We start from the raw sequence: 60,948 nt of genomic DNA, 5'->3' as shown, positions 1-60,948 counted from the left end.
CTGGTTCACTGCAAAAACGACCTGATAAACTTGTTTAACCCAAGTATCTTTCACTATTTTGATACTTTACCGTTGGGTTACGTGTCCATTATTTAATGGATCTTGTCGCAGGAATCAGTATCAGTAACAAATGGAAATTAAAATAAAAAAAATCCAACGGCCACAATAGCTTTCATATACTCTACAATCTCAATGGTGGGTCCCAGTAAAACCGTTAACTTATTATTTCAACGTGTGTGATGGTAAGGAACTGGGCCCCACCATCGCATGTGTCCGGCCGTTCTTGTGTGGTCCAAGTCCAATCATGGAGCCATCACGTATCATAAGCAAGCCACTTGGCAGTTGATTGGGTTTCTTCTATAAACTTCCGATGTGGGTCCAAATTCACCGAAGAAATGACACGTGTCAGGTTGCAAGCACTACACATCCCTAAACTCTCCAACCTGACCGTACGATGTGGATTTAGACAAGATAAACAGGTGACAAGAAGCAGGGGCTCGTTATATTAAGTGCTTTCTTCGTCATATATATAGGGAAAATATTCATGGCATTCAGGTTTCAGGCGTTGAGCGTTCATCCATATTAAGTGCTTTCTTCGTCGTCCTAATATGTTCATATCATTAATTTCAGCCATATTAAGTGCTTAGGTTTCTTCGTCAACCTCATAGAGGAGAGGTTTTTTGACTGTGAAAGAGGTAGGGACGCATCTGGTGGTTTTTATTGTATATGTAGAAGAGGCAAAACGCTTGGAAGCGAAAGAAGAACATCTCGCCATGGCCCTGCTCGCCCCCTTTCTGTTCATGCCATGCAGCCATTATGTCAATCATTGAGAAGAAGGGAAGAGATTCAGTTCCTGTGTTTTTGTTCTGAAAATCTCTGTTGGTTCTTTGAAACTCTCAGGGCATTGGGTATCAGAGACGAGATTCTATTGATTCCTTAATCTTCGGGTAAATTTGAATACTCAATCCAATCTTCTGCTTCTTGGAAAAAGGGTTTTTTTTTGGGGGCGGAGAAGATTAGATGGATCTAGTATTTTTTTTTTTAATTTGTAGAAACAGAACGAATGTTGGCTGTTCGTCTCGGGATTTAAAGTTTGAAACTTGGAGTTCTCTTGATCTAGAAATGGGTTTCTTATTGTGGTAGGAATCATTCAGTCGGAAATTTGGGGTTCTTGTTGATTTGATAGAGCATTTTTACTTGGTTAAAAGAGTTATTGAGATTCTAATTCGACTTGAGATATTCATTTTTTTTTAACCCCTAAAAATTTCCCCTCCAATATTAGTTTTTAGTTCAAGATTTTTGGGGATTTTTTGATTAATTAACCGATTCATTGTTGACTTTGTTAACATCAGTTTTGCTGAATGGGTTTCTTTTGTAGATACAGGCTTGGTTGGATGATTGTGGCTCTTAAGCTGAGAAATGAGTCGTCCTTCCGTCAATAGCAGGCCTTCCCAAGGTATACTTGTAATGGTTTGTCAGAAATTTTAATGATAAACAAACTTAAGAATGGCATTTTAAAAAAAAATATATTCTATATGGATTGCTTCTCTAGTAGGAAGGGTAAATGGGTTTGGAACTTTAAAATGATGTTTCTCTTGTGTCATTGATCATCTATAATTTAGTAATTGCTTTGTAAGAAAATAAGAATATTTTGGTTAATTCACCTAAAAATAAACATACCGCTGGGAAAGTGGATTTTTTTTTTCTTCTGTTGAAGACCTTGAGCTCAGTAAACTAAAAGGAAAGGAAAGGAAAGTGACTACAATATCATTCTCCACTGAATTGGGTTTCTTGGGTCCATCAGACAAGAACAGATGAAGAGTGCAAAATAATGATAAGGTTTCTAATCGAGCTGGGTTATAGTTCATAGAATAATCTTCATATTTTTTGTCTATATAAGATTTTATCTCTCTAGGTTAGAGGACAAATAATGTTGCCTTTTAGTAATTGGTTTGTCCCATTTTCACTCAGGTAATATAGGAAGGCTAAAAGAACTATTGCGTAGAGGTGATAATCGTATGTGTGCAGATTGTGGTGCACCAGATCCAAAATGGGCGTAAGTTCTGTACATTGCAATTTTTAATGTCCTGAAATGGTTATTAAGTTTGGAATAGCTATTTGTACATATAGTCCTATTGTGCACTTACGTTCTGTGGATATAATCTTCTATTTGTATCAATGCATATATTTGTTTTCAGTAATATTTTATATGCTTGCCATGATTCTGTAACTCGATCATTGCGTTCCTGGAGTATCTCGTTGTATGAATAGTTTCTTTGATATATCAATGCTTAGATATATTTGGCTTACTACTTTGATAATCATGTATCTTTGAATTTTTAATAGATAAAACCTTTTCATTTACTAAAGATCACGTTTGTGGAGCACATATGGAACATAGAGAGACAATTATATAAGTTCCCTTCATCTACTCAGAGGGTATGCATTACTTGGTCAATGATTTGGTACCCTCTTAATAGAATGTTACATATACCAAAAGAAATATAACCATTAACTCTATTGCATCTGATAGGACCAGGGAGATCTAATATTATGAATGAACCAGAACAAAAAGGGGGAACCAATCATGTAGATTAGATGGTAAACCTGTGATGTTCCGTATTCTGACTTATAAAAGAATAGTTTTGCTTCCATGTTATGATTTTATTCTGCCCCTAATCCTCAACTACATTTTTGTTTGGATTTTATTTCTTAAAATCAGAGGTTGGTTCATCATGCACACAAACAGATTTTAAATTTTATTTAAAACCAATGTCAGTTCTCCTTTTTTTCTCAAAATTCTTTCACATCCAGTTTTTATATTTTCTTAGTCACTCCTTATTATATGTCTTGGAAAATCTCTCTCTTTCCTTATCTCATATTAACCCTAAAATCTCCCCTCCCACCCCTTAAAATATGTCCTCTCCTTATCACCCCATCTCTATATACATTCTCCTTACTCCCTTAATTTAGATACCTATCCAACTTTGTATACGAATCCCTAAAATCTCTCCCATTCACCCCTTAAGTCTAAATGTGTCTATGTGTCTCACCCCATGCCTCCACTACACACTCATTCCCACCCTTCAATTAGACTATCCATTGTGTCTATGCAAGGATTTAAGGATCATTATCATTCCACGAACTATTTCTGAGCGGCATCTATCTTTTCCATGACAATGTCATTCTTTGGATTGGGAAATCCAGATAGCTAAAAACAGACATTGTCAAAAAAATTCCTAACTAATCTGAAAAGTTTTAGTAAATCGTAAATGTTTTGCTAACGATTTTCACAGAAATATTTAATATAAAATGGACATATAATGTAAACAACTACAATGACGAGTTTCTATTTGGCAAATACTTTGAACCTATTCTCCATGTGATTGCTCAAACCCTCAGCCTTCTCATGCACACCAACAATAGTCTGACAAGTTGCTGAGCTATTCGAAAAATTGGCCTGACCTAGGTCTGCAGCCAAGGAAATGGACAAATTAATGCAAGAAATTTAGTCTTAGTATGAGTTCATATTAATTTATTGTTTGTGTGCAAAAGGAATGGCAAAAACCATATCTAAATAGATTATTCTCACCTTGAGATTGTTTGTTCAAGAGTTCAAACTCAGGAATGCTTTCAACAGCCTCAACATCACTTAACTCAATTCCCCCCCCCCTTTTTAAGTCTCTGAAACCCATCAGTAGAAGAATCATATGTAAAAGAGCCACCAATTAATTTTCATATCCATTAAATCCATCTGACGCAAAAACCTCTCTTAAGTCCTTCCTAAAGCATTTTAGTTGCTAGAATTTGTAAAAGAACAAAAGCACTGCTAAAGCTCACTGTCAGTTATAAGATCCTTAAAAGTGAAGTTCTTATGTTTTCTCATGATATCATATTTATGACAAAAGTATATAAGATTTTCTGATTAAGAGGTATTCTATAGATATTGTAGTCATTTTATATTCTTTAATGACCCCAAATGCTCTAATTTGGGGAACATTGATAGGATTTTGTCTTAAGATGAGTCTGTTTGATATACAAAGTACACTGGTTTTTTAATGAGGATATTTCTGTAAGGGATCTTTTAGATATTTTCCATTTTCTTTCTTTGGTGTTTATTCTGAAGATTTCAAAAGAACAAGGGTTTCAGACCCGAAGTAAAATTTCAGATTGGAGAAAGCCTATTTTATATTAAAGCAATGAAAAAAAAAAAACAGGACCTTGGGGTTCAATTTTCCTGTATGTATTGGCCAATAGACATGCAAAAGTTGGCTATGCTTTGGTTAATCTGGGTTGGTACTGGATGATTGTGAAATCACGCCTAAATGGACAATGATGTACTTTCTGGATAGTTACCACTTACCAAAAGTTCTATCTTCAATGAAGTATCCTTAAGAAACAGGGGTTGTGGTGCTATGGTGAAGCAAAATGCTTCTGAATGCAATAGTTACTTACTCATATAAAGCTGTATATATATTGTTAGAATATTGGACCGTGGGGGTATTTTGGGTTTTCCCCCTATCCAACCGACTCTAATTAATGGAGTTGGTGGTGTGGGGTTATTTATGTAATTTGTCTCATCCTTCTTTTATTATAAATAAAGAGGCTTGGATGTTCATTAATACATCCAAGTATTGAGCTCTAATTCTCTCCTGTTAACATGGTATCAGAGCAGGTTTTAGTTTGAGTGCTTCTTGAAATCCCTCTCTTTTTCTCCCATTTTTTTTTTCTTCTTCCATTTCTCTCTTTCTATTCTCTTTTTTTTTTTTTTTTTTTTTTTGCATTTTTCTCCATTGTTATAGGGCAACACTAATGAGGTGATCCATGGATCTAGTTTCTGCACCTCAATACCTCATTCATTAATGACCTATTTTTCACAAGATTGATAGATTCTGTGCCTCTTCTACTTGCGATTTTTGAAGACTTCAATTTTGAGGACTGATTCCTTCTCTATCATTGTGGATCAATTCTCCCTTCTTAGAAGATCAAGACCATCAGGGATTCATTGGACAAGCTTCTATCTTCATCAATAAATTGCAGCCTCCATCCCTCCATCGATTTCAACATTTTTGAGGTTTTGTTTTTCAAAACCTTGACAATATTGATCTAGGGTTTCTGGCTGGCTGTTGATGTAGATTTATCACCAAACTGGGTTTTTTTTATTAGGAAAAAGTCTAGGGTTGGGTTGTGTACATGTTGGGCCTTTGATCCCATGGGTTTTCATTCTAATAGGCCACTTTTATGGGCCTAAACTATGGGTAGTTAGGTTGCAAACGGGATTAGTTGTTTTAGTTCTATACTTAGTTTTATTTTGGTGTTTTTGTTCATAAATTGAACCGGTTCAAGCAATGGTTCAATTTAAGTGATTTTAGTAGTTTTCTTTTGGGTTTTTAAGTTGGGCTAGATTAGGATTTTGTTTTGAGTCTATTTCCGTTTCCTAGTCAATTTAAGTTACCTAATAGGTTAAGGATTGGGTTAAGCCTTTCCTTTTTAGAGTAGGAGTCTATTTTTCAACCTTTTATATAAGGTTGTAAGGGGGGCAAACATTGAACACGAATTTTGATATTAATTAAAGGTTTTGCTGCTCTTCTTTTCCATTGAAGATTTTGTCTTGTGTTTAACCAAGGCTGGTGGGATTTGTGTTTGATCCAATCGACACCTTGCGGTGTGAAGCCCAGGTGGTTCTCTTCAAGTTCTACTTTTTAGTTTCAGTCAAAGATTCAATTTTTATTCAATTTCTCCATCAACAAGCTGCTGCCAATAACTGTTTGCAACTACAAGAAAGTTTGGAATCATCCCCATCCCCAATCTTCTTCTCCTAATCCTTTACATCCCCAAGGCCTTCTTAATCAACCAGGGAAAGCTCATAGTGACATGACTATTGAGGAAAGGATTGGAACTGTAGAAATATAGAAGGGAATGTTCTTTTCAAAGATGAGAAACTTGAGGAGTACTTATGATTTATTGCCCCAAAACCCTAATTTTCCCACCCATCTCTTTAAACCATCCCATCTTCCAAAATTTTTAACAAACCATTCAGCTAACACCACCTTCACATAATTGGATCGAGTATTCTCCTTCCCAATTGGAATACTCGAACGAAGCTGTTTTCCCGTTACCCCATTCAAACCACAAGATCCCACCTGATTCTGGAGATCATCCCATTACTCAAATTCTTCATAGACCAATCCAACCATTAGAAACACACCATACCTAAATCGAATTTCATTCCCTACACTAGGAATAATCGATCCAAACCCTAACCCCAAATTCCCATCCTAAACCCTAGATTCCCTCATCTTTTTCTTTTCAAAACCCAAAACCCTAAACCTAACCTGCTGCCAATTCATTCTAGCACACTTCCAACCATTAAAACTTAACGTAACCTTCACTGATAGACTCCCCTACACAAACTTGACCTAACCCTACCATCAAACTCTAGGTCCCATCAAACGCTAACCCTAATTTCCCAATTTCACGTTTTTTGACCTAGCCAAATAACCTAGTTTATAGCAGATCCTGGTTATTCGCTTCTAGTTGGTCTCCTACCAATGTAGGACTACATTAATTTTGAGGACTGATTCCTTCTCTATCACTGTGGATCAATTCTCCCTTCTTAGAAGACCAAGACCAGCAGGGATTCATTGGACAAGCTTCTATCTTCATCAACAAATTGCAGCCTCATCCCTCCATCGATTTCAACATTTTTTAGGTTTTTTTTTTTCAAAACCTTGACAATATTGATCTAGGGTTTCTGGCTAGCTGTTGCTGCTGTATTTTGGAGGAGTGTCTTCCCACCATCAAAGGAGAACGATCCTATTATTGGCTATGTCTACATCAGTTTGGTCTATCTTTCATCATTGGTAGCTCTCTGCGATTTGGGTTTTCCAAATTTCTGACTATTGTCGATCTCTTTATTGGCTGGTTTTTTGAAGATACTCTGGTCTACACAAGAGGGCAACTTGACTCTGGTTTGGTGTATTTCTGCCGGCTGGTTTGTGAGATTGCTTCCAACTCCATCTGCATCGATTTCTTCAATCACCATGGCTGGTTCTGACATCTCTACTGCAAATTCTGGTTCTGATGGACAAGGTCATAGTGAGTATATTCCTTTTGCTGTTAATACTATAAAATTGGATGGATCCAAATATTTGATGTGGTCTAGTTCTACATACCTTGCTATTGTTGGTAGGGGACTTACGGGACACATTACTGGCACTTCCGAGAAGCCGATTGAAATTGGTTCTACCCAAGATCGATGGATCTCAGATGATTCCTTGGTCATGTCCTATTTACTTCATTCTATGCAAGCTGATCTTGCCAGTGGATATTTACTCTTGGACACTGCTTCTCAAATATGGTCTGCTGCAACAGAAACTAATGGACAGCTAGGGAATGATGCCCAAGTGTATGAACTTTGAAAAAAGGTTCATGACACTACTCAGAAGGACCTCTCCATCTCTAAGTGCTATGCTGCCCTCCGCAGTTTATGGCAACAGTTGGATCATTACTCTAATTAGCAGCCCACCACTGCAACTGACATTGCTGCCTATCGGAAGCATGCGGATAAAATCAGAGTTTATGATTTTTTGGTCAGATTGAATGTTGAATATAACCAGATTCGAGTTCAAGTTCTGAGCAAAGTTCCTTTTCCTACACTGGAACAGTTCTATGCATTGGTCCATTTTGAAGAAAATTGTAGGGCTGCTATGTTGCATACTCCTACTACTGACCGATCTGCTTTACAGACTGCTGCCACTGCTGCTTCCATATCTGATGGGTCTCTTCCTACTAGTGATTCTTCTAAAGGGACTGTGAAGTGTGAACATTGTCACAAGCCCTATCACACCAAAGCCACTTGTTGGAAGCTTCATGGTAAACCGGCTAATTTTGAGGCTAAGTGTGCTGCTCGTGGGAAGTCCAAAAACAAAGGTCTCTCCCAGGAGGAACTTCAAGCATTCCGTCGTATGTTACAGGCTTTTGTTGCATCTATTACATCGACTCTTGCCAATCCTTCTACCACTTCAAGTTCCAATTTTGCCTGTTCAGGTATTTCGTTTGCTGGTCATTGTGCATCGGTAGTCTCCACTACTTGGATCATAGACTCCGGTGCCACTGATCATATGATTGGATCCTCCAGCCTTTTTCATTGATATTCTTTCACTTCTGGGAAAGACAAAATTCAGGTGGTTGATGGTTCCCTCTCCTCGTCTCTGGGAAAGGCTCTGTCAGTTGCTCTCCTTCTATCACTTTATCCTTTGTTTTACATATACCTAATTTAATTACTAATCTTCTTTCCATTAGTAGTCTTACTCGCGACTTGAATTGTAAAGTGATTTTTTTTTTCCTTCCTACTACTTTTTTCAAGATCTGGCAACAGGGGCGACGATTGGATGCGGTAAAGTGCATGGTGGATTGTATCTGCTTGATGATGGTTGTCCTCCTCCACCCAAGCCACCATCTCACATTCATCAGAATTCATTGGTCTCCTCTGAACTTCAACAGTGGATAATCGATTAGGTCACTCCCCTTTAGGAACTTTATCTAATCTATTTCCAGCATTAGTCAAGCAATGTGATAAGAATGATTTTTTTGTGAGGCTTGTGTTCTGGCTTAATAGACACGTTCAACTTATTCTATTTCTAATAAAAGAAGTGTTTCCCGTTTTAATATGGTTCATACTGATGTGTGGGGTCCTAGCATAGTTATCAAGGCGGGAAGGTGACCATGACGTTTTAGAGGGTGAAAAATCAAGGCGACACCGCCATGGAGGCAAGGCGCTCGCCATGGCATCCAAGGCGACCAAGGAGCCTGGACGCCATGGCAAGCCTTGATAACTATGGGTCCTAGTCGTAAGCCTTTCCTTTTTGATCATCGTTGGTTTGTTTCCTTTATTGACTGTCACTCTAAGAGTATATGGGTGTATTTAATGCACAACAAAAGTGATGTTTTCTCATGTTTTCAGCATTTATTGAGGAGTGACAATGACAAAGAATATATGGAAGGTTAGTTCAAAAAATACCTTGTTGCCTATGGGATACTCCACCAAACCAGTTGTGTTGATACACCTGCCCAGAATGGAGTGGCTGAAAGAAAAAACCACCACCTATTGGAGGTGGCTCGGTCTCTTATGTTTGCTCGTAATCCCCCCCCAATATTGGGGGGATACTGTTCTTACTGCAGCTTACCTCATTAATAGGATATCTACTCGGTTTCTTGACTCTCATACCCCAACTGACCTTTTACATTGCTCCTCCTCCTTTGTAGTTCCCCCTAAAGTTTTTGGTTGTGTGTGTTATGCTCAAGATACTAGGTCCCTTGGTAAACTTGAGCCTTGTGGCCTTTGCTGCATTTTGTTGGGTTTTTTACCCGCCCAAAAGGGTTACAAATGATACTATCCCCCCCACCCGTTGTACACTGGTGAGTATGGATGTTATTTTCCATGAAGCCCTTTCTTATTATCCTACTAAACCTCTTCAGGGGGAGAGTTCTAGTGAAGATCTGTCGACTCTTGAGATTCCTCTTGAGGCTCCTGTGTATAACCAGCCTAAACCAACTCCTTTTGTTCCTCACATGCCTTCTACCGGAGAGGATCCTACACAGGGGGAGACCTTGGATACTGGTAATGATGAAGTTCCTGTTCAGGGGGAGCTCACTCCAGTCTAAAAAACCATTGGTGAGTTTCAGAGGAGAATTAATGACTCCAATCTCAAAACCTATCAGAGAGGATGTTCTAAAAATGAGCAGCTTCCATCTATTGCAGTACCAATACCCATCCAATTGCCGACTCTGGATCCAGATCATCCTTCCACTCCAGGTAAGACCCCTTCTCCTAAGTTATCTATTACTCTTCGCAAAGTTACTAGGACTTGTACTCAACATTCTATATCTCATGTTGTCTCTTATAATTCCATTTCTCCATCCTTTTGTGCATTTATTTCTTCTCTTTCTTTTGTTTGTATTCCCTAAAATTGGCAGGAAGCTCTTATAGATGGAAAGTGAAAGGCAACAATGATGGAACAAATGAGAGCCTTACAAAAAAATGATACATGGGATCTTGTGGTTCTTCTTCCAGGGAAAAGACTAATTGGATGTAAATGGGTGTTTGTGGTCAAACAGAAGGTAGATAGCACTGTGGATCGATATAAGGCACGACTTGTAGTAAAGGGGTTTACTCAGACGTATGGGATTGACTATCAGGAGACCTTTGCACTTGTTGCAAAACTAAACACTATCAGAGTGCTATTATCTTGTGTAGTAAATCTGGGGTGGGATTTACAACAGTTGGATGTGAAGAATGCTTTCCTCCATGGAGAACTTGAAGAGAAGGTATATATGGATATTCCACATGGTTTCTCACATAACAAAATCAGCGGCAAGGTTCACAAATTGAAGCATGCTCTATATGGGCTGAAGCAGTCATTGTGCTTGGTTTGGAAGATTTCACAAGGCTATGGTTTCTGTGGGATATAAGCAGAATAATGCTGACCATACTCTGTTTATAAAAAGGATTGGTGATAAAGTCACCGTTCTCATAGTCTATATTGATGATATTGTGGTAACCAGGAATGATGGTGATGAGATCAACTAGTTAAAGACTTTCCTTGGCTGTGAATTTGAAATAAAAGATCTGGAAAGTTGAAGTACTTTCTAGGGATAGAGGTTTCACGATCTTCAAAGCACTTATTTCTCTTTCAAAGGAAGTGTATCCTAGATTTATTACCTGAGACCGGGTTGTTAGGGTGTCATCCTTCTGATACACCTATGGAGGCTACTACGGGGCTCAAGGAAAATGAGGGTGAACCGGTTGTCAAAGGTTGCTATCAGCGGCTGGTGGGAAAACTTATTTACCTTTCTCATACATAGCTGGACATAGCTATTGCCGTGAGTTTGATAAGTCAGTTCATGCATAATCCTTATCCATCTCATATGGATGTTGTTCTTCGTATTCTTCACTATTTGAAGTCAACCCCGGTAAAAGGAATTCTTTTGTCTCCTCATGGTCATCTACAAGTTGAAGCATATACCGATGTTGATTGGGCTGGTTCTTCTGATAGAAGTTCCATATTTGGTTATTGCTCCTTTGTAGGTGGAAATCTTGTCACTTGGTGCAGCAAAAAGCAGAATGTAGTGGCAAGGTCTAGTGCTAAAGTAGAGTTTCGTGCTATAACACAAGGCATCTGTGAGTTGTTATGGCTTAGAGGTTTATTGCAAGATCTTGGTGCTCTTGTCCGTCTCCCAATGATGTTGTATTGTGACAACAAGGCTGTTATTAACATTGCTCATAATCTTGTTCAGCATGATCGTACCAAACATGTGGAGATTGATAGACATTTTATCAAGGAGAAGCTAGAAGAATGACTGATCTGTGTTCCCTTTGTGAAGTCTTCCGATCAAGTAGTTGATGTATTCACTAAGGGTTTAAGTGGGAAAGTCTTTCATCCTATTTTAGTCAAGTTGAGCATGTTTGATATTTATGCTCCAACTTGAGGGGGAGTGTTAGAATATTGGTTTGTGGGGGTATTTTGGGTTTTTTTTTCCCTATCCAACCGAATCAATTAATAGAGCTAGAGTTGGTGGTATGGAGTTATTTATGTAATTTGTCTCATCCTTCTTTTATTATAAATAAAGAGGCTTGGATGTTTTTTTTTTTTTGGGTGAATAAAGAATATATATTACCAAAGCCCGAGATGGGCGAAAGGGAAAAGCGGGGGGAGGGGAAATACAAGGGGGGGAAGCTCCGGGCTCCTCTAACGGGAGCGCAGCAGAGTGCTATCAAGGCCCCAGGAAACAACAATATGCCTGTTCCTTGGGGTGTCCAAAAAGGCCTTAAGGGGCAAAAGACTGAGCTTAGAGGAAACCTCCCAAGAGATGGCTTTCCAAGTCAGGGCAAAAGAACGAGAGTTGGAAGTCCATCTCCTAAGGTTCCTCTCCATCCAAATGTGGTAGAGGGTAGCGCCGAATACAAGCTTGCCTATGGTGTCGCAGGTAGTATCGCCAGTGAAAGTCATGACCATCCAAAGCCACTCTCGGTCGAATGGAAGGATTCTCCTACTGCGAGGCCAAATGAACGACAGGGCTTTTTTCCAAATGGTGGAGGTGAAGGGGCAGTCGAAAAAAAGGTGATCAATGTCCTCGGAGCCATTCCAACAGAAAATGCAAGATGTTCATTAATACATCTAATCATTGAGCTCTAATTCTCTCCTGTTAACACACACACACACACACACACACGCACACACACACATATATATATATATATATATATATATATATTTTAAGAACTGAGTTTTCCTTCACTATGAGGCAGGCTGAGGGCATATCGGGGACTTCATACTACAGTGGGGGGGGGGGGGAGTAATTATGACCATTGATTCTTGAAGAATCTCTTTACCATAGCAGTAGGTGGTTATTAGAGGGCTCAGATTTCGTAGTGGGAGCTGTGTTGTGGATAAAATGATTTGAAGTTTTGGAGTTTTTGTTTTGTTGGCAATTGCTTGATCTGGCCTTGGTGCTCTTTCTTTGTGGAAGATTGTTCTTGGTTATCAATTTGATTTATTGAGCCCTTGTGTTCTGTTCTTTTACCTTTTTGATGAGATTCTCATTTTGGTAAAATAATGTTTCAATGGAAGTACATGAAGGTTCTTATTGTTGATTACCTTGGTCTTACGTCCTTTTTCTATGCACCATCTATTCTTTTCCTTTTCCTAGTTTTGACACTTAATCTGAAAACTCCTCATCACTTTGGGTCTTTTTGGTATCATTTTCCATTTTTTATGTGTTTGGTATCATTTTTGAAACTTGTTTTGACACTTACTCTGAAAACTCCTAGTTTTGACACTTACTCTGAAAACATTTTTCCTTCATTTTTTCACTCAAGTTTAATGAGCACATGCTCATAAGCAGAAGTGAGGGTAAAATAGACATTGGGTTTTGATTTTAGAAAAGCCTCTTCTTCTTTGGGGTTATTTTCCTGATGCTTGCAACTCTCCATATCTTTCCCAATCCAGCTTCTTAAGCCCTGAAACTTCACCCAACATCCTCCATCATTCTCTGCTAGAACATACCCATAGACCCTAGTTGCAAACCTTCTTCCGTATCTCTCTCCCTCTCTCTATTCCCTGTTCTGCTGCAGGCCAAATCCAGCCCATGCCGCACCTGCTTGAAGACTCAGTTTACCCTGAGATTTCGGCCATAAACCCAACCCACCAGAGCCTCCACTCAACCGGAAGTCACTCTTTTCTGTCAAACAAAGAAATTGGGGTGGGGAGCTGCAGAGAGTCTGCATTTGGATTCTGATAACTCAAATAGCAGAAAGAGAAAGAGAAGAAGGGAGGGAGGGATATACGGTGAGAGGGGGAGAGGAAGGGAGGAAGAAGGAGGGCGGTGGGGATGATGGTACCTGCCAGCGGCGAGGGATCATCTCTCTCCAAACGACCGTCGTAGCTAATATACTCGTTTCCAAATATCAATGGTAATATAAATAATAGCAGCAGCAGTAGAGATACAGGGAAAGAGAGAGAGAAAGAGTTACCTGGTTTGTCTTGCTACCACTTGTTATTTGATCCAGATGAGCAGAGACCACTGGGGGATTCAACGCCCATTGCGGTTCTTGTGTCTCCCCCGATCCTTCTCCCTGATTCAATGGAGGGGAAGCGCATACGGTAAATCAAAAACTAAACCCACTACACTTAAACCGGATGTCACCCTGGCAGCAATTAACCGGTTCTCGTCTCTCCCAGGATCCTTCTCCCTTTTTGAATAGACGTCACCAAGAACGTGGATTCAGCAATTGGAATCACAACCGTGGTGGGTTCAATTCCAATGCCGATGCTAGAATGGTGAATTCACAGCAGCACATCCACCATGGATTCGTTAATGGATCTCATATGGATTTCTGGGGCCAATTTCTCTAAACAAAGCCTAATTTCAATGCTGAATTTCCATGACTTGGGTCCATTTGTTCAAAAATGTTATAAAAGTTATTTACACATAGATAGTTGCCAAAGTTATTTTTCATTCTACAATCTATTTTGTTTAGTAGTTACCAAACAGTTTTTATTTTTCGAGCAAAGTGGTTTTCAGTAATGATTTTTTTAAGTGGGCCAAAATCAAAATGAAAATGATACCAAAAAGACCCTTGATTTTAACTCAAAGATCTGCAGTATGGGTCTGTAGAATTTGCCAGAGTTATGTAGTTTTAAGTCTGTTGTCTGTATATAGTTAATGATCACTTGTTTCTTTTCTTTTCTTTATGTTCTTCTAATGATATTCCATGCTAGTTTCTTGTTGTTATCTTCTTCTGATGTCATGCCATTTTACCAAAATACATTTTTTTTACTTTTTTCTAGCAAGAATATTTTAAGTAGTCCCACTGATGCCTCTTTTCAGGTCAGCAAATATTGGAGTATTTATATGCTTAAAATGTTGTGGCGTACACAGAAGTCTCGGAACACATATTTCAAAGGTGTCATTCCAGGCTTTTCTTTCATCTGAATGATGTATTGATGATGCTCAGCTTTCCTTTTAAATTTTGTAATTTTTTATTTTATAATTTTCAATTTTCTCAGTTGGAAAATCTATCATATGAACATCGTAGACACAAACATGGCATAATTTTGGTGTCCGGTAATTTTTGTTAAGTAATCAACCAAGAAAAAGAAAGTTTTTGGGTTGAAGGAGTTGATTAAGGTCGTGTATCTCTGGAAAGTTGCTCTCCCTGGCTGACCCTGTGGAGCCTTTTGCTGAAAAGGAATGAGAGGGCTTTTGGTAACTATGGCTAATGAGCTTATATGGTGATAATTTTGTTCTTTATTTGTAGATAATGTTAAAAATTACGGTGCACAGATATCACATGGAATTATTTGTGTGTAGAGGTTGAAGAGTGCAGCTCTCTTGGAGGTTTCTTGATTTTCCACTTTTTTAATTAAGTCCTATTATTTAATAAATATGCATTTCTCCCGAGGTAGAAACAACATTGATTGGCCCCATTCGGAGATTCTCCTGGTAGAACTTAGCTTGATTTCCAATGGTCACAGACATTCAGTCTGTTTTATTCTCTTGGACAGCGAGGGAAAAGGGAAACTGTCGCAGAAATATACAGATGCAATGAAGGTTTTCAATAATCAATCTCGTTGAGTTTTTATTTCATTTTGTTTCTGAAGTTACTAGGTAAATGGAAGTAATTGAATTATGGGCTCTACCTCCATTGTTTGTGTACCACAGTGCATCTCATGACCTGCAAATTTAGATCATACTTTCTATTAGAACTTGCATATGTTGGCTTTTCTTATGTTTCTCTTCGAGTTATCATGTTTTACTTCGAAATGTAATTAATTTTTTTTAAGATCATACTTAAAACTGAGATGGTTAATGCAAGATGTCTTGGGTTACTAAAATATAAGCATTAGCTCGTAGTTCTATCATGTGTGGTTATATGTTGCAAGTTATATCTTGATCCTATATTCCATTCTGAACATCCTTATTTACCACTGTTGTTACAGGTTTTGTCTGTGGCATTGGATGAGTGGACTGATGATGAAATTGACTCTATGGTTGAGGTTGGTGGTAATTCTTCTGCTAACAAAATCTATGAAGCTTTTATTTCCGAAGGACACTTGAAGCCTGGACCAGAATCTAGTCATGAGGACCGCGTGAAGTTCATCAGGTCTGTGGAATTTGACCTATCTGTGTCTGTGTCTTCATGTGTGTCTCTCTTGTGCATGTGATGCTTTCACCTAGGACCTAGGACCTAGCAAAGATTTATGGGTGCAGCTGTATTGAGGATTGACAGTGCTGAAAATGTTACCCTTTACTCATTGTTGAGTTTCAGCAAGTAGCAGTCCATCAAGCAGGAAGGGCCCCTTTCCTTGTAATTGAAAGGGAAAATAATTAAGATTTAAACAAGTCCTATAACGGACAGGGCCAGTATTTGGTGGGCTATGGAGCTGACATGGACTTGGAACATGCAAACTGGCCAATTCTGAGGGTACTTTATCCGATATGCGGACAGGGTTGGCCAAATCATCATATTATGGGGCTCAAAGAAAAGTGGTTACCTAGCAAGTGGGAAGATCTAGACTGCTTGACTATATGTGTCTATTTTTATTTAATAAAAACCATCCGTATGTTGGGAAAGACATCAAAGTTAGTCTAGCTCTGCCCGAATATTGACTGTTTAAATTTGTATGGCATCACTTTAGGGTGCTGACTGATAGCCCTAGTAAGCAGACCATCTGAACTGCCTATGCATTGACTGTTTTTTCGGCTGCACTTGATACTAGAGGTGGCACTCTGGCAGGCCAACTTAGAAGCTAGGATCAATCCATGGGCAAGTAACATACACTTATTGTTAAGATTATAAAAATGATTGCTTATGTATTTCACCTGCTTTTATGAAGGTCTAAATATGAACTGCAAGAATTTCTGAAACCTAGTCTTCGGATCGTCTCGCTTCCTGGAAGGTCCTCTCTCCAATCTAGTTTTTCTAGAAAGATAATGGATAGCTTTCGAAGCTCCAACTCATCAACTAAAATGGTAACTCATTGGTACTTCTTATGATTCTGCCTATATCACTTGCTCCAATTGTTGAGGCATGAGCATCCAAGCATGTGGGTTGTCACCCTTATAAGTGACACTTTATATGATGCATAGCAGGTATTATTAATTATCATATGATGTGAACTGCTTCTGTTGAGGAAAATGAAATTTATATAGATCTAGAAAAGTCCAAAAAAGTATGGAAAATAAAAAGATCCTCATTTATATGATGTTGTGATTTAGTATCAGTGGTTCTGTAACATCAAAATGGAATCTTGGGAAATTTTTTATTCAAATATTATTTTACTGGTTAGAAAGAGAGATGCGGGAGAGAGATTGGATATGGAATTCAAGGAACAGGTTTTCAAAGAGAAATTCAAGAAGCATATCTTATAGGGCTCATAAGTAGGTGAAACTTTGCATAAAAAAAGGTGTAATTTGAAAAATGAATTAATAGAGGAAGACAAGAGATGCTGGACAGCCTATGGTTGGCACTAGGGTCTAGGGTGGTGAATGGTGGTGGTTGCTATTATTTTTATGAGATTTGATGGGATTGATGGATTGGTACTGGATGATGTTGGTTTGCATGAAGAACAAGAGGAATTCTGGGTTGGTTGAAGAAAAGTGGAATTGAAAAGCATCAATAATCTCTCTCTCTCTCTCTCTCTCTATATATATATATATATATAGAGAGAGAGAGAGAGAGAGAGAGAGAGAGAGACTCATCCACCCCAGTGCTCTATTGACCAGTCAATGATTTTCAAAAGGACCTCCAGACTTCAGTTGCATAGTCAGATCATGTTCCAACCCCTGGTCCAAGGGTCTCCTAAAAACACTTTCATGAGCTGACCTGCACCGTTCAACTTCCAGCTGGGTTTTATCACATTCTTCAATCAGGTTTGCTTTGGCTCACAAGGTGTCAATGGACCTTAAACTATTGATATGTATATGGAAGGGTGATGTTTTCTTCCTAATATGCAGTTACTATGAAGCAATTCTTCATAGTATTCCATTTGTTTAGTAATATTTGGTTAAATATCAACATAGGATGTTTCTTTGACAGGAATAAGTAAATGTAAGATGGGTTGCACTTGCTATTAGTGTTACTGTCAAAATCCCTAATTTGTTTGATTTTGTCACTAACAGCAGGAGGGCATGGTGGAATTTATTGGAATGCTAAAGGTTAAAGTGATAAAAGGCACAAATTTGGCTATAAGAGATCTATTGTCGAGTGATCCTTACGTTGTCCTAACTCTTGGGCAGCAGGTCAGTCACTTGTTCTGTTTCACTTTTTTGAACCTTCTGGTGAACCCTGAAGGTGTCCTATTGGGGTGTCTATCAGGATAAATGCATACATGATTAGGGTGTTGTCTCCAGTCAATTTGTTTGTATTGGACAGATTACACCCAAAATACCAAAATGGTTAAGCATCTGTTTGATTTAATTTGTTTGAGTCTCATACCATGTTTCTGGAATGTCCAATAGGTTGCCACTTATAGCTGCTGTCATTTGATTGTATCAAACGGTTGTTCAACCCTTTCAAAGTAGAGTGCTTCGTTATTTGTTGACTATTCTTATGATTTCTTCAAAAGGAAATTACTTTTATGATCTAGCCAATGTGTAGCTTATATTTCTTCCACTATAATTGTTAGTTCCTTCTTGGCTGCTGATAATTTTCCTTTTGACATTAAATATCTTTTCTGCAGACAGTTCAGACACAAGTAATAAAGAGCAATTTGAATCCAGTGTGGAATGAGGATCTCATGCTCTCAGTTCCTCAAAACTTTGGGGCCGTAAAGCTGGTGAGCCTGTCTCTATTTTCTGTCTATACTTACTATTTCAATAGGTCTGATTGGCATAAATGGCTTCTCTCCATTCTCTTACTTTCCAATTTGTTTCTCTGTGGAGTCCTGCTTTTAGCTATTCTAAAATTTCAAGTAGTTGGGACCTTACTCATATGATAATCCACCAATGTTCTCAAATGCAAAGTTATGATATGAAGCATTCCAATTTTCTAGGAGACAATCTGGTAAACCTTAGGGCTGGAAAATAAGCCTTGGATGTATGACTGTATAACAATTAAATAAATACATAAAACAAATTACTTATTCATATAAACAATAAAGCTCAATATAATAGAGAAATATATAAGGGTAGATCTTATACTGCTAAAGTTTTTCTTGCTTGTTTTCATACACTATGAAATTACATTTTTATCATCTTTTTTTTTTATTAAACAATATACTGTATTTTTTTTTTTGGAGTGATTCTATACCTGTTGATACTTTTATGTACAATTTCCTTAAATGACATAGTTATCCTTATTCCATAACTATAATCTTTCAAGAGTATTAATTTTTCAAGAGGAAAAATATAATTTTACTGTCCTATGGTGTAATTTACCTATCACGTTACCTAATTTGTAAATGTGATTTGTCTCTAAATGCTAAATGTCTAGGAGCAAGGATCCAACTAAGGATGCAGTTGGGAAGTGTGCCAATTGAAATGGCTCTTTGACCACATGCCAGTGCATGATGAGCCCAAATTTAGTGGACTCATTGTCTACGTCACAATCTTACCATGACTATATTTTCAGACTAAATTAATTTATCCACATTTCACTTTAATTGTTAAAAATCACTTATTGTTTGGTTTGAGCTGCAGCTCAGGGCCTCATTCACGGTTGAAAAAAAAAGGGAGGAAAGCCTTGTGCCTAGTAGGCCATATGGTTGAGTTAGGCTCTCAAATTTGACATCCAGCCTATCCAGGTCATCGCCATCTATCAAACAATCAAAATGAATTGCCCCATATGGCAAATATTGAGTTGATTTACATGTGAATGCCTTTCAATTATACTTGGTCAGCTACATCTTTACAAAGTTAATGTCACTCCCCATGTCTTCATGTTATAAAATTTTTAAAAATTCTAGAAAATCTACTAATTTCAACACTTAAATCCCCTCAGTAGTCCTGATGAACTCTAACATCTCTCCCAGTCTTTCAAGTTTCAACCTTGTATTAGTTATATATGTCTACTGTCCTTTTCTACAACTTCTAATTGTTTATACCTTCAAAATGCAAAGTGGAAAAATATTTACTTTCACTACCCTTTGTTGATGTTTCTTTACATGGCCCAAAACCATGCCACGTACCACCCTTATGACAGTACAAATTTTGTAGACATGTTGGAATCATATATATCGATTTGGAAACATTCAGCCAACTTGATAGCAAGATTGAAATTTCGTGGACAATTCAACTTTGGCAGCTTCAGGGAAACTTCAGTTCAGCCATTGAAAATACAAGGATAAAAGTCCTAGCTGTTGGACCAAATAGTAGAGTTCGGATCTGAAACTTGTCATGTTGCTAATTCAAGAGGGAACCTTTCCATGTAGCAGTTAGTATGACCAATGATTCTCTCCATGTGGCTCAAAAAGGCCAGGCCATGTAGAGATGCCCCCTACATGATTTTGGCTAGAAACATTCACCCAATACTAATCATACTTATCATGTAATCATCAAAATTCTCTCTCTTCCATGCATCCAACATTCTCCTAACCATTTCGACTTCCTAAGATGTCCCACCCCTTTTTTTTTTTTTTTTCATTTATTTACATATTTACATAATTGAATCTATCTCTGTTCTCTACCAACCTCATATCCTTCTTTCTGTTTTTAAGTTTAATTAAAAATATTATAAATTTTGTTATCCTCTTATTTGATTACTAAATATGGGTCATTTGAATGATAGTTTCTATTGAATAATGCATTCTTTGAGGGTTTTCTTGGGTAATCAAAACCATATGTCAGAAGCTAAAATCTCTTTTTAAAATATCTCTCACCATCCCCACTTTTCTTTTCTTTTTTTTTCTCATCCTCATTGTCTTTTTTGGAACTTAATTCCTCATCACTTCATGATATTCTCTTTCTCCCACTTCGCAAAAAATAGCATATATTAGGAAAGTATTTTTTTTAAAAATACCCACTCCTTGCCAAGACATAAAAATTTAAAACTTTCACTCCCTCAAGCTTATTTAAGATCTCTCTTTCTCTCTCTCTCTCTCTCTCTTCTTTGATGGGAAGTCTTCAAACTTATAATATTCATCCAAGGACACTTTTCTGACAACTAATAGTCCATGTGCAGCACACATGCTAAAACCTATTTATCCAACAATGCAGCCTCTTATTGTCCACAACAGACTTGATCACTTGATGGACGAGTCAGCTTTAGAATTTCACAAACAAATAGAGTATACCTTACCCTTCCAACCTTCTTTAAATTCCTAGTGGATATGGTGGGCATTTTCTGCCATGTTCTTTGCAATATCTAATGCTTATCAGAAGTTGTCCAATGCTCAACTCCCAGGAATGGGCAATGATCCAATGCTTCTCTCTCCCAAAGAAATAAATGATCCAATGCTTCTCTCTCCTAAAGAAATAAATGATCCAATGCTTCAACTGCAGTTTCTACTGGAGCATTTTGGAGCTTTCTAAAATTAAGTGCTTCAATGTTTCACTTGCTGTCCATCTCATAGTTCAGTCACAAGTTTAGCAAAAGTCATCTCAAGTGCAGTCAAAAATTGGAAAACATGGCAGTGATGACTGATAATAATGCGTATGTGGTTTTTATTTTCCAATGATGGAATTCTTGATTTCTACTTTATGATGCTTGAAGCTTGCTCAATCCTTGCCTCATTCATGTAACCTTATTCTTTTTCCTTTTTTTTTTTTTTTTTAAGAAATCCAGCATAATTTATATCATGATTGAGTGGATTGGTGGCGTAGAAATTTTTTTGTCCCTTGTTTTTTACTTTGACTACCCTAAGGAATGTGTACATGGATGGTCAGGATTATCTGATGGGATCAACTCTGAACTTGTAGTGAGATGAATAAAAAATAGAATCTGAATACAAAGACTACATTAGTTCATTTGTCATATGCCCATTATTGCTGAAGAAAAGAAAATTGAGAAAGATCTCACATCTCATGTTTCTGAAATTATTAATACTTGTGCATTTTGGTCTAATTTTTTGGCTCTCATGGTGCAGCAAGTATATGATTACGACACATTTTCAGCTGATGACATAATGGGGGTAGCCGAGATTGATATTCAGCCACTGATCACATCTGCGATGGCATTTGGAGATCCAAACATGTTTGGAAACATGCAGATTGGAAAGTGGTTGAAGTCACATGACAATGCTCTCCTTGAGGACAGCATCATCAATATAGTGGACGGGAAAGTGAAACAAGGGGTGTTGCTAAAGCTTCAGAATGTTGAATGTGGAGATTTAGAACTAGAACTAGAATGGATACCTCTAGAGCAATAGTTTTCTCAACAATTTTTTTCCACATCTACTGTTGAATAAAACTTTGATGCAGTTGTTGTATTGTATGAAATATTTATACAGCATTGCATTTTTATTTTTTTTTTTTAATATTCATTTTTGTCTATATATTTATGTTAATTACTCTTTCCTGTTATTTACATCTCTTTTTTCTCCTTTTTGGGATTTCTGGTGAGACTTGCATTTGAATTATTCGGTACTCATTTTTTCAAATACAATATGTGAATTAAGTGTCATCCACTGTTTCAAAAATTGGAATCTGATCTGTTGAATCAGAATTGTCGATTCCGACCGTTTCAGAGCTGGTTCAGAATCAGCAGGAATCAATTTGATCTTCGATTTTGAGTTTAAAATTCTTGGTCTTATTCCTATTAAATATGAAGTCATCTACACAAAATTTATTTCTTTTAAAACTTATTTCCACCATCTGTTGTTGAATGCTTTCCTCAGCCACCAGAGAAACAAGAATGGAGGATATAGTTTACTGTAAAATATGAAATAGGTTTTGCCATGCTTGGAAACCTTTCCACTAAACTCGTTAGTTTTCAACCACGAATCTGTTGGACAGACTGGGATCTAGGTTTAAACTCTTGGAGGAGATTAACGACCTTCGTCGATTCCAATTAAAATCGATCAGAAACTGGAATTAGTTAAAAGCTTAAAACTAGTGTGGAGTGGTGTGGAGAAGAAACAAAGATATTTCATTTATATATATTTTGGAAAATAAATTCTTCACCTTCACCAGGGTGGGAAGAAGCCCTTGCTCACTAGTGATGTCACCATAACCTATCAATGAACTCCCACACCCACTATTGATGAATTTGAAAATATCATTTCCCTTAATGAATTCCCACACCCAATATTGACGAATTTGAAAATATCATTTCCCTTGTTTATCTGTATTGATATGGTATTGATAACCATGATAATCTTGGGCAAGGGATTCTTCCTTGACCTTGGGCGACGAAAAACTAAAAGTCTTCTAGATCTTGTTATAGGAGTTAAGAGGTAAGTTTCATTGGATTCAAGTGTATACACAGCAGGCATTAGCTTTCACAAATAATGTGCCCTCTTTTCCCATAGTTTCTAGGATTTTCATCTTCTCAAATATGCTACACTGGATAATGCATCACACATGAGAGAATAAAAATTCTAGCTTTTAACAACAGTGCACAAACAATGTACCATTGTACCCTATCTGAGCTGTCCAATAGAGAGGAAATTTTTTTTGCTCCTATACAAGGCTGACAACTAAGAAGATAGAATAATTCACTTACCTTTTGGGTTCATAAATACCCTCCTAGGTTATAGTATTTTCTAAAGTATCCTTAAAGATCCCATTTCCTTGGCTGCCAGCCTTATAGCAAGAACATATTCATAACCGGTCTCGAGGACCCAAGAACAATGGAAAATTATCTCTGCAATTCCCAGCCTGGTCCAATTCCCTAGTGCCTATGAGGAGATGAACCCCATCCGGGCAGGGGGTGGAATGGTCATTGCGCCTCCCATGTTAGGATCACCAGGGGAACTAGACCGGGAAGAGAATTGCAGGAGATAAAGGTCAGACAGATTCACGCCCAGCGTTTACCCATTTATTAACAATTATAATCCTCTAAGTTCACAGGCCTTCTAAGGCCGCACTGCAGTTCACCGCAAGATTAGGCCAAGAATTTTTTTTTCAATCCTCTACATATGTTAAGAAACATCAAATTGAAGATTATGATCACAATTTTTTAATTTTTTCAACAGTAAAAGGACGAGATTTGAGCTCAGAGGAAGAAGAAGTCGTTTTTGTTGGTGACGAGGCTCACGGCGAAGCTTCTAAACAAAGCTCCGTCCACTACCCATCCCATACTTAAACTCATCATTGCATCAAATCCTCTCCACTTGATCACATTATGGATCTTTTGTTTCCGTTTGAATTCTTATTTTATTTCAACAACGAATGAACCCTTTAATTTCATTTTTACCAGACAACAAAAGCTCCCTAAACAACATTGATCAAACCAGATACGATTGTTTAACTGAAACTGAAACACCGATTAAGAAATCCTCAATAAGGAAATAAGAGAGAAAAAAAAAACCATGAAAGGAAACAGAATTTGGATACAAAGGAGACCAGGGAAGAAGATAATGAGCTTCAGTGTGTGTAACAATCAGATCATTGATAGTGATATCTCACTGAAATCCGCTAAGATAAAGATTTATCATCATTAGCCATTTTCTTCTTTGATACTCCCTCATCACATATAGTGATGACAACTAAAACAAATAAAATCAAGAAAAAAAAATGAATCATATGAAAACAGATGAAGAGGGCTATTGGCAGATTAGAGATTTGCCAGTGGAACAGAAAGGAAACATAACATAACAGAAACGAAAACTCAGTTCTATTCTCCTGCTTTTCCTCTTGGTTGGTGCGGTGGCTTCTGTCAATGACCATCTAGGGCGTAAAGTGTGATGTCTATATATAGAGAGAAAATTAGGGTTTCAAATTTTTACTTTTCAGGGATGAATAGAAATTAGGGTTACGGTCAAGGTCTCAAGGTCTCATACGGAGTCTGTATCACTATGCGTATATGGATATTACATAATTAGGGGTGTCAATCCTAAGCCCGCACCAATAGGACCAAACTGTCTTGAACGGTGAAAGCTCGAAATTGGTCTGACACGTTTGCTAATTGTGTTGGGCTAAGGTTCGACACGTTAGCTAAACATATCGGTTATGTTGCAAGGGGATGGACCAATGGGCACTCAATTGAGCCAGACATGTTTAAAGACTGATGTGTTTAAGCCCGTTTATGGATCGTTTGTTTTATCCCAATTATCCTATAAATTTTCTATTTTATCTCAAATGTATCATTTCTTAATCATTTTGATTAATTTATCATTTTGCATTATGTGCTATAAAAAAAGGACTATGGATCGGGTAACAACATAGAATTGATAATTGTATATTATTATACTATGAAGTTGATAGATCGAAAATAAACGGAGCACATAATCAAAGCTATTTATATTATTCGACATGCTATTATATGTATGTCCGTTTAGATTGGGAGTCATAGAGCTTGAAATAAATTTCAAAACTTCCTTATGGATGCCCAATAGCCCAGTGAGGAATGTACACTACTATTTTACCACACCTCATAGGTGCACTTCTCTATGCCTCTTGCTCGTAGAACCTTGTTCTCCCCTCCGGGATCCACAAAAAAAAAGACCTTATTAGTTTTCCTAACCATTACATCAAAAGCCCTAGGATTATCAGAGAATATACAATTAAATCTATTCACCCATTTCTAAAAGTTTCTATGGTAAGTTGTGATATGATGTCATGGCGATATGGCGATTTGGTTGGGGACGATACCGACCCAATACTATTTTTTTTATACGATAATGTAGATCGATACTGATCACGATATCGATTCTGATACCAAATTTTCGATACCAATACACCGATAAGTGTCAGATCGATCGATCGATCCAGAGAGAGAGAGAGAGAGAGAGAGAGAGAGAGACCATCAATTTGGTGATTTGATGATATATTGATATCGATTTCTTTCCTATTTATTTATACTCCATCTTACTTTCCCCTTCCTCTCCATCTCTGGCTCTCCGTCTAGCTCCAGCTCTCCCTCTTCCTTCCCCACTCAATCTTCCTTCCTCCTGCCCATTGCATCTCACTTCCTTGTCGTCGCCTCTCCCAAATCTCACCCACCCCCCACAACTTGCCCCTTCTCAGCCAGTGGTTTAGTCCAGTTGCTTCCCTTATAGTCACTTCCTAAGCAGTTACAAAAGCTAGATTTTTTACTTTAAGAGGAGGTTCAGGATAAAAAAGTGTTGGCTCGTGTGAAAATTTAGGTCGAAGACTACCAACTTTTATTTCTCTCCTTAATCCATAAATACAAATCTCACACAACTGACAAACCCAAAGACCCACTTGGCCAATAACTGAATGGGCTAGGGGCATAGGTCCTAGACCCCAAAAACTAATTTAACCAAACTGGACCAATTGTCACATAAAACATTCCAATCCTTACCATATTCTATACTTGCCCACTTCTTAATTTTAAAAAAAAATTAAGTTTAGGGAGTTAGTTTTCCTCGCGCTAGCGGTTGTGCCCAATGGATGGTGTGGGCTGGAGATGAGCAAGGAAGTTGTTTTCATAGGGGTTGGGAGAGAGACAGACTCAGACTGGGCCTAACCCTGGCGTGCACAACCTTTGACTTTAAGTTTATATGCTATTTTATTTTTTAATTTACATTTGTGCCGCTAAATTTCAAATGATTGGAAATGGGCTAAGCATGGGCATGGCCTGTTTACCATTTTAACAATTGGGCCTAGCTAGTCCAAGGTCTAATTAGCTCAACCCAGCTTGGCCTTAACAGATTTTGGGCCGGCCCATACTAAATCTGAGATTAGTTTGGCTTAGGCTGGACTGCTATTACAAAAAATGCTTTTACGATGTTTGTTTAATGCATAAAATACATCTGGTAATATTTAAATGTATAGGAGAAAGTTTTCCCCAACTCGAAGGGACGGTTCACCACATTATCCTCGGTTTCCCATACCTGTATAAGGTTTTAGTTCATTCCTCAAAATATCCTCCCTGGCTGAAGGAAAACTCGATCCAAATGTATATATGTCAATTAGGTGTATAAGTTTGGCTCTGTCGGCCTAAGCCCTCCCTAGCCCACCCTGAGCCTGAACAGGGCCTGGGCTGGATTTTTCAACCCTGGGGGTAGGTTAGGGTTGAAATTTTCAGGCCCTGCCGGGCCAGGGTTGAGGCCACGGGCTAAGCCCAGCCTGGCCTGGCCCTGTGTTAGGTTATGCTTTACAATTTATTATTTACATTTTGCAATTTTTGTTTAGTAAATAATTATCTAATTTTTTGATGAAAGTATAATCGCACAAACCACACATCAATCCCAAAAGTGTAACTTCTATTGTTTTACCAATAAGGCTATTGAATGAAAATATTTATAATTTTAAGATTGGACTATGATTTTTAACATAAAAAAAAAATTTTAATAGTTAATTGAGTATGAAACAAGCCAACATCCAATCACATGTGTCTTTTTTTTTTGATGCATAGGACTATGTAAATGGCAAAAAAGCAGGTCAAGACATGGCCAGCCCAGACCAGCCCAACCCGATCAGGGTCAATCAGAGTCTGGCTAGGATGAGATATCCCAGCCCGACCTAGGATCACTAGGGTATTAAAAAACCTGACCTAATCCGGCCTGTTTCATTCCAATGTCAATGCTAGATGATTGAAGAATTGGAGCCGAATTGGCGAAGGAGGTCCCTGGCCCAAAAACAGAGTGAAAGGGACATAACAATAGATGTCAAAAGACAAAATTGTCCCTCAGAGTCTGGAGTCAGAAGTCCAGATCACATCCTTGGACAAGGACGTGAACTGACGTCCTAGTATGTTAGCTGATTGACGCGTAGCACACTCAATAATGGTTACCTTGTTGTTCCATTTTTATTATTATTTGTATAAATTTCACAAATAAATGGAAATCACATTCTTTATTAATTTTATTTTTTCTTCATCCTTTCTCTTTTCCTTCTTCGTTGACAAACACCGCCGAGCATCTCTCCCCTCCTGCTAACCAACCGCCTCTCTCTGATTTAAATCCACTCTATTTTCGTCCTTTCCAAAATTACCCCCTTCTCCTACCCAAACTTGGAAAACTAATCCAAATGGAACAGAAGGTAACCAGTATTGAGTGTGCTACGCGCCATCAGCTAACATACAAAGAACGTCAGTTCACGTTCTTGTACAAGGACGTGATGCGAACTGTGTCCCTTAGACTGTTAAAATTTTCATATGCTATGGTAGAATGGTTTTGGTAATTGAAGCTATGTTGTTGTTGTTGCCTTGTCGGTAGAGAAAGACAGAAAACAATTCTTCTTGAGAAAAATTCGAGAAAGACAACGACAACAATTCTTCTTAATAAAAGACTTTAACATTTAATATTGCTTTATAGTATTTGGAAGATAATGAGATCATTCATGTTCCTTCCTGCTTCCTATTTGGATTTTTTCTTTGCTGGACTTTGTTTTATGTGATTAATTAAATCTTGACTTTGAAATTGTAAGGATATTTATGTAATATTCTTTCATATGTTCTGATAATTCTTTCATATATTCTAATATAATTTTATTTGTATTAATACTCAGGCTGTGAGGGACAATCTAGTAATTAGCACATCTGACTTAAACCCTAGTTTTCCTATAAATACTAGTTGGAGGCAGCAGTCTGGGTATTCCAAACTAGATACTCAGGGAGTAATGCTTTAAGCAACCTTGTACTTAAACCTTAAACCCTAATAATCTTAAAGTATTAGGATTTTTGTTTCTTTACAATCAAGATCGACTTTGGATTTTTGGATTCACGTTCAGCTTTGTCACAATTTTGGTTTGGAGAGATCGATTTTGGCGTGGTGCATACCATTCTTCATTCACGGCTTTGTTTATTTTGTGCGATCGGCTTCGATTGTCTGCACTCATGGTTTGGCTTGATCAATCTGCAAGTTTTGTCCGTATTCTGCTTTGTTTTTCTCATTCAAGTTTCGATTGCTGTGTTTTAAAAGAAGACAATAATTTTCAATGCTAAATTATTATATCCATGAGGTGAGAATCATTTTTTTCCCCTTATTTCTATCATTTATCTATATATATTTATCATCATCCAAGTTTGACTGGTTACGTTTTGGAATCGTTTCAGCGCTCTTCTTGTTCTCCAGAAATAAAAAGGGTTGATGATGATGATGATGATGCTGCTGCTGCATGGAATAAGAGGAGGAGGTTTGTATTTTAAACTCTAGCTAGAAGAAATGAATGGATTAATAATTATATTTGTACTTTGCAACGTAGATGCTAATAATAGGGGTGGTGAGAGAAGAAGGGGAGTGCCCCTGAGCCCAGACACACCATGAGGGCACGGTGATCTCTTGTGCCTGAGTAGGGGTTGCACATGACCAGTTAGCGTTCTTTCTCTCTATTTATATATATGTATATATTATATATTTATGATAATTAAATAGCTATATATTACAAGAAATAAAATCCATTAGATGCTATGGTCGACGAGCCATGAAGTTTGAAATGTGGAGGATTCTAGGGGTGCTCTAGTAATAAAAAAAATTGGACAAACAAACGGTAGTGATCTAGTTGGATTATTATCGTATCAGCTCTCTGTGGCTTAAGAGAGGGGCCTCTATATAAGAAACTAAATAAATAAATGTAAAAAAAAAAAAGATTCTAGCACACGGAAGTAAATCAGCATGTCTTGTGTTTTTGCCATGTTCTAAAGTGATCTGAAATTTCTAATTCTGATTTTTTGATACTTATTTTTTTGGTAAACGATTTTTTGATACTTGGTATATGATATGGATTGATCATATGTCAAATATAAAATCAAGATTCAATATATTCCTCGAGGGTGGATCTCGCATCTCGGTGCAACGGTAAGGTTGCCACATTATGATTCTCCTTAGACTTCCCGGTGGTGAGAGTCTTGGACCTTTATTTTGTTATTTGGCAAATTCAGACTATGCGTGTGTGATAAGGCCTAAACCGCCAGTGATCGAGGATCCGATATTCCAATTACATGACAAGGTTGAGTTATATGACTCTCATGATCGGATTTGGTACGTGGGACAGATTTTAGAGGTTGAAATATTTGATGCGTTTTCTAATTATTGGGTCTCCCATCCCAGAAAAGGATGGATTTACATAGAAAAGAAACAAGAAATAAGGCCACATCAGGAATGGATTAATGGTGAATGGATTGACCTCCCACGTTCAGATTCATCATCGGTGGTCCATCAGGTAATTTTATATTCCCATCGTAATTTTTATAAACCCTGTATGCTTTAAAAATGATTTTGATCCCCCATGCCGTGAATTTAAATATGAGAGAGGTCTTTGCAGCAGCAGGAGGAGGAGGATGTGTTAATTAAAGAACTTGGAGTTGGAGATGAGGTTGAGGTTTATAGATTTAAGACTTGTGGGTGGCACAAATCAATCTTCTCCGAGTTTCGCCAAAACTATATCGAGGTTAAGACTTGGAATAATCATGTGCCGTTAATAATAAGAATGCATGTGGAACCGCCTGATCTACAGGTGAATGTGTTCAAATTTGGTGAATTTATTGAGGTGCATGGAGGTTCTCGTATAGCATGGATAAAAGAAGAGATATTTGGAATTCTTTCCAAACAGGAAAAGATATTTTATTCCATCCTCTATGCGGCTAATGGTTATACTGGTAAGAGTAACATCGTCATTGAGTCAGAAGTGCGGGCCCGTCAGGAATATGTAAATGGCAAATGGATCCTCCTTCCATCTTCTAATTCTGGAACATCATCTTTACCTCCACCGCCAGTAAGTACCTTTTCCGGGTCTTTTTTGAAGCTAAGCTCGTTTCTGCCTTTCTTTTGTAAGCGTTTTTTTATTTTATAAAGTAGCGTTCTGCAAAACTCATTGAATCATAATTTTTTTTTTTTTAAACAAATCGATATTCAAGTTTTACAACTCCTCAATTGTGAAGTAAAATAAATAAATCCTGAAGTGTTAAAAGAAATAAACGAAAACAGTAGCCAAAAGTTAAATAAAAAAATCACCAAAATTTTTACATCCAAAATAAATTTCTGTTATGTTTTTTATGCAAAGCAAATTTTGTGGATCCATATATGTGCCTTTTTTTTTTGTTGGTTTTCTCGGAAAATTATATCTTTTTAGAGGAACACGATCATTTGTCTCAAATTTAAAAAGCTCAATACCGGCTAAAAGACTTGAGAAAAACCACAACCACAAAATAAGATTATGGTTTGATCTCTAAAGAGATCGGACAGATTTTGAAATAATCTCTACTAGGAATAACCTTTCCATTCTTTGTTGGGTGATATTTTACGTAAATTCAACAACCATTTTGTATTTTTTTTTTTTGTTTTTTAAATGCAAAATATATACTGCCATCTTCTACCTTCTATATGTTGTTTAATTTTTTCGTAAATTGCCATCTCGAGATTCTTGACCCAAATCCAAGATTACAAACCTTGTTCACAAGCCTAGGGTTACTCACAAACATTTCAAATTTCAACTAAAGTAGGATTTTCCACATGGCAAAAATAGCTTTAAACTTTTGTAAAATGAATAAAAATATTAAACTTTAGGAAAATGTTTGAAAGCAAATGGATGGGTGAACATGGAACAAAAATTGATAATAGATGGGGAGGTACAAGATTAACTGTTAAGAGGACCAGATTTAGAACTCGATGCTTGGATGATTAATCCATCCCAAGCACATTCTTATTTATAAGAATAATTGAATAGTAAAATATGTACATGAGCAATGTGGGACTAAACCACATAATACAAAAACTAACAAAATAACAAAGAAAAGGTCCAGAATACCCCCACGGTATTCGCCATATATCTAACACTCCCCTCAAGTTGGAGCATATATATCATGCATGCCCAACTTGACTAAGATAGGATGAAACAACTTGCTACTCATTCCTCTGGTGAACACATCAGCCAGGTTGATCAAGACTTCACAAAAGGAACACAAATGAGGCCGGCCTCAAGCTTCTCCTTGATGAAATGTCGGCCAACCTCCACGTGTTTAGTACGATCATGCCGGACAGGGTTATGAGCAATGCTAATGGCTCGCTTTATTGTCACAATAAAGCATCATGGGAAGATGAATAGCAATACCGATATCCTGTAATAATCCTCTAAGCCACGAAGTTCACAAATTCCTTGGGCCATCGCACGAAACTCGGCTTCAAAGATCGACCTGCCACAACATTCTCGCTTCTTGCTACGCCATGTGACAAGGTTCCCACCAACAAAGGAACAAGAACCAGAGATAGATTTCCGTCGAGAACCACCCAATCGGCATCGAGATAGGCCTCAATATTAAGGTGACCCGTGGGAGATAGAAGGATTCCCTTTCCTGGAGCAGACTTCAAATATCTCAAAATACGACTGATCGCATCCATATGAGAGGAATAGGGATCATGCATGAACTCGCTCACCAAACTCACAAAGAATCGCAATGTCGTCGTGTGTGAGAAAGGTAGATTAACTTGCCCACTAACCGATAAATACCCTTGTCAACAGTGCTCACCCTCTTTCTCCCTAAGTTTTGTAGTAGCTTCCATAGGAGTATCCGAGGATGACACTTAGCAGCCTTTGTCGTCAATAGATCAAGGACATATTTTCGTTGAGAAAGAAAGATGCCCTTTGAAGAGCGAGCAACTTCTATCCCTAGAAAATATTTCGAGGACCAAGATCTTTGACCTCAAATTCACGGCCAAGGAGGAGCTTCAAATCCCGATAGCATCACCATCATTACCAAGGACCACAATATCATCCACATAGACTATGAGAAGAGTTACCTTGTCACCAACTCGTCCGATAAACAAAGTGTGATCAAGCATTACTCGCCTATAACCTCGCTGAAATCATAGTCTTGTGAAATCGCCAAACCATGCCCTAGGTGATCAGCTTCACCCATAAAGTGCACGCTGGTCTACTGCCTTGCCCTTGGTCCGTCATCGAGAAGCCTGGTGGAATGTCCATATATACCTCCTCCTCAAGCTCCCCATGGAGGAAGGCATTCTTGACATCTAATCGTTGAAGATCCCACCCAAGATTTATAGCACAAGATAATAGCACCCGACAAAGGTTGAGCTTCGCCATCGGTGCAAAGGTCTCCCGATAGTCAACTCCATAAGTTTGAGTGAACCCTTTGCAACCGACGTGCCTTATATCGATCCACGTAACCATCACCTTCGCTTTGACCACGAAGACCCATCTACATCCAACTGGTTTCTTTCCTGAGGAAGAGTCACAAGCTCCCATGTATTATTTTTATGTAGTGCTCTCATTTCTTCCAACATTGTCGCTTCCACTTTCCATCCGTAGATGCTTCCTGCCAAGTTTTAGGAATCAAATGTAAGAAAGAGAGGATACAAAAGCACGAAAAGATGGAGAAAGAGAGCTATAAGAAACAACACGAGATATGGGATGTAAAGTACAAGTCCTAGTACCTTTGCGGTGAGCAATAGGTAGGTCGGATGAAGAGGGATTACCAGGAGATGGAGGATCTGGATCTGGAGCCGCAATTGGATGGGTATTGGTGCTAAAGGGGATTGCAACTCGCCCTCTGTTGGTTCTCGCCTCGTGTAGGTGAGTATGTTGGAATTGTCAATTCTCTTCCAAATGCACCAATAGTTCTCTCGGATCGAGTCGCCTCCCCGAAGAGGAACATTAACAATACTATTTTCTATGGTCTCCCCGTAGGATTCCCATTAGGTGAGGGAGGAACAGCCGGAGGAGTTGGGACATCATCAAAAGGAGGTTGGGCATCGGCCAAAGGAGGTCAAGGCAGCAGCGAGGAACCTCTAGTGGAGGAATCTCAAAGGGCACATCTTCACTAGAACTCTCCCCTTGAAGAGGTGGTGAAGAATAATAAGAAAGGGTCTCATGGAAAACAACATCCATACTCACCAAGGTACGACGGGAAGGGGGATGGTAACACTTATAACCTTTCTGGGTTGGAGAATAACCCAAGAAAATACAACGGAGCCCACGAGGCTCAAGCTTGCCCGGAGATCCGTGTATCCCTAGCATAACACACACACCCAAATACTTTGGGAGGGACAATAAAGGAGGAATGACCCAAGAAAATATCGTAGGGGGTACGGGAATTAAGAACCCGAGAAGGGAGCCTATTGATAAGATAGGCGCGGAGAACCGCATCCCCCCCAATATTGAGAAGGAACATTCCTCCCAAACATCAAAGCCCGGGCCATTTCCAACAAATGACGGTTTTTCCTTTCTGCCACACCATTCTGGGCAGGGGTATCAACACAACTAGTTTGGTGAATGATGCCATGATCAGCCAAATATTTTTGAAATTGTGATTCAAGAACTCGGTTCCATTATCACTTCTCAATATTTGGAGAGTAGCCTGGAACCGAGTTTGAATCACTTTATGAAAATGTCGAAAACATGAGAAAACCTGATTTTTAGTGTGCAAAAGATATACCCAAGTGTTCCGAGAATGACAATCAATAAAAGAGACAAACCAGCGATGACCAGAAATAGAGGGCTTGCGACTAGGGCCCCAAACATTAGAATGTACCAAATTAAAGCAAGAAGAACTCCTTTTATTTGAAATAGGATAATTTGAACGTGTTTGGCCAGAACACAAGCCTCACAAAAAAAGTCATCCTTAGTATGTGGGGTGACCAAACGAGGAAATAAATGAGCTAAAATTCCTAAAGGGGGGTGACCTAACCGAGAGTGCCACTGGTAAAGTTCAGAAGAGACCAAGGAGTTCTGATGCAGCGGAGAAGGCAAAGGTGGTGGAGAGAAGCGACCGTCATCAAGCAGGTACAAGCCACCATGCACTTTACCCAATCCAATCGTCTTCCCAGAGGCCAGATCCTGAAACACACAATGAGAGGGAAAAAAAGTGACTTTGCAGTTAAGATCACGAGTAATACTACTAATGGAAAGAAGGTTAGTAGTAAAATTAGGAATATGTAAAACAGAAGACAAAGGAAGAGAGGAAGTGCAGTTGATGAGTCCTTTTCCAGATATTGAAGAAAGGGACCCATCAGCCACTTTGACCTTATCTTTCCCAGAAGTGGGAGAATATCTGTGAAACAGACTAGAGGAACCGGTCATATGATCTGTAGCTCCAGAATCTATGATCCAAGGATGGGAAGCCACAGAAGCACAATGACCTACAAATGGAATACCTGACCGGGCAAAGTGTGAACCTCGAAGGAGCCGAGGAATTGACAAGAGTCGATGTAGTAGAGGCGGCAGCGGAAGTCCCGAGCATACGAAGGAGGGCCTGTAGATCATCCCGGGATAGACCAAAGGTCGTAGCAGGAGTTGCGAATGATCTCAGTCTGATGGGCCTTGGTCTTTGTCTTTATCTTTGTCTTGGCAGCCCTTTTAGTTTCAAAATCAGCGGGTTTCCCATGAAGTTTCCAACACTTCTCCTTGGTGTGGTAAGGTTTGTGACAGTACTCACAAACAACAGACCCTGTAGTAGAATCACCAAGAGAAGCAATGCCACTAGGTGTAGGAGTGGCGGGGCAAGCTTGGAGAGTCGATCTCACGAATAGGAGGGTGCAACATGGCAGCCCTACGGTTTTCTTCGAGGAGACGAGGGCATAGGACTGTTCAAGTGTGGGAAAAGGCTTGTGACCCAACACTTGAACCCGAATCGATCATACTCCACATTTAATCCTGCCAAGAAATCATAAACCCCGATCTTGTCCATGTGTTGCTTATAAGAAGTAATATCTGCAACTGTATTGGGTGAAAATCGGAAAAATGGTCCAATTGTTGCCAAAGGCTGCGTAAGGTAGCATAGTATTTGGAGACTCAAATTCTCCCCGAGTAGTGTGAAGGACCTTCTTCCCGATTTCATATACCTGGGCATCATTGCCAAGTTGTCCATAAGTCTCCTTGCAAGCGACCCAAATTTCCGAGGTCGTATCAAGAAGAAGAAAATTGTGTTGTAGATCCGTAACCATAGAACCAATCAAGTAGGACATAAGAACTCCATTGTTGGCAAGCCACCTGTCTTGAGCAGCCCCAACCTCGTGAGGCATAGGAGTGGATCCCCTAATATGACCAGGTAAGGCCACGCCACAGAATGGCAAAGGAGGCGACCTAGACCAAAGTAGGTAATTGGTGCCATCCAACTTGATTGGATTTGGAGAGAAAGTATGATACTCCGGTTTCTTGTTTCCATCACCAACATAAGTAGCGATCGAATCCATAGAGTCACCCATGGAGACAGTGAAGAATCCCAAATCGGAGAAGAGGGTCATTGTGAAGAGAAAGCCAAGAACACCTCCAAGTTAAGGGCTGAAACAAGGATGAAAGCCCTCTAATAATAAAGGAATAAGTGTCTCCAAGAATCAGCAACAAGAAGAGAGAAAACCTTGAGATCGATATTTTCGGGGTTTTGAAAAAAAACCCGAAATTGCTGAAATCGATAAGATGATATGAGGCCTGGAAAATGACTGTGTGAGGCTGAAATTGCATCGAAGTACACTTGAACAGATGTGAAGCACTCCTCAAAAAATCAGAATTAATCGATAAGTGGAACCCCAAGATCGACAATTGTCGTGGTTTTGAAAAAACCCGAAAGTGTGAAGAGATATCGATCTTGAGGGTGGAACTTGATGTAGCTTGATGTAGGTGCTGGAATACTGATCTCGCCGCAGTCCAAGCTCCAATATAGTGAACAAAATCCTTGTAATATAGTGTGAATCTGTCCAATGAAGGTGAAGTCTTCAATATTCGCAAAAAGGAGTGCAAAACCTTATCGATCAATTCTTCATATCATGGGATGAGGTAAAGGAGGGCAGCAATGGATCAATTGATCACCTCATCGCAGTCTGCCCTATGGGACAGAGAAGAACAAAACGAAACAAAGGGAAGAAGAGAAGAAAAGAGAAGAGAAAGGGAGAAAGATCGAGAATTAGAGAGGGAAGGAGATCGTGGATTGCAATCTGAGTTCTAATCCAGCTCTGATACCATGTTAAGAGGACCAGATTTAGAACTCGATGCTTGGATGATTAATCCATCCCAAGCACATTCTTATTTATAAGAATAATTGAATAGTAAAATATGTACATGAGCAATGTGGGACTAAACCACATAATACAAAAACTAACAAAATAACAAAGAAAAGGTCCAGAATACCCCCACGGTATTCTGGCCATATATCTAACATTAACCATATCCACTTATCCAACATGGCAAAAGTAGATGTGCCATGGATGAAGGTAACCTTCTCAGGTGGACCATGTAAAGAACTTTCATGCATTGAGTATAAAGAAGCATAGAAGTGTATCTAAAGTCAATTTTGGTTAATGGCTATTTTAAATTATGAAATTCGTTTAAGAAAAATGTTAACTTAGTCAATTAAGAACACTCTGGACAAGCTTGTCATACAATTAATAAGGTTTATATTGATAATCAGACTTTGAAGTTTGGTTCGATCAAGGATGGCACTAGAAAGGTAGAAAAGAAGTCATTGTTTTTGTTCTACCATAAATTCATTTCAGAAACATATACACCCATAATTCTCAACGCTTAACTTTGATTGCATTGTGCAGATAAGTTCATCAAAAGAGGAGGAACAAAATTGGAAAGCTTTAGCTGGTCCTTTCTATGAAAATCGTAATAATTTACTCCTGAATAGTATTTTTGTCTTCAAATTTTTAATTTGGGTAATTTGATCCAAAAAATATCGTTGGGTGAATATTAATGTAGTAGTTAATTTGATGGACTAATTTATTTATTTTCAATAGATGAGGTGTATTTAAAAGGTATTAAAGATGAGGGGGTATATATGAAAACATGCCATAGTTGAACCAAATGCCATAGGGGGTGTCTCTATATTTTTTCCCTGCTCTTAATTTTATATACTTTCTTGAGCCAAATGCAACATTCTTGTCGAAAGGCAAATGACATTTTTATTAAGGGTAAAGTACACGTACCCCCTTATAATGCACCCAATATTCCTCGTACCCCCTTAAGCGGTTTAATATTTCACGTACCACCCCTGTTTTACACCCCAAATGCCAGATAGGTCCAATCCGTTAAATACCACCGTTAAAAGCCAAAATTTTGACCATTTTACCCATTGCTCCATTTTCTTAAATCTGAAAAGACTTAATTATCCTCATTTATTTGTTGCCCTAAACTAATTGAAAATGATCATTTTACCTTTTGTTTTATTTTTATAAATGAAAAGACCTAATTGCCCTCACTTATGTATTATCCTAACCTAATTGAAAAAGACTATTTTACCCCTAAATATTTATTTCTAAAAACCAATTCAAGAAACGAAAAGCTTGGGCCGGCAAGGCGTTCAGCTCCCTGCTCGGGTGACTTCCTTCCTTCTCCGGCTATGATCTAACCCTGCAGGTAACTCTTGTCAGCTTCTCCTTCTTCTACTTCGTCTATGCTCTTTCTTCTCTGAAATTTCGTAATTTCAATCCAAATTTAGGGTTCTTCTATGGTCAAAAATAGAGAAAACCTCATTTCAGAATTCAGATCCGTTGCTATAAATACGAAAACCTATATATATCTTCTTCGTTATTCCATGGTGTTTAGTGTACTGAGAGTTTCTCCGTGACTCTCTCACAGAGTAAAGAGGGAAATTCGATATGCCCTAATTCACCCTCGTTTGTATATTCTAGATTCTCTTGCTCCCAGTTCATCTTCACGTTTCAATCCTCATTGCTCTTAAAAAATCCCAATTTTTTATCCTTCAATTCCCGCATTTATGGAGAAATTGGGACTGGCCTCTTTTGCTGCTACAGTTCTAGAAGAGAACATGGGTTTAGCTAGTAAGATTCATTGCGTTGGTCTTCGATCGAGTTTCTTCACTGGTTCAGCTCTTTTAGATGCTCGAAGAACCAGTATCCAACCTCGTTCTATGCGAATTGTGGCTTCACTAATTCAGACCAGGAGAAGAACTGATGAGTTAGTTAAACTTAGCACCTTATGTAACCCTAGAAGCAGAAAGCCGAGGGTTTCTGCGGTTGTTGTCGAACCGTCTGTCTCTGACAATACTGTAGAAGATATAGAGTCTCTCTTCTCGGAGAATTCGGTCGATGGGAATAAGCAGAACCGAGCTAAGAAGAGATGGGAAGTCGCCGGAGCAGGGAGCTGGATGCCTTGCCGGAGCAGCAGGTCCTCCCAAGCTTTTCGTTTCTTGAATTCTTTTTCCACTGGGTATGCAACGGTTAGGTTGGGTTGGTTTTTAGGAACAAAAATTTAGGGGTAAAATAGTATTTTTTAGTTAGGTTAGGGTAATACATAAGTGAGGGCATTTGGTATTTTCATTTATAAAAATAAAACAAAGGGTAAAATGGTCATTTTCAATTAGTTTAAGGCAACAAATTAGTGAGCGTAATTAAGTCTTTTCAGATTTAAAAAAATGGAGCAATGGGTATAAAATGGTCAAAATTTTGGCATCTAACGGTGGTATTTAACGGATTGGACCTATCTGGCATTTGGGGTGTAAAGCAGGGGTGATACATGGAATATTGAGCTGCTTAAGGGGGTACGAGGAATATTGGGTGCATTATAGGGGGTACGTGTACTTTACCCTTTTATTTTATTCTTTTCCTGGATAGAGATAGGAAAAATAGAATTTTTATCCTCTGCTGTTCGCTGCTCGAACAGCACAGTGCTGTCCCCTCAGATGGGGTGTGAAATGACGGGTAGAGAGATTAAGTCATCATTTCGCCCCCATGTGAGGGGACAGTAGGTATTGTTCGGGCAGCGGACAACAGAGGATAACGATCCAGAAGAATACGAAGTGAACTGTGTTAGGCTAAAATTAGATGTCATATAGCTGCATTGAGAAGCTTTATTAATTAAAGAGAAACGCAAATATGTTACAAAATAAATAAATAAATCAACAATTTTATAATCTTTGCCTCATGCCATTGTTTGTCAAAATATGGAATTTGAGTTTGAATATCTAAATTCAAGAATAAAAAGAGACATTAATGAAAGAATTTATGGGAATACATTGAGCAGGGAAAGCTTGATCATTGGCAAGCTGAGCCATGGCTAGAGTTGCACCCTTAAAACTAATCCCTTGGATTACAATATGACTACTATTAGTGCGCCACATGAAAGGATGATATGGAAAATCAGATTAAACATACACCCTTTATATCACCTCCAATTCCTGCCTATTTCAATTCCCTTCAATCCCTTGCAAAGGAGTGAAAATGACCACCTTATCCACTGTCCGAACATACTGCCCAAGGTCGGGTAGTGTGGTAATTTCTACTCCTATGTGAGAGATTGGAAGGAATTGGACCGGGCATCAAATTAGAGATGATAAAAATTCCTATGTTTGAGGCTGAAACTTGATATATGTGAGTTGGGGATTTTCAGACCTACTTGCCAATAAAATTCCAGCACCATTTGATTTGTCATTTGCCAAATATTTGTTCTCATGGTTCACCCAAAAAATGAAAAAGAAGATTGGGTTTTGGCTTATAGGTGCTAACTGTAAACTTGAACATTACAAATCAAAACTCATTATGGCCAAAATGTACGGTGGGCCCTATGCAACAACCAATGTGCTGTATTTTTTATGCTTCATTCTAAAGGAACTAGTTTCAAGCCAAGTCCTTCCTTTTATATATTCCTTACGGGTCTAAAAAAATTGATGACGTGGGGAGGAGAAATCAACCCCCACCCCTCCCTCGCCCTCTTTCTTTTATATAATTTATTATATTTATTTTTTTATTTTTTGGTATGTAGCATTGACAAGAGAACATAGACCAGAACCCTGCTATTGAACCGATAAGAACATGATAACCAAAGAATTGAACCAAAAAGTCTTGGAAACTAAACCCAAAAAGGTACAACACCAAGACGGCAAAAAACATCACTATTAAGAAAATATGTGAATTAAACCTTTCAAGACCACCGTGTCCTACCTACTCCATCCATGGGTTCACTTTAACTATGAGGAAGGAAAAGAATAATGGTTATGTTATGCTTATCGAACCGATTGTTTGTTTCTTGCTTTATGCATATGGATGGGATGGGAACACCAAATTACTTCTTTGTGATTCTCTCTACTGTGTCCAATTAAAAGGCAAAATCAACACATTGTCTCCCATTCTTGTCCTATTCTACGAAGCGTTCTCTCTCTCTCTCTCTCTCATATTAAGTCAACAGTGCATATGTCATATTCAATTAAAAATTTATGATAAAGATACGTGGCCGTTCTTTTTTTTTTTGGGTTTTTGTTAAAAATAAAAAATTGGATTGTAATAGTTATAACTGATCAAAACGTGTTCATAATCTATTAACATATCCAATGTTGGTGAGATTCCAACACACCGTAACCATTTTTTACATATCTCATCCTTTGTAAAAAGTCAGGAACCATTTTTCCTAGCTAATATCATATACTTATATAGCTATTTTATATTATGATTGTGTCAAAGCCAGAAAACCTTGGATCTGGTTTAACTCGGTCCAGCGGTTCCAACCTAGGTGCAAATCTAATTGGGTCTGATCATACTTGGATAGAATAATTATCATTTCCAATTTCTTCAATGCCTCTAATAGAGGGGAGTGGACCCCAATTTAAGCAGTGTTTTCAGGCCGAGGGTATGGTGGTCGTTTCCCCTCCGTATGAGGAATTGAAAGAATTGAGAGGGACAGCGAATTAGAGGGCATAACGGTTCGCTTGGATAACCCATGCCAAATTGCTCTCGTATGTTCTTTTTGTTTTTTTGGTAAAACCTCAATTTATTGAGATGGAACTCGTGAACAAGCCGACAGAGGAGAAGAAGACGGTAGCAGAAAAAGCCCCTGTTGAGAAGAGACTGCCCAAGGAAGGTGCCAGTGGTGATAAGAAGAAGAAGACGACCAAGAAGAACGGCGAGGCCTACAAGACGCCAACTATCACCTCTCGTGAGATCCAGACTGCCGTACGACTTGTTCTTCCCGGTGAATTGTTCTCCCCTCTTTTCGCATTTTCAATTTCATTATAAAAAAAACAGGTGCGATCGCTCAATTTTTGGGGGATTTTGAAAAGGTTGTGATTCTAAGAAGATGCATTTTCGTAAACTGAAGTAAAGAGAAGCCACGGATTGCAGATTCTAAACGGCAGCTGTGGTCAATGGGATCTGAATTTTCTGGTCGAAAGAATTATTCGTGAACTATTCATAGCACAAATTTTTTTTTATTTCTGAACAAACCTTTTAAAATTTCGTCCACAGTTTTGTTGAATTATTTGTGAATTAATTGCAAATTTTCTTACGCTGGACCATTGTTCATCAAAAAAGTAGTTATTGTACAGGATTAGTTGAAATTGCTCCAACCAAAGACATCAGGAGATTTTGGTTCTAAACTGAACTTTGGTTGAACTCTCTGTCCCTGGAGCTCAAGAGAAACTTGCAGTAGCAAATTGCTCTTCTTTTAATTCGTGCCAGAGAATATGGTTATCAACCTTTATATGCATTTTGTAAACAAACAATTTTGAATAAACCCAGAAATCCATAAAAATGAAGTGGCAGTTTTTTTAAAAACTAAGATTGGTCAAGGGAAAAGAAAAAGGAATCTTCCAGAGAACTACAATCATGTTGGGACGAACACCTCCATAAGCAATAGTTACACCGCCACAGGAGTTTTCCGAGCTCCTCGTCGTTTCCTCACTGCCAACAAAACGTGCCTTGGGATATTTATGTTCTTGTTGTTCCTTTCTGCTACTATCTTCACCTCCTCTGCCGGCTTTTTCTCTGCAAGTTTTTTGCGGCCTTCAGAGCAATTGCAGAGTAGCAGCAAAGAGACTAAGGGGAGTTCAACTGAAGACCGTAGTGAGTTTGCAAACAATGGTCAGAGTTGGGTTGGGTTTTGAACTGTTTTTAATTTTGACTGTCAATTAAAGATGGACAGGTGTCACATTTTAAAGGGAAAAAATTGATAGAAATTAAGAGATTAGTAATTTAGACAATAAAAATGGATAGAGAAAAAAGAACTTTTTGATAAAGAATAATGCAATTTATTATAAGAGTTATCAAAAAAAAAAAAAAAAAAAAAAACAATTTATTATAGGGAATGTCTTAATTTTTTGGTAAAAATAGGGAATGTCTTAATGACACCTATATAGTTGTATTTAGAATTTGATATCGTATTTTAATTTCTCCTTGTCTTCTCAAAAGTTGCTTAAGTTAAAGGTATATAAAGTGTTTTCAAAAAATGTCACATGCACATATTTTAGGAATACATGTGAAATGATAATATTTACCCTAAAAAATTGTGTAATACTAAAAGAGAAAAAAGTAAGATTACAATTTACTTTATAGGTTGGAGATTTCGATAAGAAAATACTTTTATTATAGTGCAAAATGAGGATTGAGACACACCGTACATATGTTTAGACAGATACACAAACACATTGCCCTAAACCTACAATTATCCCTCCAATTGTAACAGTAACAATACCAGACATCATACAACGAGAAGTACATTAGGTGACACAAGTAACATAAATTGAAGTAAGCCGCAGTTTGAGGCTCTATAGAATCATCAACCCCACAGACACAAAGAAAAAAAGTTGCAGCTAAAGCAACCCCCACTTGAACCAGCACTTGAGCTACAGTTGAAAACTTGTTATGCAGAAATATCCCAACCATGTAAATCAAAGAGGCCAGCATAAAAGCAAACAAAATGAAGCGAAGCATCAACGGAACATGTGGGCGTTCTTGATAGTAAAGCACCAAAAGAGGTGTTGCAGCTGCCAACCATATACCGATATCCTTCCGTGCTAACTTGATATAGTTAGCTTCGGAAGAGAAAGCAAAATTAACATTGTTGGGATTCAAGTTTGTGGCTAGGTTGTTGTCTGAGGGTTGTGCTTGCATTTCTATTTCATTAGAAAGAAGAGGTGAAGAAAATGTGGATGACGTATTAGTGGAGATGGGTTCCACTTTTTTAGAATTTCTACTTTAAGTTGTATCTGAGGGTAACACTATAATTATTATATAGTAGGGCCGGGAGGAATGGAAACGAGATCTTTCAAAACACAAAGAAAGTGTAGTAGAAATTTCATATCATTGCACCTTGTTTTTCCATCTTTTGTGACTCCATAGTTTCAACTCTTTTATATATTTTTCATGAACCGCAGCAGTGTTTTTTTTGTTTTTTTTGTTTTTTTGGGTGGGGCGGGGGGGGGGGGGTAGAAAGGAGATCATTTATTAATACATGACAAACTCAAGGTGTTTAAGTTATATAACTCCGACAACTGTATCAGTTCATCACCTCTACTCTTATCACTGGCTCTTTAATGAACCGGAGACTAGTTTATCCCGTGAGACATCGTTGATGTCATTCTTTTCATGACGAAGAATTTCCAATGTATCCAGTAGCTTAGATTTCTCCTATCATCCTCCACGTGACTTAAGAAACATCAATGGGCCATAAGCATCTGTCTCTTATTTATTTTATTTTATGTGCAACAGCGACATGAGGACACACTATGGAACCGACAAAGGCATAAAAACCAAGGAAAGAGAAGAAAAATCTTAAAAACTATAAACAAAAAACAAAAATACAACACCAAGGAGGTGAGGCAAAGTGGCACCCTTGAGTAATATAATTACAAATTCAATCATTCATGATCACCATGGGAAGGGTCCTAGCTGCGACTGCATCTAGGTTGCGCTTTATTAGTTATGAGGAAGAAAAAGGATGATAGGTTATGCATTGATCAAAGTGAGAGTCAAGACGAAATATATACAGTCTCCAATTAATTAAATCGATGATCGAATCGAACCGATTGTTTCTTTCTTTATTCATATGGATGGGATTGGAAATATCAAATGACCTCGTTGTGAGTCTCTCTACTCTTTCATATGATAGAAGACCTAAAAACAATAAAGAAAGAAAGAAAGAAATCCAACCCAAAAAGTGTGGGAAGTCAACCATTTCTCCCACATCATATCATTAATTATATCTATTCTATATGATGAGTGGGTCCATCATATAGAATAGTTATAAGTTCTAGATTGGTTCATCATCTCTACCGCTATAGTCTGAGCATAAATTAATTCTTATACTCTTTGTCCTATAGCCTACGGGTATGAAATACTGGTCTTTCTTTTTTTTGACTTTTTGTCTGGTTTGACAATGTCGCCAATTCCAATCAGCTCATGTAAAAGCCACTTCTTCAATTAATTCGGTTCATTATCGGTTCATAGAAACTCTTATTTATGCGTTCACTAGAGGGTAGGGGTGTCAATACCCAATTCGAATTGATGAAACCGGCCCAAACCAGTCCGAACGAACCCAGACCACATCGGACCGAACTCTTAATGGTTTGAGTTGGATTTGTGGATTCAAAGAGGTAAACGGTTTAGTTTGGTTTGGGCTAACCCGACGGTGCACCGGTAGTCCGAACCGTTAGGCCCGAACCTAAACCGAACCGATCTAACCCGATAAATAAGTAAATCAATAAATGCCTAATGCCCCATTGCCCCCTAAATGTGTTGTGATAGTTTCTCACTTTATTTCATATCCTTTGTTAGTGATTACCCAACCAATTGTATCCATAAGCCATAGGACATAGGATACAAAGATGCATTGTATTTGAAATATTTTATATACTTAAAAAAGAAAGAGAAGAAAAATTAGCACTAACCGGACCTTACTAGTTATATAAAACTGGTACCAAATCGAATCTAAACCGATATCAACCCGTTATCATAAACCAAAATCGACATGAAACCAAACCGCACCGAAACCAAAATCGCACCGAAACCAAACATTTCTTAATGGTTTGGTTTCAATTTCTATAAAAGTTACACCGAAACCGAAAAACCCAAACCGGCTCATTGACACCCCTACTAGAGGGGGTCAGTAAAGAAGAAGTCAGTAAAGAGGGAGTCAGTAAAGAAGGAAAAGTAGGTGACAAGAAATTTCTCCATCTCTTAACACATGTCCTACGAACGCAATCTAGCTCACTTCTATATTTCTCTACCTATAAATATACCAAACCAGACCAAGGTTCACGTACCCTTCAGCCACAGCTTGAGCTTGCAAGATCTAAAGAAGAAAGCACATATGGAAGGATTTACCAATTCTGCATCATCGTTTGCACTTCCTCCACCTCTGCTTCCTTCTGAAGTTGATATTGAAATCCAAGCACAACCACCCATAGCTGATTACAACCCAATTACCACAAACCTGAATCCCAACAATGTCAGTTCTGCATCAGCGTTTGCATTTCCTCCACCTCTGCTTCCTTCTGATGCTGATATTGAAATCCAAGCAACACCATCCATGGCCCACAACCCAACTACAAACCTTAATCCTAACAATGTCAGTTGTGCATCATCGTTTTCCCTTCCTCCATCTCTTCCTTCTGATGTTTACATAGAAATCCAAGCAACACCACCCATAGCTGATCACAACCCAATTACCACAAACCTGAATCCCAACATTAATCTCAGTTCTGCTTTCTCTTCTGGAGCCGCCGATCATATCAATTTAGCAACGATGGATATCAGTCTCTGGTCAGCAAATGCAACATCTCTTGTGGTGCTTTACTATCAACAACGTCCACAGGTTCCCCCGATGCTCCGATTCGGTCTTTTTACCACAAGCTTCCATCCGTGGGTATACTGATGGTTCGAATCGGAGTTGCTTTTGCTGCACTTTCTTTCTTTCTGTCCATGGGGATGTTGCTTTTATAGATCTACTACTAGCTATGGGTATATATATATATATATATATATACTATAACTTAAAATGGTACGTTAAGAGTTCTTGAAAGAATTATCCGGATCTAATTAATTTCAGAAGGTGAGATTATACAGATTACATGAATTTGTATTTTTATGCCCATTTATGTTAAATAGAAAATCTGATCATATCCTCTCGAAAGGAAATGTGAACCATGCCATAATAGAAATCCAACTTTTATTTGGACACTGGTTTTCTGTTTAAGCTATTGCATGTTTTAAAAACCAAAGTGGACCGGATGATCATGTATTCATAATTGGATTAACCAGGACTGACTACTTGTCTGGTCAATGGTATCTGACTTGTATAGATACCCTATTAGGGTAACTGAAGTAATCACTAGTCTATTAATCTATTCATTTGCATTAAATAATTAAATACATAACACACCTAAAAAATCTAAATGTTTTACTTAATAAAGGGGCACAAGGTGACCTTATACAAATGAATACATTATGTATCACCAAATATTTTTTATTTTTATCTTAAATGATAAATATAACGTCCAATTAATGGGGTTGAGAATATAACAAATGAGGATAATTGCGACACTTTTGTAGCTATGGAATAGATTTTCGTTCCTAAAGAATACTTGTGAAATAGGTCGTATTAGGTACAGAAAATGTTATTTGGGAAAAAAAATTCCATCACCACTGAAGCCTTTTGAGTTCACATTAGACTGGGACATATATTTTCTTGGGAAAATTACATGATTTCACAGAAAAGAGATTATTAATATAACAAGAGTCTGTTATTTATCCAAACTTAACAACTCATTACTATCCTCTTGAAAGTACAATTAAGGATATAATTGGAAATAAAATTATAAGGATAATTGAGTGAAATCACATCCATTGCTCAGAATAACAAAAAAAATCAGATAAAAAATCAAGAATTTTCACTATATTTTTTAAAAGGGTTAAAACGTATTTGAGCACAATCTATCTTCCTGAAATCATCCACCCAACATCTCTCGTATCTAACCAAGAACCAACTCAACCTCTTGTTTCCATAGAGCCAAGAACCAACTCAACATGTTGTTTTCGGGGGAACTAAAGGTTCCATAAGTGATAGGTTGTTGGTTGGCGAATCATCTCCTCCTGTTGTCCTGGATTTGTAAGTTCTACTAGGTCTTTTGGTTTCGTAGTTCCCGTTTTAAGCCTTCATAGGAGTTTTCCGTGATCTCACTTTGTTTTCCAACGAGTTTTCATTCCCCATTTTAAATGTAAGTTTTAAAAATTAAGGGTTCAAATCGTATTAGTCTTTTCTTCCATCTTCGGGAGATTTTGTGCCGCAATTAGATGCAATAACTAGAAGAAAGCGAATTGAATTTATATGAAATGTAGTGGCTGGAATTGCCTTAGAGGAAATAACAATTGTCCAATACCGGCCTTACTATTAGCCACGAAATCGCTGAGCAAACATAAGAGAAATCCTACAACACCAGAGTTCGATTCGATGTTGGCCGTAGTTGCACTAGGGAGATGCAACGTCCCAACCACATAAGTCACCATGTTGGATGCAATTCCCATTGTAGTGAATCTCTCGCATGCCTCAAGAACTACACAAGCTAGTTTTGGTCTTTAATAAATAAAAGTACAAATTTGAAATTTCTGCAAATTCACTTTGGTGATAAATGCTTCTGTGTATGTAAATTAAGCTTAAGAGTATAAGCTTCACTGTTATGTTTATGTAGGAATAAGACACTAGAAATTTTCCAATATCGGTTCTGCTAGGTTGACCCATTATGACACCAAATATCTATAAACAACTCACAAAAAATCAGATGCATAAAATAGAAATAGGGAGAACACATAAGACTGCATATGGCTGCAGTCATTTGATTCCAATAGTAGTTATTCTTGTGCTAGTGAAAAATATAAAAATATTAGGAGTTCATGAAACTTATGACATTATTTTGGACATAAGCATATGATCAAATATTGCATAATCCCAAGCCAAGCCAAACAACGAAAAAACTTAAAGCTTCAACCAAATATTTCTTAGCTAGTACCATTTTAGAACCCATTAACAGAGATGGAGTTCATGTTTAATGTTGATTTAAGGATGCACTTTTGATATAATTGATTACAGAATAATAATCACATGTTGGAAGATAATAATTTAAAATTAATATAGGTGAATTTAAATATTCAAAATGTAATTGAAGTATAACTATGACGGATGTTAGAGTAGTTGTTTAGGGGGAAAAAAAAAAAGAAAAGAGGCAAAGTTTTACAATTTTATTTATCTTTTTTTTTTTTAATATATTCTTGGAAAAAGTTTTCTTCACTACCTGGTGAAGGTTCACCATCCCATCCTAAGGTTTTAGTCTATTCACCAAAATCCCCTCTTGATACTCTCTCGCACATTTGAAGCTCCATGGTTAATGGATTCCCATTCACTGTGGCTTAAGGAAACTTGGTCCTATATTGGGAGCCCCATTCCTACTCACCTGTATTAGAACCTTTGCTACACTTTCACTTTAAAAGCCAACTACTATGTGATAGATCGGATGGGCTCAAATTTGTAGACAAATAGATCCCTAGGTTCCTTACATGTCATGTTTCACCACTATCAGGGTTCGTCACATGGAAAAACATAGCTTTAAAAATCTAGGGCGAGCAGTGTAACAGGTTTCAGTATTTCTCTGAAATGTTACAAACCCTCATAACCCTAGCTCAAAGAGACAAGAACAATATATAAGAAAACCCTAACCCCAGAAAGTGCACAAATGCCCCCAACCCAAAAATGCTAAAAAACTTGAGTCGGACCAAAACATAACACATAGCTCAAAAGTACTCATTTCGAAGATCTCAACGAGCCCAACACAACAGCGTGGAGCCCCGCCATTTTTTGGCATTTTGATGTCGTTTCGAGGCCGAAACAGCCCTCTGAAGGCCTCAACCGCACTTTCTGTACTAAATCAGGCTTCACCAACAACATCCTAGACATGCATGGAAATACATGGAATGCATGCCAATCCATGTGAAGACATTTGATAGAATTAGATTATTATATTTGACATGTAACTAATCTACACCATGAACTCTTTATCAAACCGTTTGAATAGCAACATAGTTCACATGTGTGGCCATATAAGTAAAAGGCTCCTACAATGGGCGAATGGGAACATTTCCCTAAATTATGTTTTCGCAACCTTTGCAAATACAATATTCAAAATTAGATATGCATAGCATAGAAGAAGGGAAAATACCTAGGATAAGATCTGTAGACAACCATCCTCCCATTCTCGTCTTGGCAACTGGTTGTCCCTTGTAGTCTACCACATAAGTAATTTTTGGACTCATTTTTCTCTCCTAAAATGCATATAACATTATTTTTATTAGAAAACAATCAAGTAATGAAACCTAGAATTAATCATTCAAGTATTCTATCAAGCAAAACATATGACTATGAAGGTCAAACCACCCAAAGTCAAACTATCGGGTCCAAGTATTGCAAACCATCATTTTGCCTTGTTCTTTTAATGATCTACATTCATCAAAGGAGGCAGAGTGATTGTCAACCATTTCTGGAGTACGCCGGGTTTGGCATACCCTCACCCAAATGTAGAATGACTTAGAAATAGATTTTCAATCACTTCCTCTCCATCTGTGGCTTCCCGTCCAGCTCCAGCTCTTCCCTCCCCACCCCCAATCTCCCTTCCTCCTACCCACTGCATCTTGCTTCCTCGTAGCCGCCTCTCCCTTACCTCACTCACCCCCTACAACTTGCCCCTTCTCAACCAGTGGTGTAGTCCAGTTGCTTCCCTTATAATCACTTCCTCGGCAGTTACAAAAGCTAGATTTTTTACTTTAAGAAGAGGTTTAGGATAAAAAAGTGTTGGCTTGTGTGAAAAATTAGGTTGAACACTACCAATTTTTATTTCTCTCCTTAATCCATAAGTACAAATCCCACACAACTCACAAACCCAAAGACCAACTAGGTCAATAACTAAATGGGCTAGGGGCATGGTCCTAGATACTTATTTAACCAAACCGGACCAATTGTCACATAAAACATTCCAATCCTTACCACACTCTCTAGTTGCCCACTTCTTCTTTACCAAAAAAAAAAAAAGTTGCCCACTTCTTAATTTATTTTTAAATTAAGTTTAGGGAGTTGGTTTTCCTTGCCCTAGGGGCTGTGCCCAATGGATGCTGTGGGATGGGGATGGGCATGGGAGTTGTTTTCATAAGGGTTGGGAGAGAGACAGACTCAGACTGGGCCTAACCCTGGCGTGCACAACCTTTGCCTTTAAGTTTATATGCTATTTTATTTTTTAATTTACATTTGTGCCACTAAATTTCAAATGATTGGAAATGGGGTAAGCATGGGCATGGCCTGTTTATCATTTTAATAATCGGGCCTAGCTAGTCCAAGGTCTAATTAGCTCAACCCAACTTGGCCTTAACAGATTTTGGGCCGGCCCATACTAAACCTGAGATTAGTTTGGCTTAGGCTGGACTGCTATTAAAAAAATGCTTTTATGATGTTGGTTTTATGCATAAAATACATTTGGTAACATTTAAGTGCATGGGAGAAAGTTTTCCCCAAGTTGACGGGACGGTTCACCACATTATCCTAGGGTTCCCATGCCCATATACGGTTTTAGTACGATCCTCAAAATACCCTCCTTGGTTGAAGAAAAACTCTGTCCAAATCAATGCATATATGTCAATTAGGTGTGTAAGTTTGACCCTGTCGGTCCAAGCCCGCCCTAGCCCATTCAGGACCTGAACAGGGTCTAGGCTGGATTTTTCAACCCTAAGGGTAGGTTAGGGTTGAAATTTTCAGGTCCTGGATCAAGGTCAGATTACGCCAGGGTTGAGGCCACGGGCTAAGCCCAGCCTAGTCTGGTCCTGTGTTAGGTTATGCTTTACAATTAATTGGTTACATTTTGCAATTTTTGTTTAGTAACTAATTATCTATTTTTTTTTATGAAAGTATAATCACACAAATCACACACTAATCCCAAAAGTGTTATCTATTGTTTTACCAATAAAAGGCTATTGAATGAAAATATTTACAATTTTAAGATTGGACTAAGTTTTTTAACATAAAAAAAAAGGTTTAATAGGTAATTGAGTATGAAACAAGCCAACACCCAATCACATGTGTCTCTTTTTTTAATGCATAGGACTATGTAAATGGCAAAAAAGCAAGTCAAGACATGACCAACCCAGACCAGCCCGGTCCGATCAGAGTCAATCAAGGTCGGGCAAGGATGAGATATCTCAGCTCGACCTAGGTCACTAAGGTTTTAAAAAACCTGACCAACCTAGCATTGTTTCATCCCATTGTCAATGCTAGACGATTGGAAGATTGGAGCCGAATTGGCGAAGGAGGTCCCTGGCCCAAAAATAGAGTGAAAGGGACATAACAATAGATGTCAAATGATAAACTTGCCCCTATATATAAATCGATATGCTCAGCTCAATCTTTCTTCACTGAGTTGGAACCCTGTGTGTCCCTCAGAGTCTTGAGTTAGAGTCCAGATCACGGATCTAGATCCTCTATTGTCGAGCTGCCGGGTAGGACCGTGCTGCCCAGACACGGTGCTGCATGTAATGACCATCTTACCCCCACTTGGGCAAGGTGTTTGGGTATGGGTAAGGCGGACATTGCATGCAACACCGTGTCTGGATAGCACGGTCTTGTTGGGCAGCTCGGCACTAAAGGATCCAAATTGCCAGATCACATGCTTGTACAAGGACGTCAGTGTATGTTAGCTGATGACGCGTATCACACTCAATAATGGTTACCTTGTGTTCCATTTTTATTATTATTTTTATAAATTTCACAAATAAATGGAATCCACATTCTTTATTTATTGGGAAAATATCATTCCCCTTCTCTCTAAGTTTGCCTAATATCAATCGAGTACCCAAGTTTTGAAAAATATCTATCCCCTCCCTTACTTTATAAAGATTATATCAACCGTACTTTAATCATTAAAAAACGACTATTAACTGATGATGTGGACAAGTCTAATTTATCTAAAACCTCAAATTACCCTTAAGTTATTTTAATTCTAATTTTACCCTTTCCATTCCAATAACCCATATTTCATCTTTTTCCCCAAAATCCCTTTTTCTCCTCCTCATCTCTGTGTTTCTTCCTCCTCTGCTTCTTCCGCCAGCCACCACTGCTGGCTTCGCATTCTTTCCAGGTGCTTTTTCCTTCATCAAACTGGGCTGGATTTTGATGAATGGCCAAGTCGAAGCTGCCGGAGCTGACCATAGACTGGAGCCTGGGTACCCACTGATCATTGGAGGAATCAATATCCCCCAGGAGAGAGGCTGTGAAGCTCATGCCGATGGTAATTTGAGGGTTACAGTCGAAGAATTTGGTTAATTAGGGCTTTTATTTGTGGGAATTTTGGTGTTGAATTATTTTATCTCTGAACTTGCATCTCCCTCATTGCGATGCTGCAAATTTCCAGAAGGAAGGTAGAGATTCCTTTTAGATTGGGTTTGAATCAATAATAAAGTAATGGCTTTGAAAAGTATTTATGCTGTGTCAGCTTGTTGGTGATTCAATTGATCAGATTTGCCTTTTATTATTGTGTATGAAGATGTTCCAACTGAAATTTCAGTATAGCGCATGAAGAACAAGAGAACGGGTAAGCAGGAAGCCGAAAATCTCATGGATACAATAATTAATTCACAGAAGATCTCATACGGGATATTTGAAATTTCTATCTGTGAAAATGACATGGCTAGGCCCATACGAAGTAACGAACAAGAACAGCAGACCTAAAAGAGGTATTTGGGACTGGAGAAGATGGGGAGACTACAAGGGCGGCGATGGTGGATACAGCCGTGGTGGTGGCGGAGGTGGTGTTGACCGTGGCGGTGGTGACCGTGGCTACTGGAAGAAGAAAGAAGACGACAGAAGAAGAAAGAAGAAAGAATTGAGGTTAGAGATGAGGGTAATATCGTTTTTTCATATGATGTTTTAACAGAGTTACTCACTTAAGATACGGTTGATAGTAACTTTAGGAGAGAAAAGATATTTTTCAAAACTTGAGTACTGGATTGATATTAAACAAAGAGGACAGGAGATGATATTTTTTCTTATTTATTTTATTGTTTTTTTCATCCTTTCTTCTTTTTCTTCTTCGTTGCCGAGCATCTCTCCCCTCCTGGTAACCAACTGCCTCTGCTCTGATTTAAATCCACTCCATTTTCGTCATTTCCAAAATAACCCCCTTCTCCCACCCAAATTTGGAAAGCTAACCCAAATGGAACAGAAGGTAACCATTATTGAGTGTGCTACGCGTCATCAGCTAACATAAAAGGACGTTCTTGTACAAGGACGTGATCCGGCCTCTGTCCCTTAGACTGTTAAAATTTTCATATGCCATGGTAGAACGGTTTTGGTAATTGAAGCGTTGTTGCTGTTGTTGCCTTGTCGGTAGAGAAAGAAGGAAAACAATCCTTCTTAATTTCTTTTGGTAGAGAAAGACAATGACAATAATTCTTCTTAATAAAAGACTTTTTAACATTTAATATTGCTTTATAGTATTTGGAAGATAATGAGATCATTCATGTTCCTTCCTACTTCGTATTTGGATTTTTTCTTTGCTGGACTTTGTTCTATGTGATTAATTAAATCTTGACTTTGAAATTCCACTAAAACACTTCAAGAGAAGAAATTCGTAGGAAACCTCTCCAAGATATCAAGAATCAGTCAAGAGTCAGGACTCAAGAGCTAGGGTTTAATGGGAAAAGATAAATAAAAGACATCATAAAATTTAGAGAAGTAGAAAATAGAAACAGAGGATGACTTTGAGAATCAGCTGTAGTGATCGGGGAGTGTTAACAGAGATGTGATGATGGGAAAGAATTGTTCTTGGTAGCCATGAATGCAACGCTACAGCAGAGTGGGGGCTCGAACAGCAAGGTCGGCAAAAAGAATAGCAACAAGACCGCAATAGACAAAGTCGATTGGAGTCACCAGCTTGTAGTTGTGGGCTGAGTTGTTGCACAGGTAGCAAAGTCCTGGTGGTTCTCCACTCTTCGCCTCTCCCTCAACCTCAAGTCAAAGTGTAGGGGTTCTCTCACGGTAAAAGCAAAAAAGCTAAAAGTGAAAGTATGAAACCCTATCAGCCCAAAAACGTAACCAATAGGTTTTTATAAAATGGTTTTAAATGTAACCGAATTATTCGGATACAATTGGTTCATCTGAATTTATTGTGATTTTTTAAATGAGTAGAAAACATTGTTAATTTTTTTTTTAATTTTCAATACGGATTCAGACAGAATTATTGTATTATTGGATTTGGACATATAATTCGCAGAATTAAATAACTGGGGTCCCTCCCTAAGTCCTTTCTCTAGTTTAGAAGGGTTCTTTCCCTTTGCTGGAAAAACAATTGGAACTAACTAAATGGATGGTTATCCTCACATTTTGCTAAAAAGATTGCCGTACATGCTATGAGACAATTAGATTGTAATATAGTTGTAAACAAATTGGAATTTAATTGCGAGTCAATCTAGGTGTATACATACAAATTACAAAAATGTTTGAACCTCCGCAACTCAGTTGATTTCCGTAATTCTCTTTCTCTGTCTCTCTGTCTCTTTCTCTTTTTGAAAGTTATTGTTTTAATTAAACTGCCCTCATGGCGACATTGAGAACAATAACACATTAAGAGGTAAGACTCGTGGATATGAACCTTGGAGTCCTTGCAATTTGTAGCTAATGTGTGGAGGTTACCATTTTGAGAGTGCGCAAAATTGTAATTGGCGTAAGAATACTGGTTTTTTGGTGCACAATGGTAGTTTATAGAGACCACTAATGAGCCATCGGAAAAGAGTGTCGTAGATGGCACAGTTAGAGGAGGAGTAAGCAAAGCTTCCTCCACAAAAGAAGATTGTAACAAAAACAATCTCTATGCTAAGGGCTTGTTTGAACTCCCTCAATGGCCGGCTGAGATTTATGGATTAGGGTTGGGAAGTAAACCCAGTTGACGAGACTAGTGGATCTATCAACCCAACACTTTCTTTTAACTTTTCCCTCATCGTTGGTGTCTGTGGCCTGACAATGACGCTAGTCACAAATCAACTCAATTTGGCTCTCCTCCAGCCGTGGCAGGAGCTGGAGGGTCCAGTCCAGCAAAACAAGGGTGGCTTTGGTCATTTCACAGGTGGAACCCAAATGGGCCCCTATGAAATGACCATACCTCCTTTGTTTTTGGGTGTTTTTGCTGGATTGGACCCTCAAGCTCCCGCCACGAATGGAAGAGAGCCACATCCAAATCAACTCATGTAGAGATATGCTTCTTAGATTCAATATTGGGTCACAGCTCTAGGAACTAATTTAAGGGTTTGTCGCACAAACGTACTTTATTATCCCTAGCACAAATGGTTTTCACTTTTAACAAAGCGACAAATAATGTTATTTCACAAAAAAATAAGCTTTAAAGAGTTGAATGAATAAAGATCAATGAGTTAGAGGGTAGAAAGGGAACAAATGATGTAATTTCACTAAAAATAAGTCCGTTTTAGAATAATAATAATAAAAAAAATCGTCTCTGAAACTCTGACCCTTATTATTTTGCAATAATGTATTTCATAAGATTTGAAACTTTCAGAGAATCCCCAAACCCATAATTGTCATTACTTAAATTGAAGAGTCAAATACTGGCTTTGGATTTGGGGACCTTTAAAACTTCTAGGACACCGATTTTCTTCAACCTAATTAACAGGATCATCTGCTCCATTTCCCTGCCTGGTCCATCTTTTCAAGTTTCTCAAATGGGGGATTATAATGACCAACCTATCCCCTGGCCAAACACTCTAGCAATCCACTACCCCTATTAGAGAAATTTAAAAAAATGAACCGATCAGAAAATGGATCAGATAATATTTTACCAAACAACACTTCTTTTGTAATACCAAAAAACTATAGAGTTTGTTGGCATCCGACCTTCCAACCTTTAAAACAATAGAGGGTTATGAATATTAATTAAAAAATCAATTAATAATTAACAGCTGACTGAGCGTGTAATAATTTCATTAAGGCCAGAACTTTCGTGGAAGTTTACCCAAAACCATACAAGCTGCAATGACATAATGGGCGGAAGAAAGTTAATAATCCGAATAATATATTGAATGGGAATTACTGACTACTTAAAAAAACAGAGAGGACTTTGAAAAAATACGCTCTCAGAAAAGGACTGGCGAAGAGAAAAGGTTGAGAAATTAAAGAAACTACAAAGGGAGGGGGAAGTGGGGAAGGGGGTAACTGGGAAGCGAAGAAAAGGAGGAAGAGGGGAGTCGTCCTCATCTTTTTATTTATTCTTTAACTTAAACAGGGTTGTCATCGCAGTGCCTCCCGACCATCAAGGCGTCTGGTCTGACCGATTCTTGTCGACGGGAGTGAAGAGTGAAATACAGTGGTGATTCTGGATGTTTGAGATCAGTTTTAGGTCCCTCTTCACTAGTTAGTTAAACAAGAAAAATCTTTTATCTTTTTTTTTTTTTTTAAAAAAGGATTTGTTTCGCTTTCTTATCTCACTTTCTTCTTAATTTTATTTTCAGTCATTAACAGGGCAAAGACAGCTTTTCATAATCAAATTGAAACACTGAAATGGAGGAGATGCAGTTTAGTGTCGGAGATGAAGTCGAGGTGTTCTGTGTACATCGGAAAGGAAAAGTTAGTGGATGGGTTCCTGCGACCGTATTGAAGATCCACGAATCCGAATATGAGGTAGAGACTAGGACTTTGTTGGAGATTGATAGGGTGAAAATACGTGTTGAAGCTTCTATAATAAGACGTCCGCCCCCTCCTTCCGAGAAGGAAGATGAGGAAAACGATGAGATGATCTTGGAGGAAGGCCAAATTATTGAGATGCGTTATGGTAATGACTTGTGGATTACTGGGAAGATCTGGGAAATCACTGATCTTGGCACAGCTGCTGGGACGAAGAACATCTCTTATTCTGTCTATGCCTTGTATCCGTATTCTTTGGAATTAGAAAGATTCAGAGCGTGTGGATCGCAAGTTCGAGTAGGTGGTCAATGGATGGATGGGAAATGGGTTCCTCGTCTGCCACGGCTACTTTTACATAAAAATATTCAGGTAATTTTTTTTTTAATATCTTTTATTTATGGCTTAAATATCGCAATGCGTGCGGAAGAATAACTTCACAGCACGTTGGATCGTTTTTATCCGATGATTTAATTATGCTAAATCTCAGCAGTTAAGCATGTTTTATCTCATACCTGAGACCGTGACAGCAGGTCACTGAAGTTACTATATTCTCCACCTCATCCTTCTGTGAAACCGTTCTGTTTTCACCCGAAACTATCAAAATGCCATCCTCTCACACCCAATCTCTCTGCGGAAGCGTTCTTTTTCAATCGAACCATTTTTTTTTTTTTTGTTAAATCTCTTCATGATAGGAAGAATTAGGGAAAACCTATTCTAACAAAACTCCACCATCCCTTTAGTTTGCCCCATTTAGCAAATTCTCCAGAACATTAATTGAAAAACTTGTAAATCGTTCTTGATAATCAGAGTCCAAATTTCTAAACATAAATACGGGACCAAAGCTTTAGATAAGGGAAGAAGGAAAAACACGAAGATAGCAGGATCATCTACTAATTGTAGCAAAGATAAAATAAATCTAAATTGTATATCTGAACATTTACATGAGAAAAATTCTCTCTGCCTCAAAAACCCATCCCTCCTCTGCCTACCTAGATATCTAAGTACAAAACCCTCCAAATCCTCGTCCTTCCCGCTTTCACCTTCACCTTTCCCTCTCCGGAATATACCACCTTGAATGAGTTCAATCCTGGTGTTAAGTTTCCGTATCCGTTTATCATTGTTCTCATCCTCGCACCAACTGCCATCTTGGAGTTTCTCTTACCTTCACTTCTACCTTTTCTTCTTCTGACTCACGGAAAGCACAGACCAAAGCGGTGGTGCCCTCTCTCTCGGCTGAGACAAGAAGAGTTGCTCCTCGGCTCAAATTTCCGATGGAAAAAGCACAGGCCGTTTAATCTAGAAACCTTTGACCAAAAAAAAATATTATCTAGAAACTGAACCCAGTTCATAGAAACTGTCACAGCCAGTAATAGGTGACCAGATGTACATTCATTGAACGGTTGAGATTAATGTTGTAGTTAATCAACGGTTAATATTTACATACGTGGAAATAAGTTTGTAGGACGTACGTTCTGCTACCACCTACCCTTTATTTATTTATTTTTTCAAAAAAACAAAAAATAAAAAATTTATTTAATAATGAAATAAAAAGGGACACCACACTAAAGAATTCAATCGTCGACCTAACATCTGAGAGAATAAAAAGATGCCACTATCCATATTTTTACGATAGACGCCACTATCTATATTTTTACGATTGAATTTGTAGGTGCACTTGAGAAGATAATGAGAGGAGGCCCTATCCAGTAAAAAGATTAAAGAGAGCACAAAAAAAAGATGACATTTTTCTGCTGCATGACCCAATAGGATACACAACTGGGGTGGGGGGCGCTTGGGTGTCTTGCCAGGGTCTGAAAAATCCGATCCTGATTTGGATCAAACAGATATTGTAGTTTATTGGTTTCTTTAGTCGTCGATTCCTATCGTTCTGGACCAGAATAAGCCAGGACTGATCTGGATCCCAATGCCAGGATGGATTTCAAACCCTACTTCTTGCCTGATAAGCCGATCTAACTAAAAGATCCTCTCTCCCCGTTTATTTATTTTTTAAATCTCCATTGATATCTGTCTTATTTATCAGTTCATGATTAAATTTTAATAGTCTGATGTTCATCCATCCATGGTTGGTTACCATTAAGATTTCAATTTTGATTGATCCATTGCATTGCATTGCATTGTTACAGGGCTTTGTCATGGATACAATCGAGAGTGGGGACTCTTCCTCTGGGCTGAAAGACCATTACTCCTCAAAAGATTTGAGGTTAGTCAAACCTAAAAAATTAGTAGTAATTATAAAAACAAACTAGTTTATATAAATATATATATATATATATATATATATATATATATATATATATATATTTGTGTTTTCCATGCGGAAGGATGATATCTTGAAATTTATTAGATTAATCAAACCTGATAAATTAGTAGATATTTATTTGGATTTGATATAACATATTTCTTACTTTTAATCTTGGCCCTACATCGAGGTATTTTAAAACATCAGATAAAAATGAAGTTCCTACATTTGATGAAGAGCAAAACGGTTACGAGTCAATTCTCTAAACGGCAGTTAGGTCATCATCCACTAACCTCGTAAATCACGGAAAGAATCAAGAGAAGGACCACATCAAGAACGAAAGAATAAAGAGGCCACGCGCAACAAAGAGGGGGGGAGAGATAACTGACATGTAATCCTCTTTGAGGAGACCCATTATAAATAGAGGGTCTTTGATGTATTTGGATATAGAACATTTTCTATGTACCGAAGCATTGTTTTAATGGAGAACAAGGAAAAAAGGGATTTCATCGTTCTTACAATAGACTGAAAATTCTTCTTCATTTTTTCATTCGTTATTAGAGTAATCACTTCACTTCATCAAAAGATGTCATCCCTAGATCAATCTCTTGTAGAAATCTAGGTGAAACATTTGGCGCCGTCTGTGGGAACCAGAAAAAAACACCTGTGAAGTTCTCACCATCAATCACTTGCGAAGGTCTCGCCATGACCACCACGAGAAACTAGTTAAAACTTACTCGATCGGCAGCCTATCTTACAGGTCCTCCTCCAGAACAATCGGCCGAAGGTCAAAGGGAAGCTAGATCAGGCACCTCACGGCAGGCACCAGAAGATCTTGATCCAAGAAATCAAGATCTACCTCATCTAGAGAACTCTTAGCTTCAGTGCTCAGAGAATCTTCCACACTATGTCACTAGGGAGCAGTTTGATGAAATGTAGGCTCGATGTGATCATAAGTTAGAGCAGATGATGGAGCTACAGCGAGAACTATTGTGGGGAGTTCCGTTACCTCCTCCTCCACCACCACGCCGTGAAAGGTCACGATCACCAGAGTATACCGAAAATCGCAACAATGCTAACAATACGGGACGGAAGTACAAGGAGGCACAGGAAAATCCCAAGATTCAAGACTCATATATGAGAAAAGTAGAATGATTCTTGAATGAGAAAGTCATGGAGCTTCATGATCAGATTCAGGAGGTCAGAAGAGAAAAGAATCAAGCCTCCATACCCAACTTTCACTTTACTACAGATTTGCCTTTCACAGATGAGGTACGGTTGGAACCCCTTCCAAAGGGTTTCAAGATACCTCTTCTAGATCAGTATTCAAGAACTACTGACCCAGAAGATCATTTGGAAACATTAAAATCTCTCCTATTCTTTCAAGGAGCCTCGGATGCTATAATGTGCAGAGCTTTCCCGCCTACGCTGAAGGGAGCAGCTCGACAGTGGTTTTCTCATCTCCCACTACAATCTTTTTCTAATTTCTCAACCCTGGCACGAGCCTTCTTAGCTCATTTTGTGAGTAGCAAGGTGCACTATAAAACAGCTGCCAATCTTTTAGCAATAAAGCAGAGATCTGATGAGTCCATCAGAGAATTCCTCACAAGATTCAATAAAGAAGCTTTACAGGTACACAACTTAGATCCCACGGTGAAGTTCCAGGCATTGCGTAGCGGGATTCGTGATGTGGAGTTGAAAAAGTCCCTAATCATGGACGAGCCTCA

The 60,948-nt window shown here is 38.2% G+C and overlaps 2 protein-coding genes and 2 non-coding genes across 8 annotated transcripts; 2 read left to right on the top strand and 2 right to left on the bottom strand.

Annotated features, from left to right (window-relative positions):
• Positions 1-559: 559 nt before the first annotated feature.
• LOC122639717 (ADP-ribosylation factor GTPase-activating protein AGD12-like) lies at positions 560-22,021 on the top strand. 5 transcript variants are annotated; one of them, XM_043832635.1, is made up of 9 exons: positions 560-947; positions 1,385-1,456; positions 1,972-2,056; positions 14,392-14,467; positions 15,504-15,667; positions 16,401-16,536; positions 17,689-17,805; positions 18,246-18,341; positions 21,588-22,021. In XM_043832635.1, the coding sequence occupies exons 2-9, from the start codon at positions 1,420-1,422 to the stop codon at positions 21,867-21,869; spliced, it is 993 nt and encodes a 330-aa protein (XP_043688570.1). In that variant the 5' UTR covers positions 560-947; positions 1,385-1,419; the 3' UTR covers positions 21,870-22,021. The 5 variants fall into 5 exon arrangements, with proteins under 5 accessions (XP_043688570.1, XP_043688566.1, XP_043688568.1 ...); XM_043832631.1 differs by having other exon boundaries at positions 561-947; positions 17,686-17,805; XM_043832633.1 differs by having other exon boundaries at positions 561-947; positions 1,379-1,456; positions 17,686-17,805.
• Positions 22,022-23,651: 1,630 nt separating this feature from the next.
• Positions 23,652-23,761, bottom strand: LOC122641236. The gene has a single exon (XR_006329882.1). It is a non-coding gene; the product is annotated as a small nucleolar RNA Z152/R70/R12 (small nucleolar RNA).
• Positions 23,762-24,022: 261 nt separating this feature from the next.
• LOC122641235 lies at positions 24,023-24,107 on the bottom strand. Its single transcript, XR_006329881.1, has one exon. It is a non-coding gene; the product is annotated as a small nucleolar RNA R11/Z151 (small nucleolar RNA).
• Positions 24,108-45,555: 21,448 nt separating this feature from the next.
• LOC122638991 (uncharacterized protein P19A11.02c-like) lies at positions 45,556-46,119 on the top strand. Its single transcript, XM_043831836.1, has one exon. The coding sequence runs from the start codon at positions 45,556-45,558 to the stop codon at positions 46,117-46,119; it is 564 nt and encodes a 187-aa protein (XP_043687771.1).
• The last annotated feature ends 14,829 nt before the right edge of the window (positions 46,120-60,948 follow it).

This window comes from Telopea speciosissima, chromosome 9, assembly GCF_018873765.1.
Source record: "Telopea speciosissima isolate NSW1024214 ecotype Mountain lineage chromosome 9, Tspe_v1, whole genome shotgun sequence".
NCBI classification, from domain to species: Eukaryota; Viridiplantae; Streptophyta; class Magnoliopsida; order Proteales; family Proteaceae; genus Telopea; species Telopea speciosissima.
Note: the sequence above shows the minus strand (reverse complement) of the source record. Positions and strands in the feature narration are given on the sequence as shown.

What these genes read in the sequence shown, in the direction of transcription:
- LOC122638991 (XM_043831836.1), top strand. Translation starts at nt 45,556, where the DNA reads ATGGAAGGATTTACCAATTCTGCATCATCGTTTGCACTTCCTCCACCT.
- LOC122639717 (XM_043832631.1), top strand. Translation starts at nt 1,420, where the DNA reads ATGAGTCGTCCTTCCGTCAATAGCAGGCCTTCCCAAG. An exon ending in CCAACTCATCAACTAAAATG is followed by an intron (nt 16,537 to 17,685) that starts GTAACTCATTGG and finishes TGTCACTAACAG; the next exon opens with CAGGAGGGCATGGTGGAATT. An exon ending in TCCTAACTCTTGGGCAGCAG is followed by an intron (nt 17,806 to 18,245) that starts GTCAGTCACTTG and finishes TCTTTTCTGCAG; the next exon opens with ACAGTTCAGACACAAGTAAT.